Genomic DNA, 63,647 nt, shown 5'->3' on the forward strand with positions numbered 1-63,647 from the left:
AAACTTGGTCTGACACCATTCAGCCTCAGTCAACTTGGCTTCCATAAGTACACGAAATGAAGGAATCTCAACCTCTACGGGAAGCACTGCTTCCATACCATATACAAGAGAGAAAGGGTTCGCCCCTGTTGAAGTGCGGATGGATGTACGATACCCATGCAAAGCAAAAGGGAGCATCTCATGCCAATCCTTATATGTGACAACCATCTTCTGGATAATCTTCTTGATGTTCTTATTCACAGCTTTAACAACCCCATTCATCTTGGGTCTGTAGGGATAAGAATTATGATGTGCAATCTTAAAGTCTTTGCAAAGAGCTTCCACCATATTGTTATTCAAGTTCGATCCATTATCAGTAATGATCTTACTTGGCACACCATAACGACATATGATCTGATTCTTGATAAACCTTACAACAACTTGCTTGGTTACATTTGCATACGATGTCGCTTCAACCCATTTTGTGAAGTAGTCAATTGCCACCAAAAATGAAAAAATGTCCATTCGAAGCTTTGGGCTCAATCATCCCAATCATATCAATTCCCCACATGGAGAAAGGCCATGGGGAAGAGATAACATTCAATAGTGTTGGAGGAACATGAATCTTATCAACATAAATTTGACACTTGTGGCATTTCTTCACAAATTTACAGCAGTCAGATTCCATTGTCAGCCAATAGTAACCTGCTCGCAACATCTTCTTTTGCATTGCATGTCCATTGGAATGAGTACCAAGGAACCTTCGTGCACTTTGGTCATCAACAAGTCTGCTTCGTATCTATCCATGCATCTGAGCAAAACTATGTCGAAGTTTCTATTGTATAGTATATCACCATTCAAGTAGAAATTATCGACTAATCTTCTCAAAGTCTTCTTATCTTTCAAAGATGCCCCAGGCGGGTAAATCTGACTTTGGAGGAAACATTTGATGTCCTAATACCACGGCTTCTCATCTTTAATCTCTTCAACAACAAACACATGAGTTGGCCTATCAATACGCATCACAAATAAATTGGGAACTTCATTCCAATACTTCACTACAATCATCGACGCCAATGTTGCAAGAGCATCTGCCATCCGGTTCTCATCTCGAGGGATATGATGAAACTCAACCTTTATAAAAAAAGTTGAAATCCTCCTCGCATAATCTCTATATGGTATCAAACTGGGTTGATTTGTCTCCCATTCTCCTTTGATCTGATTCACAACCAAAGCCGAATCTCAAAAGACATCCAAATACTTGATTCTGAGATTCATGGCCTCTTCAAGCCCCATAATACAAGCTTCATATTCTGCCATGTTGTTTGTACACTTGAAAGTTAATCTAGATGTAAATGGTAGATGCGTGCCTTGAGGAGTAATAATCACTTCCCCAATGCCATTCCCATATTGATTAACAACTCCATCAAATACCATGCACCAACAGGAACCAGGTTCTGGCCTTTCTTCAAGCAATGGTTCATCACAATCTTTCATTTTCAAGTACAAAATCTCTTCATCAGGAAAATCATACTGCACTGACTGGTAATCTTCAATTGGTTGGTGAGCCAAATGGTCAACCAAGATACTACCTTTGATTGCTTTCTGAGATCGGTATTCGATATCATACTCTGATAACAACATCTGCCAATGGGCAATTCTCCCAGTTAAAGCAGGCTTTTCGAATATATACTTGATTGGATCCACTTTGGATATCAACCAGGTGGTATGATTCAACATGTACTAACGCAAACGCTTAGCAGCCCAAGCCAATGCACAACAAGTCTTCTCAAGCATAGAATACCGAGTCTCACAGTCGGTGAACTTCTTATTGAGGTAGTAAATTGCAAATTCTTTCTTTCCAGTCTCATCTTGCTGACCAAGAACACAACCCATACTATCTTCGAGCATAATCAAATACATGATAAACGGTCTTCCTTCAACAGGTGGAGACAAAATCGAAGGTTCAAGCAAATATTCTTTGATACTGTCAAAAGCTTTCTGACAGTCTTCGGTCCAATCACAAGACTGATCTTTCCGAAGAAGCTTGAATATAGGCGCACATGTGGCAGTCATGTGGGAAATGAATCTAGATATATAATTCAAGCAGCCGAGAAAACCTCTGACTTGCTTCTCAGTTTTGGGAGCAGGCATCTCTTGTATTGCTTTGACCTTGGCAGGATCAACCTCAATACCCTTCTCGCTGACAATAAAGCCCAACAATTTACCAGACCGAACACCAAAAGTACACTTATTGGGATTCAAGCGGAGTTTATACTTCCTCAAACGCTGGAATAGCTTCAACAAATGCTCAACATGTTCCTCTTCATCAATTGATTTAGCAATCATGTCATCGACATAAACTTCAATCTGTTTATGCATCATATCATGAAAAAGAGTAGTCATTGCTCTCTAGTAAGTTGCACCAGCATTCTTTAGACCGAAAGGCATCACTCTATAACAGAATGTTCCCCAGGGTGTAATGAATGTAGTCTTCTCCATATCTTCAGGTGCCATTTTGATATGATTATAACTGGAAAATCCATCCATAAATGAAAACACTTTGAATTTAGCAGTATTGTCTACCAACATATCAATGTGTGGCAGAGGGAAATCATCTTTCAGACTGGCTTTATTCAAATCTCTATAATCAACACACATGTGGACTTTTCCATCTTTCTTTGACACAGGTACAACATTGGCCACCCATTAGGGATACTCAGTTGTTACAAGGAAACCGACATCAGTCTGCTTCTGCACTTCCTCTTTGATCTTCACAGCCATATCAGGATGCGTTCTCCTCAATTTCTGCTTGATTGGCGGGCATTCTGGCTTCAATGGCAATCTATGCTCCACAATCTCAGAATCCAACCCAGGCATGTCTTGATAGGACCAAGCAAACACATCTGAATACTCTCGAAGAAGATCAATCAACCCCTTCTTAGCATCTGGACACAGTCGAGACCCAATCTTGACTTCCTTCACATCATCTTCGGAACCCAAGTTGACTAACTCAATCTGCTCTTCAAACGGATGAATAATCTTTTCATCTTGCTCAAGAAGACGAGACAATTCCTCACTCACTTCCACATCACTTTCCTCCTCAGCCTCAAACACATGGGATTCAAAATTTGGAGAAAGAGAAGGATCATTGTATTCAATGGGGTTAGGAACCAACCTGCATAATGATTTGATATTTTGATTTTAGAGAAGTGAATTTGTGACCAAATATTATGCAGATGGACAATTATATTATTTATTTATGTTTTTTTGTGATTACCATTTTCAGAATAAAGCAAAAAGAAAAAATAAACATCAAAGATGTGGATGAATAGAATTAATTTTATTGATGATCAATTTAAAATGCCCAAACAATGTTCACTTCTCCCTTAGGCATAGGAGAAGGATTTTAAAATATAAAAGAAATTACTTAGATCGATGCAAAATAACAGGAATATCAACAGCAATCTAATTGTTGCATGTCTTTCCATGCGTTACAAAGTTGGTGTAGTCTTCCTCTTCGCTATCCTTTAGCATAACAGCTAAGTGTTGTTCATTGCCATGAATGAACCCTCCGCTACGAAAGCTGAGTTTCATACCTTCAGATCTAACAGTTGATGAGCCTTTATGGAACCCCAAATCGGTTTTGCCTTTGTTGTCGGAGACCTCTACCATACGCCCCCACTGATCAACAATACCTTCTTCAACAATCTTCTGAGCATCTTTCAACGAGGACATAAGTGCCCCAACTCTCTTCTCAGCAGCAATAGACAAGGCTTGGAACGGAGTTCCAACCTCATCCTCAGCTTCTACATACGAGAACGATGATAGATGGCTAACCAATTGCGCTTTCTCTCCTCCAATAATCACAAGCTTGCCATTTTTGACAAATTTGAGCTTTTGGTGCAGAGTGGAGGTAATAACCCCTGTCTCATGAATCCATGGCCTTCCCAATAAATAGCTGTAGGCCAGGTGAATATCTATTACTTGAAAAGTAATCTGAAAATCACTCGGACCTATCTTGACTGGAAGGTCCACTTCACCAATTATTGTCTTGCGCGAACCATCAAAAGCTTTGACGATTACACCACTGTACCTCATAGGCGCTCCTTGGTAAGATAGCTTCGGCAAAGTTGACTTCGGAAGCATATTTAGTGACGAACCGGTATCAATAAGCACATTTTATAAAGCATCTTCCTTACAGTTCATTGAAATATGCAAAGCCAGGTTATGATTTCTTCCCTCCTCAGAGAGTTCTTCATCACAGAAGCTCAAATTATTGCATGAAGTGATGTTAGCCACAATGTAATCAAACTGATCCACAGTAACATCATGCTCTACGTATGCCTGTTCAAGAACTCTCTATAGTGCTTCTTAGTGCGCTTCGAAGTTCATCAGCAGAGACAACACTGAGATTTTTGAGGGAGTCTGGAGTAGCTGCTCAACCATATTAAATTCACTCCTTTTGATCAACCGGAGTACCTCATCATCATCATTGGCTTTCAAGTTGCTGGATTCACCAGACTTATCTTTTGAGCAACCAACTGGATCTACATTAGGTACCTCCACCTTCTTACCAACAATTGTTTCCTCTTTACTTTCTAGAAACACTGGCCCAAACACTCGACCACTGCGGGCCACCTTCGTTACTTCGGCAATGCTCACTACTGAACTAGTCGTAGGTAACGGGACCTCCTGACCATTCTTTATCATTGTAGCATTGTACTGGTATGGTACAGCCTTATCAGATGAATATGGGACTGGGCCTGCTAACCGTATTACCAACGACGATACTGATCTTTGACTGACATTATTATTGTTGCTGCTATCATATTGAATTACCAACCGCTCTTGTTGTTTGAAAACGGGCACTATGATATTGACGTCGTCATCTAAATGACGGGTTTGAACAATTTGAATCATGCCTTTATCCATCAGACGTTAGATGTCCCTTTTCACTACATCACACCCTCTTGGGTTCACACTATAAACAACACAACCATCATGGTCATGCTCACATTCACTTACCATACAAATGTCCTTGTGTATCTGCACCAAGGCTCCACGGATAAAACGCACATCAAAAACTTTGTACTCGCCGGGACAACCGTCCACCATATTTACTGAAGAGTTCCCATGAGCGGGCAAAGGGTTTGCTTTCACATTTGGCGCACGGTCCTCAAAGGACACCATACCACTCTTCATAAGCTTTTGAACCTCATACTTCAATGGATAGCAGTTTTCAATATCGTGTCCGGGTGCTCCTTGATGAAAAGCACAACGAAGCTCAGGTTTATACCACCAGGGAAGTGGTTCTGGAATCTGCGGTGGGTTCCTCGGTTGGATCAAGTTCTTGAGAACTAGCGAGGGATACAACTCTGTATACGATATAGGAATCGGGTCAAAAGACCTTCTTCCTCTCAAAGTTCTGCTGATGATGATTATTGTTGGTATTGTTGTTGTTGTAGGTGTTCGTTCTTTGTTGCGATTGTTATTGTTGTGTGGATGTTGTTGTTGTTGAATTGGTGTTGCTTGTTGATTAGAAAATACCATAATTACTGATGACACTTGATGATGATGATGTTGACGGGGTGGTGGATTTCTTCTGATATAAGGTCTCCTCTGCCTCCCACTGATTACTGCATTGGTCTCATTATCCTTCTTCTTACCAAAGTTGCTACCATATCTCTTGCTTATTGACGCCTCATCTCTTGACAACCGTCCCTCACGGACTCCTTCCTCAAGCCTCATCCCCATATTTACCATTTTGCTAAAATCACTGGGGGCACTAGCGATCATGCGTTCATAATAAAATGAACTCAGAGTTCTCAAGAAGATTTTTGTCATTTCTTTCTCCTCAGTGATCTGGGCAGCCATCTCCCTCCATCTTTGCGCGTACTCTTTAAATGTCTCTTTGTCTTTCTGAGACATAAACCTCAACTGGTCTCTATCCGGCGCCATGTCCACATTATACTTGTATTACTTCACAAAAGCCTCTCCCAAGTCGTTGAAAGTATGAATGATTGCACTATCTAACCCCATGTACCAACGAAGTGCAGCACCAGTCATGCTATCTTGGAAGTAGTGAATGAGCAATTGATCATTGTTTGTCTGAGTTGACATCTTGCGGGCATACATCACAAGATGGCTGAGCGGACAAGAGATCTTGACATGGCACTTTGAATTTCACCAGGATTTTGACATTGGGCACTAAACACAACTCGGCAGCACTCTTCCCAAACAGATCTTTACCTCTCAGCGTCTTCAATTCCTTGTGCAACTCAAGAAACTGATCTTTCATTTTGTCCATCTTCTCATAAACATCCGGACCCTCAGACGGCTTGGAATGATATATGGTATCCTCTACATGAGGCAAAGTATGCACAACGGGAGGTGGCACAGACATGACCGGGCTAGATGCCGGCATGGGAGCAAAGGTTAGCGTAAAGCCTTCAGGCACAAAGTTGGCAGCATTCCCCACGGGAATTAGGCAGGCATATTCAGTGTGAAATGGGGAGTAGCAGCAGGCATGGTAGAGGTAGTCACCTCTGAAGTAACAATCCTCGCGGGAGGAGTTGCAGGTGTTGGAGAAGCTTGACTCTGAGCAGCAAGAACTGATTCCATCATGGCAGTCAGGCGGGCGATCTCGTCTTTCAGCTCTCTGTTCTCTTGCTCCAAATGTTCCATGATTTTCTGATGATTGCCTCGGGTATTGTACTAGTGAGTTAGCTTGGCTAAAGCACAGAAGAAACACCAATCAGACACCTGGCAAAAACCTGCTTATGCAAATGATGCATGAAATGCAATGCTTGATTATTTTTATTTTTGTTTTCAAGGAACTTACTATATCATTTGCAAATATATAATATTTAAATGGCAATTGCAACAATTTGATATGACCAAAAATCTCTTTTTATTTATATAAATTGGAAGGATTACACCGAGTACAATTTCAGAAACAAAAAAAAAATACAAGAGAAAAGGAGACTAGTCATCCTAAGGATCCCTAACAACAATGTCAGAAGATCTGGCTGAAGGCACATACTTCCTTCGAATACGATGAATCTCAGTCTCAAAAGAAGCCTTCATCTGAGTCTTCTCAAGGACAAGTTGATTAACAATCTTCTTTCAAGCAACAGAAGGCTGAGGCATGCTAGAAGATGAAACCTTTGGCTCTCTCTGTCTCTTCGTCACTCGGTCTTCAAGTAGCTCAATAAGTGCATCATTGTCCTTAGACTCCAACTGTAACTCTTCATGCTTCTTGCTCAGAGCACGAAAACGCTCTTCCCACATATGCTTCTCTTGCTTCATCTTGACGAGCGCGTCTTCCAACTCCTCTACATCTTGGTTAGGGAGAGTTAATAGCTCAACCACAACCATATACATAGGTCTTTCACAAGGATAAGGCATCTTCAACTCCAAAGCTCTCTTCTTCACCCAAAGAGTGTAAGCTTCCAAAGCTACACAATTGCACGGACCAAGCTCAGATCTTCCTTTCCTATGCACATTATGCCAAGCATGCACAATCTTCTGCTTCCAATGATGGGAATCTTTACCCTCTTGATAGAAAAGACCTTCTAACAACATATTATTAGGTTTTTCTCTCAAGGGGAACCCAAGTTGACCACGAGCCAAAACAGGGTTGTAGTTAATTCCTTCTTGTGTACCAATGAGAGGCACATTAGAGAATTCACCACAACTATCAATAATCTCCAAAGTGCTCAAAGATGGATCATACCAAACTATATCATCATTAGTGAGAGACATAAGTATCTAAGACCACCGTAGACATTGTTTGTTCTCCACAAAAGTAGATGTCTGAGGCAAGTGCGAAATAAACCACTTGTACAGAAGAGGAATGCAACAGACAATCGTTCCACCACCTTTAGAATTCCTTAGATGCAAAGAGAAATACATATCACCCAACAAAGTAGGCATAGGATTCCCAATCAAGAAAAGTCTAATGGCGTTAACATCAACAAAATCGTCAATGTTAGGGAACAAAGCTAATCCATAAATGAGCAACACAAAGATAGCTTCAAAAGTATCCACACTACCGGCTTGAGCAAAATCAGTAGCTTCCTTGATGAGGAAAACATATGGTAACCCAAATAACCTTCCTTTCTTCACCCAATGAGCCTCTATCTCAGACTTCTTCAAGTGAAGAGCTTCAACAATAATACTAGATCGAGGAATCTCCTCCAATCCACTAAAAGGCACTATACTAGAAACAGGTATCCCCAAAAGATGAGAATACTTCTCCAAGGTAGGCACAAGCTGAAAATCTAGGAGAGTGAAACAACGGTAGAGAGGATCATAGAACTGCACTAGCACACTCAAAAGTCCTTCAACCACATCAGCAGACAAGATGGACAGAAGCTTCCCATGACGTTGTTTGAAGTCCAAGGGATCTAATACAAAAGATGCTAGCTTCCTTAACTCTTTCAAGTCGGGACATCTGAAACTGTACTTTTTAGTATTCCTTCGTCCACAATCCATGGTCTGAAAATATTTGCAAATGATACCTTAGTTCCTTGAAATTTTCATGTGATGAATGTTATGATGCGCATGAATGCATGAATGCAACAATCACAAATAAGAGATCACACACAAGGAAAACAAAGGTCAAGGGATGAATCAAGTCTTTGTCAAGATCAATCATCCATTTTGGTGGATTATGGTTTATACCTTATCAACACCCAAGTTCCATTGATATTGACAAGACTTGATTGGATCAACCAAGAATCAAGGGTTTGTTGCAAGTCACGAGCATGGATTCTGGGTAAGAACCATCCCAAAGGAGTGAACTAAGGATAAAAACCTGTAGATCATGTTCTAAAAAGTTCCCAGAGTCTTAATTCCTTCTATCGGATATTACAGGTTAAGATGACTGACTCATAGACCCATAATATTCTCAAGAGAAACTCGTCTGAGTGTAGTATTGCGTAACAAGTATTATCAAGTCTACACTTGAACAGTTTCCACACTACGTCCTAAATAGGCCAAGATGGGTTAGATGTTCTAAGGTCCTCAGCTTCTCAGACCCAATTAGAGATAGTAATGCCTAACCACAAATACTTGTGTGAAATTTCCAAATCCAAAGGAGACTCCACTGAGTAGATGAATCTCAAGCCAACTTGTTAAGGACTACTCCACATAAGTCGAACATGACTATACCATCCTCCTATCTTAATTGCACTCAAGTTCGGGTTAGAACTTATCTCACCACTCAGAGATCACCAAGCACAACAAGCAAATTATATCACACATACATATATACAAACATCACATATATACAAATATATTCACACAAAAAGTAGGCTAAACCCACTGGAGACTACTCCCCAGCAGAGTCGCCAGTTAATTTCTGTAGCGGTAAATTCATGATCATCAAGCTATGGATAAGCAATACATCAAATAACAAGAGTCGCCACCACACTTTTATTGTTTCCAAGGGAAAAGGGAAAAAGTACGAACAAAACCCAAAAAGTAAGTAGTTTTCAAATAAAAACTAATAAAAGTGAGAGATCACAGGTAAGGGGGTTGGTTACACAGAGGGAAGGTGTTAGCACCCAAAGTGTCCTAGGTACTCCTAGGGAGCCCTTTTTGTGTGCATATGTATTTTGTACAAAGTGATGTTTACAAACAAATAGAATGGGGGGATGAGAAAAGAATTTATTAATTATATTTTTGTGTTTGACAAAACCTTCGATCTTGTGCCTACGTACCAACATAAAAATGAGGGATCAAAACCTCGTAGTTCGTGATACAAATTTCAAAAGGGATGCATTATTTTTAATAAAAATAAAGTTTGAAAGGCACAAAGGCCTAAAAATGGTTTGAATGAGTTAGTTCTTTTTGGCTTTTTGAAATTTTAAGTAAAGTATAGTTAAGTCTACTTACAAGTTTGATTTAAGAAAAGAAGTTTGAAAATGCAATGGCATAAGGCCAAAGTTTCTATCTTTTTGCAAAAGTGGTCAAAGTTTAGAACAAAAGTAGTTTACACAAAGAAGATTTTGAAAAATGGAGGCAGAGATTTTGAAATTAAAGAAATGGGGAAAAGATGAAGAGACTACCCTATGCACAAAATTAAAAGTTTAGAGTTGAAAAGATCTGACCAAGTGGGTGGCAATCCAATAGACAAGAATGTCAATAGAAACCCAGAATTCACTTGGAATTTTAGAATCAAGCAAAACACAAATGCACAATTATGTTATCTTGAAGAGCAAGGCATCAAATAAAGATGGCCTCATCCAAGCTTATCTATTCCATGATCTTCTTCAAAATAGCCCATGTAACAGATGAGTTCCACAAGTCACAGGTTCAGAATAACAACTTCACAATGATCATGTTGCAGATGAACTTAGAGATGTCTTCAAAGATGTATCAGATGAAGTTCAAATTGCAAGCACTTGGTTCTTCAACAAGTTGGCATTGGCCAAGTCCTTTAGCTTAGGGATGTTTCCTAGATTCTAAGTCTATTTGTCTAAGATCAAGCGAACAGTCCACACAAAAGTTTTTTATGGTTTTTGTCATTATTATGTACATTAATGGTCAAAGACCACACAAACAAGCAAAGTATACACAAACAAAATATATCACACAAAATGGTCCAAATGAACAAAGTGAAAATTACATTAACATAAACAACTAGAATGATATGAATAATGGCAAATTAAATAGAGTGTTAATAGTAAATTGCATTAAAGTAAAAGCTTGAAATTAAAAGTTAGTAGTTAGTAGGTTAAGAGTTAGTATTATTTTGCTTTTGCTTTTCATTTCAAGACATTCTTTGGAGAACACTCAACCCACTTATCACAAGCATGGATCCTTGAATCAAAACATCTTCCAAAGGAAGGAAAGAAGGCCAAGTTTCCACACAATACCATGAAAGAGGGGAGACTTACAATCTCACTAACTAGAATGCTTATGCCTTTTATGTCACAAATTTAGCGCTATGTTAAGCAATCGTAATTGGACTTATGTAGAAGTCACAACTATTTGAGGCTCGACAATAGAATTTTGGTGTTAATGCATGTTGGAGACATAGTATAATGGACTATGCTCATGAAACACACCACACACACAATAATATGCAAAAGGTGTGGCCTAATCTCATCCATACTCATGTCAATTTTTCAATCAACTAGCATTAGGACTTTGAGATGTCATAGGCCAAATGGAATGAATGAATGAAGAAAGGGAATAAGATGAAGTGGGAGGGGAAAGAATAAAATCACAAATTGGTCAAAGGAGGACTTTTACCAAATTAATATCATGCATTCATTTTGGGAGATGGAATGTACATTCCATCAATCCCCTAAATCCAATGATATAAATTTGACAAAGTCAAATTAACCTTAACCAAGGCCCAACAACAAGAGTCAAACTTAAACAAAGTCATCACAATTGGTCAACAAATTTATTTGTCATTTATTCAAATTAAAAATATTAAAATAGTGCATTTAAATTGAATATGGTTTATCCAATTTCTAAAATCTCATCAAAACACCAAAGAAATGGCCATGAGATTTATCATAGGTCAAACAAGGTCAAAGGACCTTGGAGAAAAAAATTCATAATTTTTAGACATTTAAAAATATTTTTAAATAATTAAAAACAAATGCAAAATCAATTAATTCATGAAAAATATTAATAATGATCCAAAAAATAATTTTAATTCAGAATATGAAAGAGAATTTTTTTTTTAATTTTTTTGGTGAAAGTCCCATATTTTTTGGATCAATATTGAATTTAGTATGAATTATTGAAAATAATGCAATTAAAATGAAAATAAAATTAATCAGAAAAACGTGGACCACTTGATCTCCCTCATTAATTGAGGCGGCAGATCAAGTGGCCAGGAGCGCGCTATCCACCATAGTCCTTAGTCAGCGCGTGGAAACTTTGGTAATCAAAACCAACGCCCAGGATTAGAACAAAATGAATGGATCATGTGGTTCAGAGACTTGCCAACGCATCGCCGGAGCCAGAGCTCTGGTCATCTTCTCCGGTGGACCTCACCAGACTGGTCCACCATCAACCATCACCAAAATGAAAAACAGGGACATGATTTTAAAGTAAAAATGGCATTGAGCTCGAATCTGGCCTCAATTCACTCTAACTCCAAGTATATTGAGAGATACATGGAGTTGAAATTTGAGGTACATGAACTGAGTTGCTTCGATTTGACCTCAAGGCAACTCAATCTTCTTGCCTACATTGGTAGGACTTCAGACAACCAAAGAATCAATAGAATTGAGCAAAAATTTGAGAGAATCGAAGAGTTCAAAATTTCTGGAAAATACCTTCAATAGAGGTATGGATTCAACTGATCTTGATCTTGCTTGTGCTTGATCTCACTCCACTTGCTTGAGAAGAATGATTAGATGCTTGAAAGGTTATGGATTCTTGGAGATTTGAATTTCAAAACAGTGGAAATTCAACCTCAAATTCAAGAGAATTTCTCAGGCTTATCCTTTGCAAAGTGAGGGTTTGAGATGGGGGATCAAGGCTGGCGCGAATCTCTGTTTATTTCTGAGCAATTGAAGCTCTATTTATAGCCAAAACAGTTGATAATTGCACACTTCAATTCACTTTCAAATTTTGGCAAATGGTGATGCAAGGGTGCATGGGCGCGCACAGGCCCGTGAAATCATTGCTTGAGGTCCACAAATGAATGTTGGATAGTCTGAATTAGGCTTGGATTTCAAGGCAAGTGTGCATTGATGTTTGAAGTTTGATCCTTCCCAAGTGATATCACCATGTTCATGCCATGTGCAGCCTATGCATTCCTTGTCCAAAATGAATGAATTTGAGCTCTTTGGAAAGGTGAGATCAAGAGTAACAAATTTCATGTTCAACACTTTTTCATTTGGAGCTTGGAACTTGGGGATATTTTAGGTGGAAATTTGGAAATTTTTGACATATCAAAATATTTCTAAGTGTTAAGCCATATGTCTCAATATTCCACCTTACTTAACTTTTTATATGAGCTTTAAATGAGAAAAGTGTCTTTATAAAAGTTGTAGCTCTCTCAAATACCTTCAAAATGGTCACATCTTTCATGTAATTTGGATTTGAAATGATAGAGTTATGCATTTTTGAAGTTTGGAAAAATCATTTGATCAATGGTATAGGTCAAAAGTGACCTATAATGTAACCTCATATCACATGCCCAAAAAAGTTGAATGAGCTTCCACTCCAAACATAAAAGTTTAATTAGACACATTGAATTTGATTTTGAAACTTGGAAATATTTCATCTCATAAAAATTGAGCAAGTTATGGCCTTGGGAAGTTGACTTTCAAATTAGGGTTTAAACAAAATGACCTATAATGTTTCAACATAGAAAATGATTTTCCAAGAAAAACTAGCTCTAGGTCTCAACATGAAAGTTGTTTGGAATGTCATTTAGAGTAACTTTTATCTTTGAATCATTTTCATATGGTGAAAATTGTAGGAGATAGGGTCTAGGGAGACCCAGTTTTGATCAGATGAATTCATCTGGTCAACCACCATCAACCACCTTGCTAATTTTCAATTATCTGGACTTTCTTGGCTCATGGTAGATCATATATGCATAAGATGATGAATTTTGAAATGTCCCTTGAGAAATTTGATCAATTAATGAGATAGCTTGTTGGAGAAGTTACTCAAGATACCCAGTCAAACTAGGGTTTCCAAGGCAAATCACCCTCAAACTCTTGAAGAAAACTTGATCAATATAATATGTAGATGTCGCACCTCGGAAAAAATGAGATCCCTCACGATGGACGCGGAAAAATGTTTTTCGAACAGAGTCGCCACTGAACTTTATTCACACCAATGAAGGAATAGGAAAATTCGATAAAACCTTTAAAAAATAGAATGATGGCCGTCACAACCATATTCGGGTTCGGGAGTGGATTACGCAAGGGGAAGGTATTAGCACCCCTTACGTACGTTGTACTCAACGGGAACCTTTTAGTTCAATTTTGCAATTTGAGTGTTAACTTTTGTTGTTTGTTTTCTTCGAGTAATTAGAGTTGATAATAAATATGGATGAAGAACCTCAGAAGGAGGAAAAGGGAGGTTTTTTATTAGTGTGCTCGCGAAGATACATCAATATCCTGCCTACGTATCCTTATGGTGCAATAAGGAAATCAGAGCATTCGTAGTTCAGGCAACTACGATTAATTGGTGTGTTTTGTGTGATGAACGACTGTGTAGGTCGGCGTTCTAAAGGCTAAACGTTGGGTTATCTACTCTCTGTGGAGGCTCTAGCACTAGTTTATTGTGCGTATTAGAAAGGATTAACAATTTTCTTTTTGAAAGAAGGGTTTTGGTCACACGGGGTGACAAGTTGGATTAATGTGTTGAACATTTTGTTTGACTGGTTTCGATCACACGAGGGCGAGAAAAGGATAGATTTGATGTGTTGAGATGTTTTTTGGTTGGATGACAATTACTCTGATAGTCTGTAAGACCCTAATTTTGACCCTAAGATCCCTCATGGCATCATATCATTGCACATTGCATTTGCCTCAAAGATCATAAGCATCTTGGCTCCTTACCTTTGGGGTGGGATCTCTTGAGATTTGGTTGGAGATCACCAAGCATGCTTGAATTTTATATTATTGCCTTTCTCATTTTATTTACTAACCAAAAGCACAAAAATATGTCACTAGCATCTTTTGTTTGTAGCTTGAGTAGTCACAAGGTCTAAAGCTTCTAGGAGATCCTATGTGCATTGATATGGCCAAGAGGAGATGAAAGCAAGCATGTTAATGGTTCCCAAAGATCTCATCCATCAAATATGCCTCCCAAGTATCTCAATTCATCATTTTTTATCAAAGAAAATCAAGGGGTTTGAGGCTTGTTTCCCAAGGAAACCCTAATTCATCTGTCCATCAATTGTGCCTTGCCCATGAAGCAACCTCAACCCATGGTCACAAAAAATCAAGGGAAGTTCTTTAATTCATCATTTCATGCATATTTGAATGTATTTGAGTATCCTCAATCATCAATTCATCAAGATATGAGGTTTGGACTTGAGAAGTTGATCAGTCAATTCATCTAACTATTTTGAAATGCACTGAGACCTAACGTTTTATGTGTTTGTCAAATGGAGATAACCCCAAGAGAAAAACTGTTCTTAAGAACCATATGAACAACTTTCATGTTCATCAAAAATTTATTTGAAGCTTGGAAGATCATCATACATTCCAAGACATTATAGGTCATTTTGACTGAAACCCTAATTTTGGGTCAACTTCCCAAGGACATAACTCATTCATTTGTCATGATTTTGAGGTTAGAAAAAATGCATTGGAAAGCTTAAGATGTCTACTTCAAATGTAATGTTGAGAAAAATTTCAAAATCTCAAAATAAATACATTGATAATGCAAAACATTATAGGTCACTTTGGACCAAATGCATTGAAATGTGAAAAAGTCCAACTTCAAGTGCCCATAACTTCTTCATCAAAAATCCAAATGATGCGAACTTTAAGTCCAAATTGATTGAACTGAAAATATATACAACTTTCATGTTGAAGATTTTGTCATTTGGAGCTTGCATCATTGAGACATAAGGGCTTGAACTTTGGCCAATCTTGAAAATCTCACATATGCATGTTTTGCACCCTACACTTTAAGTTCAATTTTCATTAATTTCCAAGGCCCAAATGGAGTTTTGATCAACATAACATTTGTTCCTTATGCAATAAGGTTTCCAACCATTACTCATAAGGTTGCATTTCAAGTTTGGACATGGCATTTTTGAAGACATGAATGTAATAGTGCATTTTTTGAAAATCATTTCAATTGCATTGCATGAGCTCAGCACACTCATTATGCACAACCATTCTCATTCCCTTTGGCATAAGCTTGCAATTCCAAGTGGAATTGGGCCCTCCATGCGCCTGTACAGGCCCATGCATGGAGGCCCTTTCCATCCATGCACATGATTTGATCATGCAACTCAGCCTTGCTCAGCTATAAATACAATGTCTTGGCCTCTCATTTTAGCAACCTTAAGGCGCCCCAATTGCTGCTGAACTGAAATCCTAGACATCACTAAAGGAACTATTTCATTTCTCTTCAAATTTTTCAGATCTGAATTTTGATTTCATTGATCAATCTTCAGATCTCAAAGTTCCTAAACCTTCTCTTCTTGATCCATAGTGCCTACTGTAAGCAAAAGCATCCAAAGATCTTGACTCAAAGCCTTGCAATTCAAAGGTTTACTTCAAGTGTTATTTGCTTCGAACCAGCTTGTATAGTGCTCTATTTGCTTTGTTATTGTATGATCTAAAGTCCTCTACATAGAGGCAACATTGTTATGCTTTCAATTTTTGAAAATCATGAAGTTCATATGAACACCACAAAATTTCCACTTCTGATTTCTCTCAATCTAGAGATCTAGAATGGAATTGAGTGGTACAGGGGTGATGTACATCACCCCAGCTTTCGAATGATGCCTGGATCGTGCAGTTTGGTTGCCATTTTAAGTTCTGCAATTTTTGATGTGGCCGGAAGTTGGCCGGAGAAGACGGTGGCACTGGCCACCGTCTGGTCTCCAGATTAGATCTAGGCCTTCCATTTGTTTTTCAAGATCTAATCCTAAGCCTCCAATCTTATGACTTTATTAAAGGCCGCGTGTATCTCATTGACCTTGGTGTTTGGTGGAGGCGCGCATGTGGACTCTCTGATTTTCCAGCTCAATTAATGAGCTCAGATCCAATGGCTCACGCTTTTTCCTATTTTCTAATTTCTGATTTTAATTTCTTTTATTTCTTTTAATTCCATTTCATTTTAAAAATTCATATCTCTCTCATTATTGGTCCAAAAATTATGGAACCAATTTCATTCTTCTCCTTTTAATTTCTACTTTCTAAAAATGATTTTTAATATTTTTTATTTTATCATTTGATATTTTTTAGTAATTTTCTCTTTTCTGGCCATTTTTAATTCATTTAAAATAGTTTTTGATATTCAAAAAATACAAAAATATTTTTCTAACCTCTTTGAATGATGATAGATCTATGAAAAATATTCTCATCAATTTATTAATTGATTTGAGATTTATTTGAGATTTTAGTTCAATTAGGTTATTTTTATGCATTTTTAATTGATTTAAAATAGTTTCTGACTTCTAAAAATGCTGAAATTTTTTGTCAAACTTTGTTTGACCTTGTTGAACTTGGAATAATTCACTTGGACTTTTCAAAGTTGATTTGAAGTGAGTTTGAAGTTTGACCTTTTTTTATTATTTTAATTCAAGTTTTATTTTAATATTAAAAATTCCAAAAATATTTTATTTGTTTCTTGACTTCTAATTCTCATTTTGTTTATGTTTTCTATTGTTTGACCTTGATCTTCTCTATCTTTGGACAATGCTTGTTGATTATCTCATACCATTTCCATTAATGCACTTTAATTCTTCATTTTTTTTTGATCAATGAGTTAAAGATTGATGGTTAGCATTGATACATGGAGGTTTAATCTTCCTTGATTCAAATCTAATTCATCTTGATCATGGATCAAGTGAATGGCTTTGCATTAAGGATAGATTGCTTCCTAAATCATGCAAAGAACCTAAATCAATACAAGATCATTTCTCATCTTCTTCTTGGCATGGCAAGTTGTTGGAGTTTGATTCACTAATCAAGACCTTTAACTTGTGTTGTTGCCTACATTATTATTGACCGACCTCAGATAGTTGTGACTTCTACATAAGTCCAATTACGATTGCTTAACATAGCGCTAAATTTGCCTTATGGCAAACTAACTATTAACCATTAACATTTACTTCTTGCTCTTTACATTTATGCAATTTACTATTCTTGTACATATTATTCATTTGCTTTTGCCCTTTGCTCATTTGAGCACATGTTTATGTTAATGCAATTTGCCTTTTGCTCACTTGAGCACATAGTTGTGTATATATTATTGTGCTTGTTGTAAGATCCTAATTTTGTCCTAAGATCCCTCATGGCATCATAACATTGCATTTGCATTGCCTCAAGGATCATTAGCATCTTGGTTCCCTTTGCCTTTGGGTGGGACTTCTTGAGAGTGGTTTGAGATCACCAAGCATGCTTGAATTGTATATCATTGCTTTTCTTATTTTGTTTACTAACCAAAAGCACAAAAATATGTAACTAACATCTTGTGTTTGTAGCTTGAGCAATCACAAAGTCAAGAGCTTTAAAGAGATCCTTGGTGCAGAGATATGGCCAAGTGAAGATGATAACAAGCATGGTAATGGTTCCCAAAGCTCTCATCCATAAAATATGCCTCCCTAGCATCTAAATTCATCATTTTGATCAAAACAAGTCAAAGGATGTGAGGTTTGTGCCCCAAGGAAACCCTAGTTCATCTGTGCACCACAATGCCTTGCTCTTGAAGCAACCTCAACCCATGATCAAATACAATCAAGGGAAGTTCTTTAATTCTTCATTTCATGCATAGTTGAACTTATTTGAGTGTCCTCAATCATCAATTCATCAAGTTATGAGTCATGGACTTGAGAAATTGATCAGTCAATTCATCTGACTATTCTGAAATGCATTGAGACCTAACATTTTATGTGTTGGTCAAATGAAGATGGTTCCAAAAGCAAAAATGTTCTTAAGGACAATATGAACAACTTTCATGTTCATCAAAAATTGATTTGAGCTTGGAAGGCCATCTCCCATTCCAATACATTATAGGTCATTTTGACTGAAACCCTAATTTTGGGTCAACTTCCCAAGGGCATAACTCATTCATTTTTTATGATTTTGAGATGGGATCAAATGCATTGGAAAGATTAAGATGTCTAATTCAAATGTTATGTTGAATAAAAGTTCAAAATATTAAAGTAAATACATGTGATAATGCAAGACATTATAGGTCCTTTTGGGCCAAATGCATTAAAAGGCAAAAAAGTCCAACTTCAAGTGCCCATAACTTATTCATAAAAAATCCAAATGATGCAAAATTTAAGTCCATTTTTATTGTCTTGAAAAGATCTGTAACGTTGATGTTGGAGGTGTTTTCATTTGAGGCTTGCATCATCAAAACAGAAGGGCTTGAACATTGGCCAAATTTAGAAACTTTGCCTTTACATGTTTTGCCCCTTGCACTTTAAACTCCAATTTCACCCATTTCCTCACTTCAAATGGATTTTTTCCCAACATAACAATTGTTCCTTACATCATAACCTTTCCAACCATTACTCACATGATCATATTTGGATTTGCCAATTGGTATTTTCGAAGAGGGGAAGTTTTTGGTTCAATTATGCATAACATGGTGAAACTTCATATGCAAGCAATTGGAGTGAAAACCACACGTCCAAACCTTCTCCAAATCATTTCAACATCCATTTTCATTGGCTTTTGGGCCCTCCATGCGCCTGTACAGGCCCATGCATGAAGGCCTTCAACTTTCATGCGCACGAAATTCACCTTGCTTGCATCAGGTTTTGCTATAAATAGAGGTGCATACCTTCACCATAAACCAACCTAAAGGCGCCTGAAACCCTGCTAAAGTGATTCCCCAACCTCACCAAAGAAGCTATTTCAATTTTTCTTCAAATTTTTCAGATCCAAAATTCAAGGTTGTTATGCAACTGGTTTTTCCTTCGAAACTCATTATGTATTGATCTATTTGATTGGATATTGTGTTGGCTGAAGTCCTCTCCATAGAGGCATCATTGTTGTGCATTCAATTTTCAAAATCTAACAAGTTCATGATGAACATCATCAAGCTTCAACCTCTGGTTTTTCTCACTATGGGAATCTAGAGTAGAAGTGGATGGTACAGGGGTGATGTACATCACCCCAGCTTTAATTTGATATATGGATCGTGCGTTTTAATTAAGGTTTGAAAACCTGCAAATGTCACCGGATTCTGGCTTCTCACCGGAGAAGAAGGTGGCTCCAGTGGCCGTCTCTTTTCCAGATTGATTGTGAGCCACACGATGCGTTTTCCAGATTTGATCCTAGCGCTCCAATGTTATGACTTTTATTTAATATCTGTGTGGCTCATTTGACTGGAGTGTTTGGTGCGCGCGCATACCACAACCGTTTGATGATCCAGCTCAATTAATGAGCTTATATCCAACGCGTGTGGATTTTTCGTATTTTCCAATTTCTGATTTTATTTTCTTTATTTCCTTTTATTTCAAAAATTCATATCTCTTTTATTATTGGTCCAAAAATTATGGGACCAATTGCATTCTTCTCCAAATAATTTCTAGTTTCTACTTCTAATTTTTAATATTTTTTATTTCATCATTTGATATTTTTTGTGAATTTTCTCTTTTCTGGTTATTTTTAATTCATTTAAAATAGTTTTTGATATTCAAAAAATACAAAAAATATTTTCCTAACCTATTTGAATGATGATGGATCTATGAAAAATATTCTCATCAATCTTTTAATTGATTTGAAATTCATTTGAGATTTTAGTTCAATTAGGTTACTTTTATTCATTTTTAATTGATTAAAAATAGTTTCTGACTTTTAAAAATGCTGAATTTTTTTGTCAAACTTAGTTTGACCTTGTTGAACTTGGGATAAATTACTTGGACCTTTCAAGGTTGATTTGAAGTGATTTTGAAGTTTGACCTTTCTTTTATTTTTAATTCAAGTTTATTTTAATATTGAAAATGCCAAAAATATTATGCTATTTGTTTGATCTCCAATCTTCATCCCATTTCTGATTTCTTATTGTTTGACTTTGACTTTCAATGTCATTTGGTCAATACATATGGATTGGTACATCTTATTCCACTTTATGCATTTTTGATCTTTCCATTTCTTTATCCATTCTTCATCTCCTTCTTCTTTCTTCTTCTTTCTTCTTCTTTCTTTTTGATCAATGAGTTGAAGGTTGATAAGTTAGCATTGATTAGAGAGACTTAATCTTCCTTGATCCAAATCTAATTTATCTTGATCAATTGATCAAGTGAATGGCTTTGCATTAAGGATAGGTTGTTTTCTAAATCATGCAAAAGGCTTAAACCAATACAAGATCAATTCTCTTTTCCTTTTTTTGGCATGGCAAGTTGTTGGAACTTGGTTCACTAATCAAGACTTCAAACTTGTGTTGTTGCCTACATTATTATTGACTGGCCTCAGATAGTTGTGACTTCTATATAAGTCCAATTACGATTGCTTAACATAGCACTAAATTTTCCTTATGGCACACTAATTACTAACACTAACCATTAACAATTAACATTTACTTTTTGCTCTTTACTTTTATGCAATTTACTATTCTTGCACATATTATCCATTTGTTTTTCTCTTTGCTCACTTGAGCACATGTTTATGTTAATGCCATTTGCCTTTTGCTCACTTGAGCACATAATTGTGTATATACTATTGTGCTTGTGTTTTTGTTTTTGATTGTTGTGGACCAAATGCAAAGAAGTGGACTTAGACCTTAGGAATTTTCCCTATGCAAAGAATGGAGAAATGGACTTAGTTTCTAGGACATTCCCTATGCAAAATTGGAGTAAAAGGACCTTAATGATGAATATGGACCAAACCTCTAAACTCACTCTTGTCCATTCTTGATTTGTTTCATAAAACTCTTTGATGTGTGTGTTCTTGTGCTAGGGGTTTCCACTTGAGCTTAATTGAAGGACCATTGCCATGTTCATCCAAAGTGAAAGACACAAGATACTTTGAGGATCTCTTAAGAGACTTGTTTGATTGCTTGAGCTTACTATTATTGTGATTGCTTATTCCAAAGGATGGGAGCTACTTGGATCATCAATATAATCTCAAGAGAGGAACTCCATTGTGGTTTTGTTTCTTTATCCCTCACCTTTTTTGCTTTACTTAGGACTTAGCCATTCTTCTTCTTCCCTCCACTCTAACCCAAGCCAAAACTTTTTGTGCAAACATTTAACCATTGTTTTCAACATTAGAAACCTAAGCCTTATGCTTTTGATTTTTAAACTTTCTTTTCATAACACTTATTTTGAATTGAACCTTTAAGTCAACCTTGACCATATTTTGTAAATACTTTTCATTGGTAAATATAACCCATTCAAATGTCTTTTTGTGGTTTCAATGGCCACTTTCTTAATCAATTTTTTCATAACCTTTAGCTATTAGGTTTGAGTTATCCTTGTGGTAGATGTAATACTCACCTATATCCTTAGTGATGGACAATGAGTCTTCCATGCTTATTATAGGGTTAACCCCTCACTAGCATGTTAAAGCTATCCTCACATGGTGGATTTGTGGTTCTAGGTTGAGTTTTCTCCCTTTGATAACAAAAGACCTTAAGGCTTTTGGACCAATCAATTCACCAACTCATTTTTGAGATTTTTACCCCGAACTACGAGGTTTTGATCCTAATCTTTTTAAGATGGTACGTAGGCAATGGGTTTATCCATCCAAACACAAAATGTAAATAAACTTGTACATTCTCCTCTCATCTCTTCAATCATGTTTGCACAAAAATTTTTTCACAAAAAACAAAAACCTTACAACAAGTGTGAAAAGGGCTCCCTAGGAGTACCTAGGGTGTTTTGGGTGCCTAACACCTTCCCATTGCATAACCAACCTCCTTACCGAAATCTCTGACTCTCTTTTACTAGTTTTTGATTCGATAAAACTATTAGGTTTTTGTTCGCTTTCTAACCATTCCTTTGGATAAATAGAAGTGCGGTGACAACTCGACTTGTATGATTTACCTTGGATTTAGTCAATATCTCTAATGGTAACGAATACCCCGCTACAGAAAAGTGGCGACTCTGCTGGGGATATTTTTTTAGTGGGTTTTGCCTACTTTTCATATTTGTTGTATTGTTGTGTATATTATCTTGTGTATTTTTGTGCAATTTGGGATTACTGTATTGTATGTAATGATTGATTTGCTTGATATTAATTCCTTGTATGCTTGGTGATCTTTGTGAGATGAGTTCTATACCCGGACTCGAGTGCACTTAGGATAGGAGAATGGCGTAGTCTTGTTGACTTGTGTGGAGTTATTCCTTAACAAGTTGACTTGCAAGTATTCACTTGGTGGAGGTCATGTTGGGATCAATAATGTCACACAAGTAAGTTGTGGTTAGACATTACTTTTTCCAATATAGACCTTAGAAGCCAAGGACCTTAGTTTACCAAGCCCATCTTGGCCTATTCTTAGGATGTAGTGCGAAAGTCATTCAAATGTAAGATTTGATACGATTATTACACGATACTACACTTATAGGAGTCTCTCTTGAGAATATTTTTTGGAATACGAGTAGTTGTTTCTCCGATAATATCCGAAAGATGGGATGATGACTATGGGAACCTCTTGTAGAACATGTTTGGCAGGTTTAAACCCTAGTACATTCCCTTTGGGTGGTTCTTAACCGAGACTCCATGCTCGTGACTTGCAACAAACCCTTGATTCGTGGTTGATCCGTTCATGTATCCTTAATATCAATGGAACTTGGGTGTTGATAAGGTGTAAACCATAATCCACCAAAATGGATGATTGATATTAAGGATGATATGATCTATCCCATGACCTTTGTTTGGTGTGCTTTGCTTGATCCTTGAGTGTGATTGTTGCATTCATGCACTCATTTGCATCCATATCATCAATAATGAAGAAACTTTTCAAGGAACTTAAGGGGTTTATTTGCAAATTTTCAGACATGGAAAGACAAAGAGGAAATACAAAGAAGTACAGTTTCAGACAACCAGATTTGAAAGAGTTAAGGAATCTGACATCCTATGTACTAGATCCCTTGGGTTTCAAGGCTCGTTTTGGGAAGCTTCTTCCTCTTCTGACTACTCAGGTGGACGAAGGGTTGATGAGTGTATTGGTGCAGTTTTATGATCCCTTGTACCGTTGCTTCACATTTCCGGATTTTCAGCTTTTGCCCACTGATCGGCCACCATTTCCATTGAATTCCCGCCGTTAATCCGATATATTTTCATCACTCTGGTAAGATTTATGTTGATTTTTAGTTGCTTTGGAGTCAATTATCATGTTTTGTTGATTAGGTATCGCATTGCATTTGATTACAAGTTTATGTCAAAAAGATCTCGTTTATGCTTCGTTTGGTAGTGTCATTGTTACAGGCCATTGCACAGGTTTAAAAGCAAGAATGGTGAAGTTATGGACACTCTAAAAGGCAAAAATATGAAGAAACAACAGGTCAACACGGGCACCCGTGTGCCACAACACTGCCCGTGTTGTTGGTCAGGCAGGGCAAGAGAGGAGAAGAAAAACAGAGATCGACATGGGCACCCGTGTTCCACCACACGGCCGTGTTGATTAAAACAATGCATCAACACGGGCACCCGTGTGTAGGAACACGGCCCGTGTTGTTGCCTCTGTAGCTGATGCTGAAAATAATTAATTATGGTGATCAACACGGCCACCCGTGTGGTGACACACGGCCGTGTTGATTGGACGCATCATGGAAAACCTAAATTTTGCTTTGTGAACCGATTCTGCTCATTAAGGGTAGTTTGGACCTTTTGCTTGGATGAAAGTGATCTGAAACTATAAGAAGGCCTGGAAGAGAAAGAAGAGAGCACCTTTTGATAGACGAACGAAAGCATTGCATTGGAAAAGATAGCGAATACGACGGATTTGAAGACGGCGAGATTCAAGGGTATCAACCATTGAAGATCAAACTCTCCTAATTCTTTGTAATGTCTAATCTTTACTTTATGAGTTCTTTAAGTACTATGAGAGGCTAAACCCCCTGATGCTAGGGGGTGGTCCTGATGTTATCGCATGTTATGAATTTGAACAAATGATTTCTTAATTACTATGTTACGTATTTCAATTCAATTGTGTGATGTTATTATGCGTTTGTATCGGACAAATACAAATTGATCTATGACTTTCAATAACAGGATTGTGATTGTTAGGGTTTTCACACAATTGGGTTTATGAATGCATCATCTAGGACTAGTAACTTTCGTAAATCACCGTAAACCTTGATATTTTGCATGATTAAAACCAATGATTAATTGAATGGACATTTGAGTAAGAATTGGTAGTTTAATAGTTTCTTCCGTAAGGACTTGAGTAAGAACATTCTGAGGTTAGGTGATTGAATGTTTCATATGTATTAAGGAAATCTTGACTGAATTCATAACCGGGTAACTCAACCACTCACCCTAGCATCTTTTATCTTAATCAATTATTTGTACTATTTTCGTGTTTACTATTTCAAAACAACCAAACCATTATCTTTTTGTTCCGATAGAATCAAATTAAAATAAGTATTTCCTACGCAATCCTTGAGATCGATACTTGGAAATAAAACTCCTTATTACTACATCGGTAAAAATAGTACACTTGCTATTTTTCCGATCAAGTTTTTGGCGCCGTTGCCGGGGATTGCCAAACTACATATTTTAATTTCTATTCTATCGAAATTTTGTTACTTGCCAACCAAAATTTTATCTGTGACAATTTTGTTATTCAATTCTAATCTTTGTCTAACTTGTTTATGCGAGGTAAGGCCTCAGCGGATTTTCCTTTTGACGCAGATCCAGAAAGAACTCTTCGTGCTAGACTCAGACAAGCTAAGAGAAAGAAACTGGAATTAGCAGAGAAAGCGGAGGAAGAAGTTATTTCAGTGCACTCCGAGAATTCAGATTCAGACACGGAAACAGTTCCTGAAATCATGGCTGCTAATCCACCACCACCAGAGAGACTCCTCGGTGACTATGGTGGAACAAACACCCCGGGTGGTCGTATGACAATTGTCAACCAACCAGTTACTGTGGAACAATTCCAGCTGCATCCCAGCACCATTAATCAACTCGAAAGAAGGTCCTTCTCTGGAAGAGTGAATGAAGATGCCAACAAGCATCTACAAAGATTTTTAATCATGAGCACAACACTGAAAATGCCAGGACATAGCGAAGAAGCAGTCCGACTTCGTATGTTCCCGTTCACTTTAGCAGATGAGGCTGAAGAGTGGTTCTATTCCTTACCTGCTGGTAGTGTCACTACATGGGAGCACATGGAAACAACATTCTTGCAGGAGTATTTTCCCGCATCTGTGTCGTTGCGGAAAAGATATGAGATCCTAAACTTCAAACAGAAGGAGGGTGAGTCACTAGGAGATGCCTACAAACGATTCAAGAGAATCCTAGTGGCTTGTCCTACTCACAACATGGATGAAACTGAACAAATGCAAATGTTTGTCAATGCTCTTCGAATTTAAACAAGACAAATCCTTGATTCAGCAGCTGGTGGCTCAGCCAACTTTGCAACAGCCACCGGTATGAAGAAGATAATTGAAGCTATTGCATCGAACGAGCATTTAGAGTTATATGACAGGGTATCAAGCAAATCGGCAGTTATTGACTTGAAGCTTGAAACAAATAAACAGGTGAAAATTGAAGAAGTTGTTGCTGCAGAGGTAGAGAAAAGGTTGAGAGCACTAAACATAGGTGCTCAGAAAGTGGCTCAAGTGCAGCAGGCACCAAGTGAAGTGTGTGACATTTGCAATGGACCACACAATACTGTTCATTGTTTTGCAACACCGCAACAGATCGAAGATATAAAATTTTTAAAGCAGAACAATCCCTACTCCAACACATACAATCCGGGGTGGAAAAATCATCCTAACTTTGCATGGAAAGATCAAAGAGGGAACGTGCAACAGCAGGCACAGGGTCAATATCAAAATCAATATCAGCAGCAGCAACAACAGGTACCTAAGAAGGCAGACTGGGAGATCACAATCGAAAAAATGGCAGCTCACAACATCCAATTCCAAGAGGAGACTCGAAATAATCAGAAAAACACTACCGCATCCATAAAAAATCTTGAAATGCAGATGGGTCAAATTGCCCAACAGTTAGCTTCAAACTTCCATGCACCTGGCACACTTCCTAGTGGGACAATCGTTAATCCCCGTGATCAAAGTCACATTAAAGCTGTGGTCACCAGAAAAGGAAAGGCTAAGGAACCACAAGTTGACGAACAGGTTGAAGAAGAGGGATTGTTGGAAGTTGACTTGGAGATTAGAGAAGAGCCAAAACAAACTGAAGAAGTGGTAGTCAAGCCGACAAGCCAACAAGAGAAACAAAAACCAAAGATCATTCTTCCTTTTCCGGCAAGAACAAAGAAGAAAGATCTCCATGATTTTTTTTTGGAGAAATTCTTAGAATTATTCAAGAAGCTCGAGATCAACATACCTTTTGCTGAAGCTCTGGAACAAATGCCAATCTACGCCAAATTCATGAAAGACATCATATCAAAGAAAAGGTCGATCGACAGCGAGCCAGTCATGCTAACTGAAACTTGTAGTGCTATTTTGCAGGGCCTAAAAATTCCGATGAAGAAAAAAGATAGAGGTGCAGTCACTATTCCTTGTAGCATTGGAGATAGATCCTTCAAAAAGGCACTGATCGATTTGGGAGCAAGTGTGAGTCTAATGCCCCTATCCATTTACAAAAAACTTGAGTTAGGGGAGGTGCAGGATACTCGTATGACACCGCAGTTTGCGGATCATTCTATGAAGAGACCCTATGGTATAGCAACAGATGTTCTGGTGAAGATTGATAAATTTGTATTCTCGGTGGATTTTGTGATACTCGAGATGCCGGAAGATGAGGAGATTCCTCTCATATTGGGAAGACCTTTCCTGGAAACGGGAAGATGCATGATAGATATTGAGGAAGGAACGTTGACCCTCAAAGTTTATGATGAAAAGCTCAAAATTGATGTGAGGGATACTATGAAATTCAAGGATGACGAAGGGGCGAGTAAAAGTATTGAAGTGTTAGATACAGTTTTTGCTCAATCTATGCAGATTACAACACCCAGGCTTCCTTTGGAGAGATTTTTGAGTTTATCTATTGTTGAGAATACTGAAGGAATTGATGAGAAAGAATCCGAAGTGGTAGTAATGTTAAAGGAACAACCGCCTTGGGTTCGTTCCCGACCGCAACGGTGGGAGGAGCTTCGACCTGAAACATCTTCAGAATCAAAACAGGATATAAAAAAAGGGATAGAGTTGAAACAATTACCAGAACATCTCAAATATGTTTTTCTTGACAATGAGGAAAAATGTCCAGCAATCATCAATTCAGGGTTGAGAGAGACCCAAGAAGGAGAGTTAATCAAAGTCCTAAAGAAATACAAAGGTGCTATTGGGTGGGCGATGGACGATTTGAAAGGAATTAGCCCGACAATGTGTATGCACAAGATTTTGATGGAGGATGATCAGAAACCGGTCGTCCAACCTCAAAGAAGACTGAATCCAGCTATGAAAGAAGTTGTTCGCAAGGAGGTTGTGAAACTTTTAGATGCGGGGTTAATTTACCCAATATCTGACAGTTCGTGGGTGAGCCCAGTTCATGTGGTACCAAAGAAGGGAGGGACAACTGTGATAAAAAATGAGAAAAATGAGTTGATCCCCACCCGTACTGTTACAGGATGGAGAGTTTGCATAGACTATAGAAGATTGAACACTGCTACAAGGAAGGACCATTTTCCTTTACCTTTTATCGATCAGATGTTGGAAAGATTGGCAGGTCATGATTTCTACTGTTTTCTGGATGGGTACTCAGGGTACAACCAAATTGCGGTGGCACCTGAGGATCAAGAAAAAACAGCATTCACATGCCCATACGGAATCTTTGCTTATAGAAGAATGCCATTTGGTTTATGCAACGCACCTGCAACATTTCAGAGATGCATGACATCCATATTTTCCGATATGGTTGAAAAGCACATGGAAGTGTTTATGGATGATTTTTCGGTTTTTGGATCTTCTTTCGAAAATTGTTTGTATAATTTGTCCCTTGTGCTGGAAAGGTGTCAACAAACCAATCTAATTCTGAATTGGGAAAAGTGTCACTTCATGGTGAGAGAAGGGATAGTACTAGGTCATAAAATTTCCCATCAAGGGATAGAAGTTGACAAGGCAAAAGTGGAAGTGATCGCCAATCTCCCTCACCCTGTGAATGAGAAAGGTATACGGAGTTTCTTGGGACATGCAGGATTCTATCGTAGGTTCATCAAAGATTTCTCCAAGATCGCAAAACCTTTGACTAGCCTGCTTGTGAAGGATACTCCGTTTCTGTTTGACAAAAAGTGCAACGAAGCCTTCGAGACTCTGAAAAATAAATTGGTGTTTTCTCCTATAGTGATCTCGCTAGACTGGTCTCTACCCTTTGAGATAATGTGCGATACGAGTGATATAGCAGTATGGGCAGTCTTGGGGCAAAGAAAAGACAAACGCCTCCACGTCATCTACTATGCTAGCCATGTGTTGAATCCAGCCCAGATGAATTATGCAACCACAGAGAAGGAGTTACTGGCTGTGGTTTATGCCTTTGACAAATTTCGGCAATACTTGTTGGGAACAAAGGTAATTGTTTATACTGACCATGCTACGTTGAAATATCTTTTTTCTAAACAGGACTCGAAGCCAAGGCTGCTCAGATGGATCTTGTTGTTGCAAGAATTTGACCTTGAAATTCGAGACAAAAAGGGGTGTGAAAACACCGTTGCTGACCATCTGTCCCGAATGTCTCCGATTAAAGAGACAGAAGAGGAACACCCCATAAAAGACGAGTTTATAGATGAAAGAATCCTCGCGGTGGTGGGTGTTCCTTGGTTTGCGGACTATGCAAACTACCTGGTAGGTTGTATAATTCCTGACGACTTTGATTATAACAAAAAGAAAAAGTTTCTTCATGATTGCAGGTTTTATTTGTGGGACGAACCATTCTTGTATAAGAAAGGGGTAGACGGACTCATTCGTCAATGTGTCCCTGAGGAAGAACAAAATGAAGTCTTAAAGGCTTGTCATGACTTAGATTATGGGGGACACTTTAGTGGAGACAGGACAGTCGCAAAAGTCCTCCAATCCGGGTTGTACTGGCCCACGTTGTTTAAGGATGCCCAAGTCGTTGTGAAGGAATGTGACAGATGCCAACGAACAGGAAATATTTCTAGAAAGAATCAGATGCCTCAAAAGGGCATGCTTGAAGTGGAATTATTTGATGTTTGGGGAATAGACTTTATGGGGCCATTTCCACCCTCATTTGGGAAAAATTATATTCTGGTGGCTGTAGACTACGTCTCCAAATGGGTGGAAGCCGTAGCTCTCCCCTCTAATGACGCTAGAGCAGTGGTAAGCTTCCTTAAACAAAATATCTTCTCAAGGTTTGGTGTGCCTCGAGCACTTATCAGTGATGAAGGAACACATTTCTTGAATAAGCTCATGGAGAACTTATTGAAGAAATATAATGTGAAGCACAAGATTGCCACACCATATAATCCCCAAACGAGTGGGCAAGTTGAAGTGTCTAATCGGCAAATTAAAAAGATTTTGGAAAAGACAGTGAGTGCTTCACGAAAAGATTGGGCAATCAAATTGGATGACGCGTTATGGGCGTACCGAACCGCTTTCAAAACACCAATTGGCATGTCTCCGTATCAGATGATTTATGGTAAGGCTTGTCATCTCCCTCTGGAATTGGAGCATAAATCCTTTTGGGCATCCAAGTTCTTAAATTGTGATCTTGAAAAAGCCGGTGAATCCCGAATTCTTCAACTTCACGAGTTAGAAGAATTTCGTAATCAGGCATATGAGAATGCAAAGATGTACAAGGAGCAAACACGGAAGTGGCATGATCAGAGAATCATCAGGAAATATTTGTGGGAAGGACAACTGGTATTGTTGTTCAATTCGCGGCTCAAGTTGTTTCCTGGAAAATTAAAGTCCAGATGGTTCGGGCCATTTGTCGTGCATAAGGTTTTTCCCCACGGAGCAATAGAGATTAAGTACCAAGACAATGGAGATGTATTCAAGGTGAATGACCAGAGGCTGAAGCCATATTACAGAGGCCAACAACCGGGTTTGATTGACCATATGCGCCTCGCCTAATGAGGTGGGCAACCGTCGAGCCATGCGACGTTAAACGAAGCGCTTCTTGGGAGGCAACCCACGTGTTCGATTGCTAACTTATTTTGCTTTTTCTTTTCTTTTCTGTATGGGTGTGAAATGTTGTTGCAGGTAAGGAGAAAGGATGCCATAATCATAATCACGTCGCAGCGACAGGATGCCAGACCAAAGAAGCATTTCCGAATTCAGAAAATGAGAAAAATAGGGCATCCACACGGCCACCCGTGTGCTGACACACGACCGTGTTAATCTAAACAGTGGGTTAACACGGGCGCCCGTGTGCAGGAACACGGCCGTGTTAATCTAAACAGTGGGTTAACACGGGCGCCCGTGTGCTGACACACGGCCGTGTTAATTAAAACAGTGTATTAACACGGGCACCCGTGTGCTGGAACACGGCCGTGTTGTTTGTAACGGGTAAAATTTTCAAATTTTGTGATTTTGGGTATTTTCAATATTGGGCCCCACTTGCTATTTTATCTCTTCTCCACCATTCATTCTCACTTTTTCTGATTTTGGAAACCTCTCTCTCCCTTTTCCTCCATTGTTAACCTAGCCTCCATCAAACTAAGCTTCACTTTTCTCATAGCTTCACTCACTTTAACCTCATCTCACCTTCACAAAAATTGTCCCTCTCGCCATCCTCTACACAGTGACGGTTGCAGTTTTCACTAACCTATTTTTTGGATTTTGAGAAATTTTTGTCAGGTACCATTATGCCTCCAAAGCGTGCAAGCAAGGAGAAGGAGGTAGCCACATCTTCTCGACCAAAGCAACGGGTTAGACGCTCTACAAACACTCATGGCATTTTGTTTGACCAACCGGAGCATCAAGAGAGGTATGTGATTCTAGCAAAACGTAAGCTTATTCCGACCCGATATATGTGTGATGCCACCCTGGATGAGTTAGGTTTGAAAGAGGAGGTGCACCGCATGTTTCACACCATCGGTATGTTGGAATACATGCAATTCGAAGCACTGACCTTCGCTCGGATCACCCTTGAATTCTTGAGTTTGGTTGAGTTCAAGATTAGGAGAAGGTGGACAGGGTCGGAGTTGGAGTTTTATGGGCAAATTACTTTCCGCTTGTTTGATGAAGATCATGAGTTATCGGTTGAGGAACTGGGGAGTATTCTGAAACTCCCGGTATCTGGACCCGGATCCCCTCCGGACACTTTTTCTGCTGTTGATTTCTGGCAAGCTATTACAGGTAAAACTGGTTATAACCCTAGCTCGGGAAAAGCTTCTGGAATTCATAACCCGTGCTTCAGATATGCACAAAAAGGGTTAGCATACACCATGTTCGGACGGGGTGATAGAACTGGGGTTGCGGCTAAGAGAGAATTATATTTTCTGTATTGCATGGCCCATAATGAGCGAATCAATGCAGCGGCTTTCGCCGCCAATCATCTGAAACAGGTTGGCCATGCCACTACTGGGGATATTTCTGTAGGTGGTATGATCATGCAGATTGCGGGCCACTTCGGGTATGATCAACTTCTGATGGAGGAGACTGCAGTAATGGGCACGACTAAGATTGACATGCATACACTAGTCAATCAACAGATGATTGCCATCCGGCCGACTCATTACGCTCTGATGATTCACAATGTGGAAGTGCTCGCACTACCTGCACCTGGGTCCATTAGCATTGCCAATGCTGCCAACTGGTTGTACACAGGTTCAACCCAAGCGGTAGGGGGTGATGAGCAGTTTGACCATGACCTTTCAGGTGAGGACATGGAAGAAGATGAGAGACAAGCTACCCACGGTATGCCACCCCCACATGATTCGAGCCTACATGGTGAAGGCTCCTCTTTTATGTCCCAGGACCAGTGGGGTTGGATCCAGACGGAGATGGGAACTCTCCGCACCGAGCAGACCAGACAAGGTGCGGAATTAGATAGACAGAGTGTGGAACTGTTCCAGCAAGGGACAGTCATGGATGACATGCAGGCCATGATGCAACATCTGATGTTGCATTTCCCGCACGATCCTCCGCCTCCTCCTTAACAATGATCACTGTAAGTCCCCTTCGTGTTTGAATTTAAACATTGAGGTCAATGTTTAGTTCAAGTGTGGGGGGGTTTTTCTCCTTTCATGCTTTCATGTTTCATTTTCTTTCAATTTGTTTTGTTTTTGTTATGTTATCATTATATTAGTATGTTTGTTTGTTTTGCTTGTTTTCTGTTCTTTTGGACCTACTATGTGTACAGAGTGATGAGAAACGGTTGGACGAGCCCGGGATCAATGGTAGTGGATGAATGACACCCCTCAAACTTAGGCTGATAAGGCACCCCGGAAGTTGATGCAACCTTGAGAAAAGAAGTCGAACACAATTTGGGGACACCGGACCAAGAAAGCGGTATGGAAAGACCAAGTCAGAAAAGAACCACATAACACGAGGAGACTTCAGAGCTTGTAAGCTAACCAACATGGTGAGATCACAAAAAGCCAAACACGAAATATCAACATGAGAGTTCAGCCATGTATGACTTTATCACTCTGATTTTGCGTATGTCCTGTTGACACGTCACAGCATGACAACACACACTGAGGCAAGTTGTTTGTTTAGCCATGGCCTTTCTAGCCATCCCTTTATGTATGTTTCCCTTCGTAAACCCCGTTGAGCCTTAGCCATTTTATTCATCGTAAACCCCATGTTAACGTTTAAGCATTATTCATCATAAACCCCCTGTTAACTTTTAATCATTCAGTTCCTTTTGTGTCATAACTCGGTATGATTGTGTGAATTGCAAGATGTGCAATAAAACTAAGTTTGGGGTGGAAATCTTGAAAGAGAAGGCAAGTGCATAAGATGAGATCATACAAAAGTATTTTCTTTAAAAAAAAAGAAGTAAAAAGAAAAATAAAAAAAAATCTTGAAAGAGAAAAATGCACTTGCCGAGACCTAAGACTCTAACAGATATAAAATGCTCGGAAAATTTGAGTAGAAAAAGAGTCAAAAGAGTGAAATTAACCCCCAGAGTATACGTGATGTACGAAAAAAAAAGAGAAAGAAAAATCACACAACATGACTACCGAGTTCAAAACCCTTTGTTATCCAATTTTTTTTGTTTATCCCATCGTACCCAAGCCCCGTTACAACCTAAAAAGACCTAAAAAAGTGTGTGGAATCTGCTGTGGTAGTGACATTAGAATGTATTCAAAGTTAATAGTTTGGTATTGCATACTGTGCTGTGAGTGTACACACCTAACCCTGAGAGATAGTGTGAGTGTGTGAAAAGCTTGCAGGTGAAGAGGTTTCTGATGTGGAAATGTGGTAAACTGCCTGAATCGGAGAGACCTGAAACTCGATTGGAAAGGAAGAACACAAATGGTGAAAGACTAGGTTGCATTGTGGAAAATGAAGTCGGGAGTGACCTTTGTTTGGACTCAATACATCACTTGAGGACAAGCAATGAGACAAGTTTGGGTTGTGATCGGCCACCATTTCCATTGAATTCCCGCCGTTAATCCGACATATTTTCATCACTCTGGTAAGATTTATGTTGATTTTTAGTTGCTTTGGAGTCAATTATCATGTTTTGTTGATTTGGTATCGCATTGCATTTGATTACAAGTTTATGTCAAAAAGATCTCATTTATGCTTCGTTTGGTAGTGTCATTGTTACAGGCCATTGCACAGGTTTAAAAGCAAGAATGGTGAAGTTATGGACACTCTAAAAGGCAAAAATATGAAGAAACAACAGGTCAACACGGGCACCCGTGTGCCACAACACTGCCCGTGTTGTTGGTCAGGCAGGGCAAGAGAGGAGAAGAAAAACAGAGATCGACACGGGCACCCGTGTTCCACCACACGGCCGTGTTGATTAAAACAGTGCATCAACACGGGCACCCGTGTGTAGGAACACGACCCGTGTTGTTGCCTCTGTAGCTGATGCTGAAAATAATTAATTATGGTGATCAACACGGCCACCCGTGTGGTGACACACGACCGTGTTGATTGGACGCAACATGGAAAACCTAAATTTTGCTTTGTGAACCGATTCTGCTCATTAAGGGTAGTTTGGACCCTTTGCTTGGATGAAAGTGATCTGAAACTATAAGAAGGCCTGGAAGAGAAAGAAGAGAGCACCTTTTGACAGACAAACGAAAGCATTGCATTGGAGAAGATAGCGAATACGATGGATTTGAAGACAGCGAGATTCAAGGGTATCAACCATTGAAGATCAAACTCTCCTAATTCTTTGTAATGTCTAATCTTTACTTTATGAGTTCTTTAAGTACTATGAGAGGCTAAACCCCCTGATGCTAGGGGGGTGGTCCTGATGTTATCGCATGTTATGAATTTGAACAAATGATTTCTTGATTACTATGTTACGTATTTCAATTCAATTATGTGATGTTATTATGCGTTTGTATCGGACAAATACAAATTGATCTATGACTTTCAATAACAGGATTGTGATTGTTAGGGTTTTCACACAATTGGGTTTATGAATGCATCATCTAGGACTAGTAACTTTCGTAAATCACCGTAAACCTTGATATTTTGCATGATTAAAACCAATGATTAATTGAATGGACATTTGAGTAAGAATTGGTAGTTTAATAGTTTCTTCCTTAAGGACTTAAGTAAGAACATTCTGAGGTTAGGTGATTGAATGTTACATATGTATTAAGGAAATCTTGACTGAATTCATAACCGGGTAACTCAACCACTCACCCTAGCATCTTTTATCTTAATCAATTATTTGTACTATTTTCGTGTTTACTATTTCAAAACAACCAAACCATTATCTTTTTGTTCCGATAGAATCAAATTAAAATAAGTATTTCCTACGCAATCCTTGAGATCGATACTTGGAAATAAAACTCCTTATTACTACATCGGTAAAAATAGTACACTTGCTATTTTTCCGATCAAGTTTTTGGCGCCGTTGCCGGGGATTGCCAAACTACATATTTTAATTTCTATTCTATCGAAACTTTGTTGCTTGCCAACCAAAATTTTATCTGTGACAATTTTGTTATTCAATTCTAATCTTTGTCTAACTTGTTTATGCGAGGTAAGGCCTCAGCGGATTTTCCTTTTGACGCAGATCCAGAAAGAACTCTTCGTGCTAGACTCAGACAAGCTAAGAGAAAGAAACTGGAATTAGCAGAGAAAGCGGAGGAAGAAGTTGTTTCAGTGCACTCAGAGAATTCAGATTCAGACACGGAAACAGTTCCTGAAATCATGGCTGCTAATCCACCACCACCAGAGAGACTCCTCGGTGACTATGGTGGAACAAACACCCCGGGTGGTCGTATGACAATTGTCAACCAACCAGTTACTGTGGAACAATTCCAGCTGCATCCCAGCACCATTAATCAACTCGAAAGAAGGTCCTTCTCTGGAAGAGTGAATGAAGATGCCAACAAGCATCTGCAAAGGGTTGATGACTGTATTGGTGTAGTTTTATGATCCCTTGTACCGTTGCTTCACATTTCTGGATTTTCAGCTTCTGCCCACGCTTGAGGAGTATGCCTATCTTGTGGGTATACCTATTCTAGACCAGTTGCCGTTCAGTGGCTTGGAGAGTATTCCTACTTCTCAAGAGATAGCTGACATGTTGCACATAGATGAATCTCTGGTTAGTGCTCATATGACTACCAAAGGTGGAATTCAAGGTCTCCCTTCTGAGTTCCTCATTGCTCAAGCTACTATGTATGGGAAGGCCATGAGTTAGGATGCCTTTGAGGCCATATTTGTACTTCTCATCTATGGGTTAGTCTTATTCCCCAACATCGACAAGTTTGTGGATGTGAATGCTATTAGGATTTTCTCTACTCTTAATCCCGTTCCGACTCTGTTGGGTGATACCTTTTTCTCTTTGCATATGAGGAATGCAAAGGGTGGTGGTGCCATTGTGTGCTGTTTGCCTCTGTTGTATAAGTGGTTTATTTCTCACTTACCGCAGACGGTCGCCTTCAAGGAGAACAAGGGATGTCTACGGTGGTCCACGAGACTTATGTCTCTCACTAATGATGATATCTCTTGGTACAACCGTGTGTATGATGGTGTGCAGATAATCGACTCTTATGGTGAATTCTCCAATGTACCTCTTCTTGGTACATGTGGTGGGATTAACTACAACTCTGTTTTGGCACGTCGTCAGCTTGGGTTCCCCCTAAAGGATAAACCTAATAACATTCTGTTAGAGGGAGTGTTCTTTCAGGAGGGTAAAGATCCCCAAGGCTTGAAGGGCAGAATGGTTCGCGCTTGGCGCAAGATTCATAGGAAAGGAAGGAAAGAGTTGGGTCCTAAGAATTGTGTCGCTTTGGAGCCGTACACTGCTTGGGTTAGGAAGAGAGCGTCTGAGTATCTCATGCCTTACGAGTATCCAAGACTTACACCTTTGGTTATGGCTGGGCCTTCAACCCTCCCTGACCAAGGAGTAGAGGAGTTGAGAGACGAAGACCGCTCACGTGCCTGGATCCGTGAAAGAGAGGAGTTGCTTCAGCAGATCAAGGAGAAAGATGCTTTGATAGAGTTCCTCGAACATCAGGTTATTGATGATCCTGATGATGCATGGACTTCTCTACTTCCTCAGTCTTCCAACTTTTGGAAGAGGAAGTACGACCGACTCGCCAAGAAGAAAGCAGATATGGAGGCAGCCTACGAGAGGGAGGTGAAGAGGCTTCATGCATCCTATCTTCCGGTGTCCCGAGCTTTAGATGATTGTTTCTAGGGATCCATAGGATGATTATTTTCCTTTTCTCCTATATATGGTTAACAATGTTGTACTTCTTTTCCCCGATATTATTTGATGAGAAATTTCCATATGTGATAAATGTTTAATATTTCCAAAAATTTGCAAATAAAACCCTAGAATTCCTTTGAAATAAAAAACAAATCATGTGCACAAACATCGCATGCATCATGTGCATAAGCAGGTTTTGTTCCCGGTTTCTTGTCCTATGGTCTAACTCTGTGTTCTTCATTTATTTTGAAGACAAGCTGACTCACCGGTACTACACCAGAGCCAACATTTCAAGACTGATGGATCACCTGGAACAAGAGAACCGCGAGCTGAAAGAGGAAGTGGCTAGATTAACTACCTTGATGGAGTCATTCATGGCTGCTCAGAGCCAGTCTTCTCCGACACCTTCAACTCCTCCCCAGAGGACAGTCATCTCTGAGATTGTCTCCTCAACTGTGCCTACTGCCAGTGCACACTTTGCTCCAATGGCCATGCCAGCCGGATTCCCGTGGGGGATGCCTCCCAACTTCATGCCCGAGGGTCCTGCTCCCACCTTTGCTTCTATGCCGACATCTAGCCCGGTCCTTGTTGTTCCTCCTCCTGTCGTGCATACTATGTCCAGAGTAGACGACACCATCTATCATTCTGAGCCGTCTGAGGGTCCAGATGTCTATGGGAAGATGGACGCTATGAACGATCAATTTCTTGAGCTTCGCAAGAAATTGAAAACTCTCAGAGGAAAGGATCTTTTCGGCAAGTCTGCTGCCGAACTCTGCTTGGTTCCTAATGTGAAGATCCCTGTGAAATTCAAGGTCCCTGACTTTGAAAAGTACAAGGGGAATACTTGCCCTCTCAGCCACCTGGTCATGTATGCCAGGAAAATGTCAACTCAGACCGACAATGACCAATTGCTCATCCACTATTTTCAGGACAGTTTGTCCGGTGCCGCTCTGCGTTGGTACATGAGTTTAGGCAGTGCAAAGATCCGATCCTTCAACAATCTTGGCGAGGCCTTCGTCAAGCAATACAAGTACAATGTGGATATGGCTCCTGATAAGGATCAATTGAGAGCCATGTCCCAGAAGGACAAGGAAACATTCAAAGAGTACGCCCAAAGGTGGCGAGAGTTAGCAGCGCAGATCGTGCCTCCGCTAGAAGAGAAAGAGATGACTAAGATCTTTCTGAAGACCTTAAGTTCTTTTTATTATGAGCGGATGATTGCTAGCGCTCCTTCTGACTTCACCGAGATGGTGAATATGGGGATGCGTCTAGAAGAAGGGGTTAGAGAAGGACGTCTGACCAGAGAAGAAGGTTCTTCTGCCAAACGTTATGGGGAGTTTGCAAAGAAGAAAGATGGAGAGGCACATGATGTGACCTCCTGTCGCAACCTGAAAAAATACAGTGCGAAAAAAGACAACCGGCGAAGAAAAAAGACAGGAGAGTCGCCACCGTGCGTTATTTATCCCAAAGGAGGGAAAGGAAACGCTCGAAGTAAACCTGAAAATAGGAAAGAAAAAGACAAGGTCTCGCAACCAAATCTTGGGTTCGGGAGTCGGTTATGCAAAGGGAAGGTATTAGCACCCCTACGCATCCGTAGTACTCTACGGGATCCACTTATGCGGTTTCTGTTTAAAGGGTATGGTTTTGCCTAATGTGCTATTTACTAAAAAGGTTAAGAGAAATGACTCGCGCGGATGTCGCATCCACTGCATACGTATCTCATCTGAATATGAGAATCAGAGTCTTCGTAGCTCGGCTGACCTATGGGTTGGGGGTAATTGTGCTCGCTAAGACGTCGCGTCTTATGCCTACGTATCTCATCTGGAATGAGAATCAGAGCAAGCCGTAGTTCGACTAACTACGGGGTTATGGATTATGTTACGGGGTGAACGACGTTACTACGCAATCTACCGGATGCTCGACCTTTGGAGACTTACTCGCCTGTAGTAGAAGGAGTAAACGTGTTGCTTTGGGTTTTAGGTTTTGTTTGCGTTGTAGGAACGCGCATGCAAAGAGGAAGTCCTAGGCGGAGGAACAGTGCTACCTAAATTGGCATGCAAACGGGAGGCTATGCGAAGCCTCGCATCCTATGGGGAAACAATCACATCACACAAAACATATATCTTGAAATAGAAAAAATGCCACCAAGGGGCTCAAACATTGCCTCCTATCGAGGTCTTCCAGCTAAGAAACCGTAGAAATAAAAGGGAAGAAGTAAAATACCACACGGATCAAGATCCGAAGTTACAGCAATTAAAGGATAAGCAACCCTGAGATTCTCCCAAGCTGATGCCATCAAAGAAAACCAATCAGTACGGGAAATCGGAATAAACCTCCGGAGGGTATCCCTGCGAGAATATGTGAGCCCTCACAAAAACTCAACAAAAGGGGTTAGGCAAACAGGATTGAAATCAAAAGATAACAAGGCCATGGCAACACAAAGAACAGGTTAGAACAAAACGGAATAAAGCAGATACTGTCACATTCGCGACTGCTTCGCCTAGCGAAAGCCTAACGAAGCTTCGCTGCGTGCTCGCCTAGCGAAACGGCTAGCGAGCACCTGCGGGATTTGGATTTTCCATTGGTACCTGCACGATGTTAAAGATTCCAGATCCTATGGCATTCACCTCATAAACGAAATTGTTAAACAGTCAAGGCATAAATCACATATTCATACACAAATATAACCCTGTGGGCCAAGCCTGAGGTTACCTCATATATTCAGTATTCAACCCGAGGCATAGAGTAATAGGAACAGAGGCATACCTGATAAAAGACCTGTTAAAATTGGAAGGCAAGGCCGGATTGGCGAAGTAACGTTTAGGGTTTGCGCGAGGCGGAATGAACTTCTCAGGGCTGCCCGAAGGTTGCTGCAGAGTAGTTCCTAGATTTGAAACTCCACGTGAACTCCAAGTCTATTTCTCAGGGAATTTCCAAGTGTCTGAAACCCTACTGAAACTCTTATATTTATAGCTGATTTTCGTGGACTTGTGGGCTTGGAATGAGGGAGACCCAAAATTTGTTATATTTTAATTATTTATTTATTTTTTCTTTTTTTCTTTTTCTTTTTTGGAAAAACTGAAGGGTAAATTTTGGGGTATTACAGCTGCCCCTATTCAATCAACTGGAGACCCGGAAGGAAGATGACAGCTGCTTTCGTGCTTTCGAGGTATCAAGGGATTGAATACAATAAAAGCCCAAAAAATTTGCACTGAAGTGAAATGAAGTAACAATGTCTGTCAGAATCGGCAAAGAGGTGGTCTTGAAAGAAGAATCCGTCTGGTACGGTGAGAGTCAGTCTGAATAAAGAATGTTAACTTGCATACCAAAACACCATGGCCGGAATGTCGCTCATCAGTCTGAATACTGGAAAGGACTTCGATCTGAATATCGGAAAACTGACCTGAATGCCACTTCGGTCTGGATACCGGAAAACTGGCCTGAACGCCACTTCGGTCTGGATACCGGAAAACTGGCCTGAATGCCACTTCGGTCTGGATACCGGAAAACTGGCCTGAACGCCACTTCGGTCTGGACACCGGAAAACTGGCCTGAACGCCACTTCGGTCTGGATACCGGAAAACTGGCCTGAATGCCACTTCGGTCTGGATACCGGAAAACTGGCCTGAACGCCACTTCGGTCTGGACACCGGAAAACTGGCCTGAACGCCACTTCGGTCTGGATACCGGAAAACTGGCCTGAACGCCACTTCGGTCTGGATACCGGAAAACTGGCCTGAACGCCACTTCGGTCTGGACACCGGAAAACTGGCCTGAACGCCACTTCGGTCTGGATACCGGAAAACTTCATGCCTGTCAGCATCGGCAGAAATAGGGAATGATAATAGAGGCGGCGCCTGGGCCAATGACACAAAGTTAAGTCATGAACAATCTTCAGTCTGAGTACTGGAAACAACTTCTAGCTTATCACTTGGGATACCGAGAATGTTTTATGTTTACATGCATATGTTTGAATTTTTCAATGGCGTAATGCTCCATGAAAATGGAAATGCTACGCGATTTGGAAGGATGCAATGCAATATGATTCTACATGCAGGGATGCGAAATGCTGGGTAGAATGCCAAGCCGAGGCAAGGGGATCTGCTGGGGAAACGATCACCATCTTCTGGGCTCTGGCAAGGCTGTTGGAGATGCACAGCGCAAAGAACTCTGTGGGGAGATGACTAGCCATGCGGTGTTCTGGCCATACCGAGACTCTGATCGGGGAAAGAATGGCATTGGAAGCCTGCTGCTGAGGAAAGCTACAATGGTTTTGGCAACCACGATTTGCGAGAGATGACTCAGCAGGGGGAGCAAACACTGATACGGTACCGAGGTTCTGCTTCAAGAAAAGAACCCATGGATCTGGCATTGGGACTATCGATCTGGCACCGAACTCTAAGGAGCAACCACTTCTGCTGGAAAGATACAGTCTGGCGCTGTCAACTCCGCTGGGGATATATAGTCTGGCACTGTCAACTCTACTGGGGAGTGTATGTCCTGAAACAACCGCTTGGGGAAGTACGGTGGTGAGAAACTGCTGGGGATTGAAGAATCCAACGCTCTGATCAGCTCTGCAGGGATAAGACACCGAATTTGTCTGTTGGCGACTTCACTGGGGAAGATATTCACGATCGTCTGCAAGGGGATTTTAAGGAAATGCCCCGAGGGTATCTGTTCTGAATAGACGATCCAAAGCACTCAAAATTTACAGCAATTTTAAATGTTTACTGAGCATGTACCTGTAAAGCCCTTATGTGTCATGATGCAATGTTTATCAAAAATTCGGACGTCATTTTTGCAAACAAAACAGTAAAATGAAAATGAAAACAGAGATATACTGAATAACATGATTTTATTGATTGAATGGCCTCTGAATAGGCATTTACATTAAGAGGCAATCCCTGGAAAGAGGTAATCGCACAATAGATAAAACAAAAATTAATCTAATGGCAATGTGAAGTGGATTTCTATTGGGTTCCAATTCTGCTATGACTTGCCCGTCTTCAAGATCCTCCAGATGATCAGCTTTCTGAAAGAGTGATTGGATTGTTTCCTATCCTTCAAAAATTTCCAGTCATTGGCACGAGATGAGATTCAGAGCTACTCAGAACGCAGTCATTCGCTTAATCCCTAACTTTTGCCTGGATCGCCCTTTTCGGGTTTTCGATCCACCGGGATACCCATTTTTGCCTAAGTTGCCTTTTCAGGTTTTCAACTTACCGGGTGTACAATCTTTTTTTTATTTTTGTCCCTAATTTTTGCCCGAACCTTTCCATTTTCTTGGTTCGCCGGGATGCCCATTTTTGCCTGGACTATTCTTTTTACTGTCCAGCGGGTCTATTTTATGCGAAGTATTTTTTAACTGCGTCTGAGTTCACAGGGGAAGCGAAGTCTTCGCCCTCCATAGTTGCAAGCATTAGGGCCCCACCATCAAAAACCTTGGTGACAATATACGGTCCATCATAGTTAGGAGTCCACTTGCCCCTGTGATCTGTCTGAGGAGGAAGGATCCTTTTCAACACTAAATCTCCGACTTGGAAACAACGAGGACGCACCTTCTGATCAAAAGCTCTCTTCATCCGACTCTGATACAACTGCCCATGACAAATGGCTGCCATTCGCTTCTCTTCGATAAGACTCAACTCATTGAACCTTGTCCGAATCCATTCAGCTTCATCTAACTTGACATCCAACAGGACTCTTAGAGAAGGAATCTCCACTTCAACAGGTAGGACCGCTTCCATACCATACACAAGGGAGTAAGGGGTTGCCCCTGTCGATGTACGTACTGAAGTGCGGTACCCATGCAAGGCGAAGGGTAGCATCTCATGCCAATCTCTGTACGTAACGACCATCTTCTGCACAATCTTCTTTATGTTCTTATTTGCCGCCTCAACAGCGCCGTTCATCTTAGGGCGGTAAGGGGAAGAATTGTGATGCTGAATGTTGAAGTTCTGACACAACTCCTTCATCATTTTGTTGTTGAGATTAGAACCATTATCAGTAATGATTCTTTCGGGAATCCCATAGCGACAAATAATTTCTTTCTTGATGAAACGGGCAACCACATGTCTGGTGACATTCGCAAATGACGCTGCTTCGACCCATTTGGTGAAATAGTCGATGGCAACAAGGATGAAGCGATGCCCATTGGAAGCAGTCGGCTCAATCTTTCCAATCATGTCAATACCCCACATGGCAAACGGCCACGGCGAAGACATCACATTCAGAGGATTCGGCGGTACATGCACCTTATCAGCATAAATCTGGCATTTATGACACTTCCGAGCATACTTGAAACAATCTGATTCCATGGTCATCCAATAATAACCCGCTCTCAACAATTTCTTAGCCATTGCATGTCCACCGGCATGAGTACCGAAGGAACCTTCATGAACTTCCTGCATTAACATGTCCGCCTCGTGTCTGTCCACACATCTGAGCAAAACCATGTCGAAGTTCCTCTTATACAACACATCGTCTTTGTTCAAGAAGAAACTGCCTGCCAATCTTCTCAAAGTCTTTCTGTCATTGTTGGATGCCCCTGCAGGGTACTCTTGATTCTTCAGAAAGCACTTGATATCGTGATACCAGGGCTTGTCATCGACTACCAGTTCAGCAGCAAACACATACGCGGCCCTGTCAAGGCGCATCACATCGATCCTGGGAGCATGGTTCCAACGAATTACCTTGATCATGGAGGATAGAGTAGCAAGTGCGTCTGCCATCTGGTTCTCATCACGAGGTATATGATACAATTTTACCGTTGTGAAGAAAGTCAACAGTCTTCTCGTGTAATCTCTGTAGGGGACCAGAGTGGGCTGGAGAGTATTCCAATCACCATTCACTTGATTAATCACCAGAGCTGAATCTCCGAAGATGTCCAGAGTCTTGATTCTCAGATCAATGGCTTGCTCAATGCCCAAGATACAGGCCTCGTACTCAGCTTCATTATTTGTGCACTCAAAAGTCAAACGAGCGGTGAAAGGTATGTGGGCACCTTTCGGAGTTGTAATGACAGCACCAATTCCACTTCCTCTAGTATTGACAGCCCCATCAAACAACAAAGTCCACTTTTCGTTTGGATCAGGTCCCTCCTCAACAACTGGCTCTTCACAGTCTTTCATCTTGAGGAACATGATGTCTTCATCAGGGAATTCAAACTTCATTGGCTCATAATCATCAATCGGTTGCTCGGCAAGGTAGTCTGACAGAATACTCCCTTTGATGGCCTTCTGTGACGTGTACTGAATATCATACTCTGTTAAAATCATTTGCCAACGAGCGACCCTTCCGGTGAGAGCTGGCTTCTCGAATATGTATTTCACTGGATCCATCTTAGAAATCAACAAGGTAGTATGGTTCAACATATACTGCCTCAGTCGGCGAGCAGCCCAGGCCAAAGCACAGCAAGTTTTCTCAAGCTGCGAATATTTGATTTCACAGTCGGTAAACTTTTTGCTAAGGTAGTATATGGCATGCTCTTTTCGACCAGACTCGTCATGCTGTCCCAATACACACCCCATCGAGTTCTCAGTCACTGATAGGTACATTATCAGAGGTCTCCCAGGAACTGGAGGTATAAGGATCGGAGGTTTCTGTAGATACTCTTTTATCTTCTCGAAAGCCCTTTGACAATCTTCATTCCACCTGATAGCCTGATCTTTCCTCAGCAATTTGAAAATTGGCTCACACGTGGTTGTTAGGTGAGAGATGAACCTTGCAATGTAGTTCAACCTCCCTAAGAAACTACGGACTTGCTTCTCTGTTCTTGGCTCAGGCATTTCCTGTATTGCTTTTACTTTGTCGGGATCCACCTCAATCCCTTTTCCGCTAACAATAAAACCCAGCAATTTTCCCGATCTCACCCCGAAAGTGCACTTGTTCGGATTAAGCCTCAGCTTGAATTTCCTCAAACGCTCAAATAATTTCTGCAAATTCACCAAATGTTCTTCTTCTGTCTGAGATTTGGCAATCATATCATCCACATAAACCTCGATTTCATGATGAATCATATCATGGAACAGAGTTACCATAGCTCGTTGATATGTTGCTCCGGCATTTTTCAGACCAAACGGCATCACCTTGTAGCAGAAGGTGCCCCACGGGGTTATGAAAGTTGTCTTTTCCATGTCTTCTGGTGCCATCTTGATTTGGTTATAGCCAGAAAAGCCGTCCATGAAGGAGAATACCGAGAACTGAGCTGTATTATCCACCAAAACGTCGATGTGAGGTAATGGGAAATCATCTTTAGGGCTAGCTCTGTTCAGATCCCGATAGTCGACACACATCCGTACCTTTCCATCCTTCTTAGGTACTGGGACGATGTTTGCAACCCATGGCGGATAATTGGTGACTGCTAGAAACCCTGCATCCAACTGCTTTTGCACTTCTTCCTTTATCTTGACAGCCATCTCTGGTCTTGTTCTTCTGAGCTTCTGCTTGACCGGAGGACAACCTTCTTTGAGAGGCAAGCGGTGTACCACGATGTCTGTGTCCAGCCCAGGCATGTCCTGATAAGACCAGGCGAAGATGTCAATGTATTCTTGCAGCAATTTAATCAGCCCTTTCTTCACATTATCTTCCAAAGCAGCCCCTATTTTGATTTCTCTCTTGGCGTCTTCGGTGCCGAGATTAATCACTTCAACAAACTCTTGATGCGGTTGAATAACCCTTTCCTCTTGTTTCAACAACCTGGCAAGTTCTTCAGGGAGTTCACAATCTTCATCATCCTTTTCTTCAGCTTGAAAGATTGGATTTTCAAAGTCGAAGCGAGCCATAGCAGAACCGTTATCAATAGGATCCGGTGATGTGCATCTGCATGAGTGATGGTATGTGCTTATGAGTGTGAAAAAAAATATGGAAACTAAACAAAACATTGCCATTTTTTTTTATTATTTTTTTTTATTATATATTTTTCTTTGAAAAACTGCAAAAATAGAAAGACAAGGAACGAAATATTTGAATGCGAAAAGACGTCTTTATTTATGATAAAAAAATGCAAGTGTCACATAGACGGGCCCTACAATGAGTCGTTACGCCCTGGGTGGAACGTAAGACTTGGATATGCATGAATAAACAAAGAAAATTACTCTTCAAGAAGAGTGACTTGAACAATCTCTTCAGAAGACCAATTGTTGATGACTTCACCCGGGATCCTCGGACGCACCCAGTTGTTGATGTCGCAGTCACTATCCCCATCTTCTTCGTTGACTGCAGAGACTTGACCATACTGAATGATGCCAGCACTAGAGAAAGTGATCGGCCCCTGAAGAGTCTGAAGTGCTGAAGTTGTAGAAGTCAGAGTTGGCTGGTACCCAATCCCGAACTTATCCTCTTTCACTGGTAATTCCAACAGACGCCCCCAACCAGAAGCAACACCTGAATCCACCACGGCCCGTGCCTGCTTAAAGGATGAGATAGAGGCACCCGCTTTAACTTCTTCCACCGGAGCTGCATCCTTGACTTGAACTGACTCAAAAGCTTGACACAGAGTCTCATGAATTTCACCTTCTACTTCTACATACTTGAATGTAGACAGGTTACTGACCAGGATGTCCTCTTCACCACAGACGGTGATAATTCGTCCGTTGACCGGAAACTTAATCTTCTGATGTAGAGTTGAAGAGACTGCCCCAGCATTATGGATCCAAGGCCGACCCAGCAGGCAACTGTAGGAAGGACTGATATCCATCACGTAGAAGACAGTGTTGAAGGTTTGTGATCCAATCAGAATTGGCAATTCCACCTCTCCAAACACCGATCTCTTAGAACCATCGAAGGCTCTCACCATAAGATCTGAAGGTTTCAAGACCAAACCCTCTACTTCTAACCTCGACAGGGCCCTCTTGGGTAGCACATTGAGAGAGGAACCTGTATCCACCAGAACATGAGATAACATGGTGTCTCTGCATTCCAATGAGATGTGCAGAGCCTTGTTATGATTGCGTCCAGCTGGTGTTAAGTCAGAATCAGTAAAACCCAACCCGTTGCTTGTATGGACATTGGCAACGATCCCTTCTAGTTGGTTCACTGAGATCTCCTGAGGTACATATGCAGCATTAAGAACCTTCAGAAGTGCCTCCCTGTGTGCCTCCGAACACAATAGGAGTGAGAGAATGGATATCTTGGACGGAGTCTGAATCAACTGATCGACTACCTTGTAATCGCTTTTCTTTATGATTCTTAGAAACTCGTCCACGTCCTTTGCAAAAGTGGGCTCAGAACCATCTTGGGGTGCAGAGGTACCCTCATTCACGACTTGCTTGCCTTTGGTTTTCGCCACAGCATCAGCATTATCAGCTTGGGTAACCGGTGGTGAGAGCAATCTACCACTCCTGGTGAATCGCCAAATTCCACCAACATTATCCACTGCGGGACCTTCAAGTTCAGGCTTCTGACCCTCTTCTACTTTCAGTGGCCGTTCCACCTTATGATCGTGCGTATACACGCTCCCCCCATAATGCCACGGAATGGCCCTTTCACTGGTGAAGGGTAAAGGACCAGGGGTTGTGATGGTCATAGTAGGTCGTCGCACTGGTGGCGCGGGTTGCGCTTCTGGCACACTGATCTGATTAGTTGGATAGAAAATAGTTATAGTTGCAATGTCACAGTCGTACTCAGAAACCTCATTTGTTGGAGCATGAACATCCGAAACATCGGAATCAAGTTCAAATACAAAAGAGTCAACCGTATTGGAAAGAGTAAATACATCATCATGGACTGCAGAATCAGCAGGAACAACATCTAGGAACTCTTCAGTAGCACCTTCAAACCCTTCTTCCTCGACCCCTCGGACAGACAAATCTTCAACCTGGAGGATACCCTTGTCGAGCAAGGCCTGAATACCTTGCTGTAGTTTCAAACAACCCTTCTCCTGTGCAGCACAATCCAAACAAACTTTCCCACAACCGGGGAAAACATCGGCCTTCAGCAAGCATCCTTTGATATCCGACACCGGAGTCTTCAACTTCAACACATCCTTAATGAACTTGGCTTCTCCCTCTACCATGTTAACATTCGCACCACCATGCTGCGGCATGGGATTGTTAACGACATTCGGAGCCGGTGCAAGGTCGATGGCCTTTGAATCTATGAGGTCTTGAACTACGTGCTTAAAAGCTTTGCAGTTCTCAATATCATGGCCAGGTGCCCCAGAGTGGAAGCTACACCTAGCGTTGGTGTCGTAACCCACCGGAAGTCTACCAACAGGAGGAGCCAGAGTGCGTAATTGCACAAGCTGTAGTTGTTGAAGACTAGAAAGCAACTGGGCGTACGACATTGGAATGGTGTCGAAACGCCGGTCCATCATCCTTTGCCTCTGTTGATAAGCGGGTCTGTTACCCGGTTGTTGCTGCTGTTGATACTGAGCTAATTGACGCTGCGGTGGTTGTTGTTGTAGTGGCGCTGCAGCTGGAATGGTCACCGCCGCAACATACGGTTGTTGATGATAATTCTGAAAATTATTCCTTCTAACACCTCTGTTCTGATAGGAAGCCAAAGAATTCACTCCCCCCTCTCTTTGCTTATGCCCTCCAACGAACGACTTTTTTACCCCTGACGAAGATCCTCCTCCACTTTGGATCTTGCAGGTCTTCAGGTAATTCTCCACCCTCTCTCCGGTAGAGACCACATCAGCAAAGTTGGAAGCATTGCACCCCACCAGACGCTCCAGATAAGGTCCAGGCAACGTATTCATGAACATGTTGGCCATTTCTTTCTCCAACATAGGGGGCTGAACACGGGAAGCTGTCTCCCTCCAGCGTTGAGCGTATTCCCTGAAGCACTCATTGCTTTTAAGAGACAGATTCTGAAGTTGAGTTCTGTCCGGAGCCATGTCTGCATTATACTGATACTGCTTCACGAAGGCCTCCGCCAAATCCCTCCAGCAACGGATGTGGGCTCTGTCCAGTCTCATATACCATTCCAAGGATGCCCCAGCTAGGCTGTCCTGGAAGAAGTACATAAGTAGCTTCTCGTCATCAGAGTATGCAACCATTTTACGGAAATAGGCTTGCACGTGAGTCTTGGGGCAAGAGTTGCCCTTGTACTTGTCAAAGATCGGGACTTTGAATTTCGGTGGCACTCTCACACCTGGGACCAGCCCTAAGTCAGCAACGTCTACTCCCAAAGGATTCTGTCCTTCCACTGCCTTCAACCTCTCTTCCAATCTCCTGAACATGGGGTCTACGCCATGACCCATGCCAAAGTCTTCCTGAAGTGGGGGAAACTGATCGTCCTGATCATCATGAACGGGTTGTTGACCGGGGTTGGCGTGCGGGATCGGGATAGGCCCTGGTCCACTGGGTCCGTTAACCTCTCCAGCTGGAGGATCAGTCACTGTCTCTGGTTGAGCAGGGGGATTCCCTTGTATTATCTGCCTGAGCTCTTGTTGTCCCTGAGCCACCCCTTGAACCACATCCATGAATTGGGTCATGCGGGCCCTCATCTCAGCGAGCTCTGCTTGTACACCTTCCATTGCTCTCTGTTGATTCCTCCGGGTACCGTATCGGTGAATGCCTGAGTCAGCTATCCTGCTAGTGGAACACCAAACAATATGAGAACACCGCAGCGGTACCTGTTATGCAAGATATGACAATGAATATGTAAATGTAATGACATGTTTATCCATTCCAAAAGGTATTCTGCCCCCTTGATTCCAGTCTCACATCAAGTGGGTAGTGCAAGAAGGCCGAGTCATGGATAAACTTCTGAGATTAAGATGTAATAAAGGGAAACCATCATACAAATGAGTTCAAGGAAAGGGCCTTAGCCAAAAATACATCAAAGGAGGATCTCCACAACAAGCCTGTGGATCATCACTACATAACACCAAAGCAGTAAGTAAAGAGAGGAACAAGCAAATCAGAAATCAGCCTCCTGTATGCAACCCATAAGGACCGTTCCTCACTTCATCCAGTAGCGCCACCGTGTCAGGATGATCTGGAGATTCTGTCAAACGCCGGATGAGCAGATTCCTCTTGTGAATGATCCCATCCAGTTCGTTGATGTGTTCTTCGTAGTAATTCCCATCATCTTCTCCAAATACCTCTTCAAGTCTGGATTTCTTCAAACTTGCCAGCGTCTTGAGTTCTTCGATATATCCTTGAGCCTCATTGAGTTGATCTGTGATATAACCATTAGTTGATCGGGTACACAGCAGCTCATGGTTCTTCCCCTTCAGCAAAGTCTTCAATTTCTCTATCTGACCAGTCAGTTCAGCCACCGTCTCTTCCTCCTTTGTCTTCCGAGAAGTTGAAAATGCATCCCATCGCTCTTGCCACCCAGCTAATTTACCACGAGCATCCATTAACTGCTGCTTGACTCGCCTCAACTCAGAACTGGATGATCTCAAGGCTTCGTCTGTCTTCCTGAAGAAATTCACCTCCACAGCAAATTTCCTTTTGGCTTCCTCTTGCAATTTGACGGCTTCCTCCTTCTGATATTCTGACTCATGGAATCGATGCATACAGTCTTGCAATTTCTCCCTTAACTCCGAGTTCTCGATTTGAAGTCCTTCCGTGGTGTTCTTCAACTTGTCATACTCCTCTCGGCTCACCGTTGCTGACTGCTCGAGAGTAGGTGAATACAAGGGTTCTTCAATAGGAAACGGTAGACCAAACTCTTCGATTCTTCCTTGAAGCCATTCTCCATACTGAGGGTAAGCTCTACAATCTCCTTTCCCAAGAACAATTCTTCCTTTCTTGATCACCTTGAGCCAGGCCTCAGCTGCCTTACGGGATACCGTCAAATCAGGCGAAGAATGGAAAAACAGAGACTCTTCCACATCCTTTTCCACCGGCGGAGCTCTTAAGGCATATCCAAACTGTCTAACTGCAAGAGAAGGATTATAGTTGATTCCTCCTTTTCTTCCTACCAACGGAACATTCGGGAAGTTCCCACAACTGTGAATAATATCTGCCCGAAGCAAACTCCGGTCAGACCACCAAGAAATATCTTCAGCTCTCAACCCCATCAATCTCTTTGACCAACTCAACGAGTCCTTGACATCAATGAATGCTCCTGACTTGGGTAGGTGAGAACTGAACCACTTATAGAACAAAGGCGCACAACAATTCAACAATCCTCCTTTTCTATTCTTATTCTTGTGGTGCACTGAATGAAAGAAATCTCCCAGCAAGGTCGGCACTGGATTTCCCAACACGAAGAGGCGTATGGCATCTACGTCTATAAATTTGGCGACATTAGGGAACAAGACAATCCCATACACACAAAGAGCCAACACAGCATTGAAACCCCTCTGGTCACCATCTTCAAGCTTCTTCTTTGCTTCTCCCAATAAGAAACTCAGATGAAAACCGTTAACTTCTCCCTTCTGACACATATTAGCCTTCAAAACTGATTCCCTCAAATATGTGGTTGAAGCAACCATGCTGAGATCGGGCAGACACTCCGAGCTGTAGAATAGCAACTGTGACTTGATGGGAATTCTGAGAAAACTGGCAATCTCCTCCAAAGTAGGGACCAAAACATAATCCGGGAATGTGAAGCACCTCAATGGAGGGTCATAGAACTGCAGTAGTGTGAAGAGAGCATCATGTTGATCTTTGGAAAGAACCGCGACGAAACTTAGAATTAAACCGTAATCCTCTCGGAATCCTTCTAGAGAATCAGGATCCATTAACTTCATCAGTTGTTGGATGGGCTCCAAACAGACCACCGGAAACTTGTAGGCGACGAGTCTCTTTCTGCCAATATCCATCTTAAGAGAACCAGGAAAAACCCCGACCGGAATCAAGAAGAAGATGTAAACCCCCTAGAAATGGATAAACATGTGTTAAATGATATGAATGCAAATGATGTGAATGCAATGCAGCGGCGTGTCAATCAGGATTGCTGTATCTGCTTGAGCATTTGTCAGGTTGCACTGTCTGAAGAGAAAACCACTGAGGAATATAATACGAGATCAAAGCACTGCTCCAGAAAACCGGGTTGGTTGGCGGTTAAGGTTTCCTGAATTTAGCCCGCCCCTCACTGGTAGGTTCTAAGAACAGAAGTTCGTCAACTTCAGCCCTTCAGTCGCGAATAATACGTTTACCATTGAAGGTTTGGCATTATTACGGAATAAAAGACCTCCACTGACTCCCCTCAACAGGACATCCTAAAGCAAGTTCCCAGTCTCGGGGTCCTCGGATTGATCAGCGAGAATGTGCCCACCAGAGCTAACATAATCACGTCTCGGAGGAGAGGCCTCGACTGAGTTCTCGGGAAATGGTCACCAGAGTCGACAATTTCTAGGGGAATATTATGTCGTTACGGAACATCCGTAGGACATAGTATATCCAAGAGAAACCTCGTCTGGGTGTGGTTCTTCACGAACGACTTAACGCAGCAACATACCACGCAAGCCTCATGAACATCCACTCTAAAACCTGTGTGTACACTCAAGCCTGGGTAATGGGCTTATCTCTCGTAGAACATCCCATCCCAACAAACAAACAAACAGCAGCAGATACAGCAAACATATGTACATGAATGCAATTAGGCAAATAAGTAACTGCACAAAAGAATGAACACTCAATAAACAAGAAAACACACAAGCTAGGAAGGACTCGCTTAGGGAAGATGGACCAGCAAGAGGTCAACTTCTACACTCCCCAGCAGAGTCGCCAGCTGTCGCAACCTGAAAAAATACAGTGCGAAAAAAGACAACCGGCGAAGAAAAAAGACAGGAGAGTCGCCACCGTGCGTTATTTATCCCAAAGGAGGGAAAGGAAACGCTCGAAGTAAACCTGAAAATAGGAAAGAAAAAGACAAGGTCTCGCAACCAAATCTTGGGTTCGGGAGTCGGTTATGCGAAGGGAAGGTATTAGCACCCCTACGCATCCGTAGTACTCTACGGGATCCACTTATGCGGTTTCTGTTTAAAGGGTATGGTTTTGCCTAATGTGCTATTTACTAAAAAGGTTAAGAGAAATGACTCGCGCGGATGTCGCATCCACTGCATACGTATCTCATCTGAATATGAGAATCAGAGTCTTCGTAGCTCGGCTGACCTATGGGTTGGGGGTAATTGTGCTCGCTAAGACGTCGCGTCTTATGCCTACGTATCTCATCTGGAATGAGAATCAGAGCAAGCCGTAGTTCGACTAACTACGGGGTTATGGATTATGTTACGGGGTGAACGACGTTACTACGCAATCTACCGGATGCTCGACCTTTGGAGACTTACTCGCCTGTAGTAGAAGGAGTAAACGTGTTGCTTTGGGTTTTAGGTTTTGTTTGCGTTGTAGGAACGCGCATGCAAAGAGGAAGTCCTAGGCGGAGGAACAGTGCTACCTAAATTGGCATGCAAACGGGAGGCTATGCGAAGCCTCGCATCCTATGGGGAAACAATCACATCACACAAAACATATATCTTGAAATAGAAAAAATGCCACCAAGGGGCTCAAACATTGCCTCCTATCGAGGTCTTCCAGCTAAGAAACCGTAGAAATAAAAGGGAAGAAGTAAAATACCACACGGATCAAGATCCGAAGTTACAGCAATTAAAGGATAAGCAACCCTGAGATTCTCCCAAGCTGATGCCATCAAAGAAAACCAATCAGTACGGGAAATCGGAATAAACCTCCGGAGGGTATCCCTGCGAGAATATGTGAGCCCTCACAAAAACTCAACAAAAGGGGTTAGGCAAACAGGATTGAAATCAAAAGATAACAAGGCCATGGCAACACAAAGAACAGGTTAGAACAAAACGGAATAAAGCAGATACTGTCACATTCGCGACTGCTTCGCCTAGCGAAAGCCTAACGAAGCTTCGCTGCGTGCTCGCCTAGCGAAACGGCTAGCGAGCACCTGCGGGATTTGGATTTTCCATTGGTACCTGCACGATGTTAAAGATTCCAGATCCTATGGCATTCACCTCATAAACGAAATTGTTAAACAGTCAAGGCATAAATCACATATTCATACACAAATATAACCCTGTGGGCCAAGCCTGAGGTTACCTCATATATTCAGTATTCAACCCGAGGCATAGAGTAATAGGAACAGAGGCATACCTGATAAAAGACCTGTTAAAATTGGAAGGCAAGGCCGGATTGGCGAAGTAACGTTTAGGGTTTGCGCGAGGCGGAATGAACTTCTCAGGGCTGCCCGAAGGTTGCTGCAGAGTAGTTCCTAGATTTGAAACTCCACGTGAACTCCAAGTCTATTTCTCAGGGAATTTCCAAGTGTCTGAAACCCTACTGAAACTCTTATATTTATAGCTGATTTTCGTGGACTTGTGGGCTTGGAATGAGGGAGACCCAAAATTTGTTATATTTTAATTATTTATTTATTTTTTCTTTTTTTCTTTTTCTTTTTTGGAAAAACTGAAGGGTAAATTTTGGGGTATTACACCTCCCATGTGAAACCAAGAAGACCCTCTGTGAGGAGGAAGACCGTGCGTCCCGCCGGTAACCAGCACCAGGTGGCTCACATAGCACCTGTCTTCAGAGATAATCAACAGTACCAGCAACATAACACCAATCAGCAACCGCATCCGCAATATCAACATCAACAGCACCGTCTGCAACAGCAGGCCTACGAGCCTCGAAACAGTAATCAAACCAGCACAAGTTACGAGAGGAAAAGGGTCACCTTCGATCCTATTCCGATGACATATGCAGAGTTATATCCCTCTTTGATAGAGAGGAAGTTGATTACTCCGCGAGACCCACCGGCTATACCTGCTAACCCCAAGTGGTGGTATAAGCTTGAATTACACTGTGTTTATCATTCTGGTGCTCCCGGCCACGACGTGGAGAATTGTTACCCTTTGAAGACCAAGGTTCAAGACCTTGTGAGGTGTGGCATTCTGTGTTTCGAGGACGTAGGTCCTAACGTGAAGAAGAACCCATTGCCCGAGCATGGGAAATCTGTCAACATGGTCCAGGGCTGCCCTGGCAAGTACAAAGTCAAATATGTCAGTCATATTCGACAGTCTCTGGTCGAGATGCACCGTTTGCTATGTGATTATTGTCATTATGAGCATGACCACGATAGATGCCGAGTCTGTTCTGTCAACCAAAGGGGTTGTCGCCAGGTGCGCAAAGATGTTCAGGAAATGCTGGATGAAGGAGTTATTGAGATCCTTCAAAACAGAAATGTTGACGAAGATGTTGACGAGGTCAACGTAATTTCTCCAGTATTCCGGATCCCCGAACCTGTTATCATCAAGTATGATGGTAGCAAGCAAAAGGTTTCTCCTGCATTAACCATCAAGCCAGCTGGACCAATACCGTACTCTTCTGAAAAAGCGGTTCCCTATCGCTACATCGCTGTTGTGGTGGAAAATGGGAAGGAGGTGTCCTTGCCATCTTCATCTGTTTTCAACATTGCGGATGTTAGCGGTCTGACACGTAGCGGTCGTGTATTTTCAGCACCTTCAAAGCCCCAAACTAATGCTGATTCTGTTGAGCGCCCGATTGGGAATGCTGTGAGCACTCTGAATCCGGCACTTGTTGTTAAGCCCTCCTCTACATTGAGAACTCCCGCTTCTGTTGGCCCAAGCGGCAATATGAAAGAAGACTGTGATGAGATGCTGAAGCTCATCAAGAGAAGCGAGTACAATGTTGTAGACCAGCTTCTACAAACGCCATCCAAAATATCGGTGCTATCATTGCTGTTGAATTCAGAACCACACCGAGAGGCTCTGCAGAAGGTTTTTGATGTGGCATATGTAGATCACGATGTCACAATAGAATAATTCGATAGCATTGTTGCAAACATCACTGCTTGTAACAACTTGAGTTTCTGTGACTCTGATCTCCCCGAGGAGGGAAGAGACCACAACTTGGCATTACATATATCTATGGGTTGCAAAGATGACGCCATGTCCAATGTGCTGGTGGACACTGGGTCATCATTGAACATATTGCCAAAATCCACTCTCTCAAAACTGTCATATCAAGGGCCTCCCATGAGGCAGAGTGGAGTAGTTGTGAAGGCTTTCGATGGGTCTCGCAAAACTGTGATTGGCGAGGTTGACCTCCCAATCAAAATCGGACCAAGTGATTTCCAGATTACCTTCTAGGTTATGGACATTCACCCATCGTATAGCTGTCTCTTAGGCAGACCATGGATTCACGAGGCAGGCGCCGTGACATCTACCCTACACCAGAAACTAAAATTTGTGAAAAACAAGAAGTTGGTGGTGGTAGGGGGAGAAAAGGCTCTCCTGGTTAGTCATTTGTCTTCCTTCTCATATATAGATGCTGAGGATGAAGTTGGAACTCCTTTCCAAGCTTTATCTATTGCTAAGCCTATTGAGAAGAGAACTCCTTCATTTGCTTCCTACAAAGATGCAAAGTTGGCCATTGAGCGTGGTGCAACTGCTGGTTTAGGAAAGATGATTGAGCTAGAAGACAACAAGTCCCGGGCTGGCATAGGTTATTCATCTAGGGTTTTCAACACGCAAGGGTTGTTCAAGAGTGGAGGGTTCATCCACACCAGTCAAGGCGAGGAGGCTGCCGCTATCTTGGAAGAAGACGAAGAGGATTCTGGAAACTTCGTCATCCCTGGGAGAATCTGCAATAATTGGGTCGCTGTGGATATCCCAACAGTTATCCATAAGTCGAAGTAATGTTCATTGTGTTTAAAAAACCCTCCTCCCATGCCAAAAGGAGGAGTGATGACATTGTTGGCGCACGAATACAATGATATTTTCATTCAACAGATTCATGTTAAATGTTTGTTTTTCCAATTATTTTCCCTTTTTGCTTTCGCATGAGATTGGTGATCACATAAAACCCTAAAAATAAAATAAAATCAATCTTTTCATCTGCATAATGATTTGCCTTGTTTGAATTCTAAAGCTTTTCATATCCAAAATCATTATGCAGGTTAATCAAACCCATTGAACATAATGACCCAACACCATCTCCCAACTTTGAATTCCCTGTATTTGAGGCGGAAGAAGATGATGTTGAAGAGATTCCTGACGAGATTACCCGTCTACTTGAGCATGAAGAGAAGATCATTCAGCCGCATCTTGAGAATCTGGAAACGATGATTTCCCTCTACCACATATTGATATGTTGGTAGACAATACAACTAAATTCAATGTCTTCTCAATTATGGATGGATTTTCCGGGTATAATCAGATCAAGATGGCACCCGAAGATATGGAGAAGACAACATTCATCACACCTTGGGGAACATTCTGTTATCGAGTGATGCCCTTCGGTTTGAAGAACGCCGGAGCCACGTATCAACGAGCTATGACCACCTTGTTGCATGATATGATGCATACGGAGATCGAAGTTTATGTTGACGATATGATCGCTAAGTCAAGAACGGAAGTTGAACATGTAGACCACTTGTTGAAGCTTTTTCAGCGTTTGAGGAAGTACAAGCTTCGTCTGAATCCCAACAAGTGTACATTTGGAGTCCGTTCCGGCAAGTTATTGGGCTTTATCGTTAGTGAAAGAGGTATTGAGGTTGATCCTGCAAAGGTCAAAGCAATACAAGAAATGCCAGCGCCCAAAACTGAGAAGCAAGTCCGAGGTTTTCTTGGCCGCTTGAATTATATCTTCAGATTCATATCCCACATGACTGCCACATGTGCGCCGATATTCAAGCTCCTCCGGAAAGATCAGTCCCATGATTGGGCCGAGGATTGCCAGAAAGCTTTTGACAGTATTAAAGAGTATTTGTCCGAACCTCCGATCCTATCTCCGCCTGTGGAAGGAAGATCTTTGATTATGTATCTGACTGTTCTTGAAGACTCAATGGGTTGTGTCCTCGGTCAGCAAGACGAATCAGGGAAGAAAGAGTATGCTATTTACTACTTAAGTAAGAAGTTCACTGATTGTGAGTCTCGATACTCGATGCTTGAGAAGACATGTTGTGCTTTGGCTTGGGCTGCTAAGCGCTTACGCCAGTATATGATAAATCATATGACTTGGTTGATATCCAGAATGGATCCAATCAAGTACATCTTCGAGAAGCCTGCTTTAACAGGGAGGATTGCCCGTTGGCAGATGTTGTTATCTGAGTACGATATTGAGTATCGAGCCCGGAAGGCTATTAAAGGTAGTATTTTGGCTGACCACTTGGCACATCAGCCGATTGAAGATTATCAGTCAGTTCAGTATGACTTCCCAGATGAGGAGATTCTATATTTGAAAATGAAAGATTGCGATGACCCTACACTCGATGAAGGGCCAGAGCCTGGTTCCAGATGGAGTATGGTGTTTGGTGGTGCTGTAAATCAGTACGGAAATGGTATTGGGGCAGTGATTATTACTCCTCAGGGCACACATATCCCTTTTATAGCAAGGCTAACTTTCAAATGCACGAATAATATGGCTGAGTATGAGGCCTGTATTATGGGTTTGGAGGAATGCATTGATCTAAGGATCAAGCATCTCGATATTTATGGTGATTCAGCCCTCGTTGTCAATCAGATTAAGGGTGAATGTGAAACGAATCAGCCTGGTCTCATTCCATATAGGGATTATGCAAGGAGGATTTCAAAGTTCTTTACTGAGGTTGACTTCCATCATATTCCTCGAGATGAGAATCGGATGGCAGACGCTCTTGCTACGCTTGCTTCGATGATTGTGGTTAAACTTTGGAATGAAGTTCCCAATATCACTGTGATGCGCTTGGATAGACCAGCTGATGTATTTGCAGTAGAAGAGGTGAAAGATGATAAGCCATGGTATTATGATATCAAGTGCTTTCTTCAAGAGCCAGATTTACCCGCCTGGGGCATCTGTGAAGGAAGAAAGACTTTGAGAAGATTATCAGGCAGTTTCTACCTCAATGACGATGTGCTTTATAAGAGAAATTTTGACATGGTTCTGCTCAGATGCGTGGATAGACACGAAGCAGACCTGTTGATGGCTGAGGTCCACGAAGGTTCATTTGGTACTCATTCCAATGGACATGCCATGGCTAGAAAGATGTTGAGAGCAGGCTACTATTGGATGACAATGGAGTCTGACTGCTGCAAATATGTAAAGAAATGCCATAAGTGTCAGATTTATGCAAATAAGATTCATATTCCCCCGACACTTCTAAATGTGATCTCCTCACCATGGCCTTTCTCTATGTGGGGAATTGACATGATTGGCATGATAGAGCCGAAAGCGTCTAATGGACACAGATTTATTCTCGTAGTAATTGATTACTTCACCAAGTGGGTTGAAGCGGCATCGTATGCAAATGTGACCAGGCAGATGGTCGTGAAGTTTATCAAGAATCAACTCATTATTGATAATGGATCTAACTTGAACAACAAAATGATGAAAGAGCTGTGTAGTGAGTTCAAGATCGCGCACCATAATTCTTCTCCTTACAGACCTAAGATGAATGGGGCTGTTGAAGCTGCTAATAAGAATATCAAGAAAATTATCCAGAAGATGGTCGTCACGTATAAGGATTGGCATGAGATGTTGCCATTTGCTTTACATGGATATCGCACATCTGTCCGCACTTCAACAGGGGCAACCCCTTTCTCTCTTGTTTATGGCATGGAGGTTGTACTCCCAGTAGAAGTGAAGATCCCATCAATGAGAGTCTTGATGGAAGCCAAGTTGACTGATGCTGAATGGGTTCAGAGTCGTTATGACCAGCTGAATTTGATAGAAGAGAAGAGATTGACTGCCATGTGCCATGGTCAGTTATATCAACAAAGAATGAAGAAAGCTTTTGATAAGAAGGTCAAGCCTCGTGTGTTCCGAGAAGGTGACCTTGTGCTCAAGAAAGTCTTGTCTTTCGCGCCCGATTCCAGGGGCAAGTGGACTCCAAACTATGAAGGCCCATATGTTGTTAAAAGAGCTTTTTCAGGCGATGCTCTGATACTTACAACTATGGATGGAGAGGATTTCACTCGTCTTGTGAATTCAGATGCAGTCAAGAAATGCTTCGCCTAAATAAATAAAAACAGAATAGCTCGCTAAGTTGAAAACCCGAAAGGGCAGCTTAGGCAAAAATGAGCGTCTCGGTGGATTCAAAACCCGAAAGGGCGATCCAGGCAAAAGTTAGAGACATAAAAAATGAATATATGTATCCCGCTAGATTGAGTACCTCGTCTTGGGACAATCTAGGCAAAAATTAGGGATTTGGCAAGTAACTGCATCCTGACAAGATTTTGTTCTAAAACTGTCACTCGTCAGAGATTCTTGCTCATTGGTCATCAATTGGAGCTTCAAATACATCAGATTCAAAATTGGTGGAGAAATGTTCATTATGTTCAATGTAGCCCTTTTCCAATATATATCACCAATTTCAAATTTGTAAAGATCTATGGAGTCTTTCCATTTGCAGACTACCATTCCATCAAATAAATTTGAGCCTTTTATCCAATTATTTGCACTCTTATTTATTTCTATTCGACAAATGTTTTGCATGTTTTAATTGAGAAAATATCATTGTTTTGAAGAAACGAATTTTTCATAACTTGTTTTTTAAACAAAGTGAACATTCACAATGACGAAAGGATACTTAGGAGATCCTCAGTGCTCTCCAAGGATGGTATGATCTCCAACAGGGTAAGACATTTGTTCATATTCCTGGCATGACTGTATCTTCTTCCTCTGGAGCCTTTTGTGGCTTTCCTACTGGGTGGAATATTCACCACTCTCCCCTTCAACAGAGTAGCGACCTTTCCTCCTCAGCAGATGTGATCTCCTTGGTGGGTACGGTACTTGGTGTTTGATCCCCAGAATCCCTTTACCTCCTCGGATAGATTCCCAGTAGAGTTGTTTATGTGGCAGTTTTTTATCTGTGCAATAATTCCTGTCTCCCAGCTGGAATGATTGACGTTCATCCCCTACAAATATCTTGTTGCTTCTTGGTTTCTCTGCCCCTCATCATATCGGACTCTCTCCGGTGAACCTGGCTTTCTCTCTTGAGATGTAGTATCGGATGTTTGTGCTTATTCTTTGGAGTTGTTTGTGTTAGAAATGTCTGTTTGTCAGCATTCATAATACATAAACCACGCATGTGTGCATATAATTTTCAAACATTTGGATATTCATATTGCACTCTTTGCCATATATCTTTGTTTGTTAATCCCTGCTAGTTGGTAATACATTTCCCAAGCAGATGTCGGTGTCTGATCCCTCAATATAGAGTCAGCCCATTAAGCAGAAAGTGTTTATCTTTCCTTCCGCATTCCCCACTGAGTTATATCCTCGTGGACGACGGTTGTTTTTACTTCCTCCCAACACATATATTGGGATAGGTTTCCCTATTGAGTTATATCCTCACTAGGACGAGTCTTGATTCAGTTTGCCTCTTTGGTTTTATTCTAAATTGGCCTCTTGTGACTGTTTCCTGTGTTTCCCCGTGGTATAAATGAATAATTGCTCAGTAATCGGTAATCATACATCTTATCCTCGGCGGAGTCCATGGTTTTCTACCCTTATACCGGTAGTTGTAAACCCTATTTTCTCCCCTTTGCAGAGTTAACCTTCTTGTTCATCCTAATCGATGACGGTTACTCTTCCATGGTTTTCTACCCAGTATCCAGTAGATGTAATCCCCTCCTTGACGGTTATCATTTTCCAATATTCGGTGTTGGTATTCCCTCATTCTCTTGGATAATTGCTCTGATTAGGCAGTTTATCCCCAGCAAGTCATCTTTCATATACCGGTTGTCGGTAATGTTTGTTGCTCCCCTTGAATGGTCATCATTATATACCTAGTTTCGGTATTCCGATGCCTTTCTTTGTCGGTCGATTTATCCTTTATTAACCCAGTAACCGGTTGTGGATAATCTTCCATGCGAGTATATTATCTATGTTCTGACGGTAATAGATAATATATCTCATGCACTCTTTGATCGAAGCCTTTTGTTCTTCCCCAGTTGAGTAAGATTCGTATCCCTGTTTTGGAATCGAATGTCCATCCCATAATCGAGTTTGCTTCTTGCCCTCTTTTCGGATGATGAGTGTCTTGGGAATATTCCCCAATTCACGCTTTGGTCGATCACCTATTATATGCCCAGTAACCGGCATCCCAGGTGTTCCTCCCTTCTGCTCCCTATTATGACTTTTTGTCCCCTGTGGATTCAGATTTTCCTGAGTTGAGATATACCTTTCTAGGTCTTCCTCAGATGATTTGGTTGATTGATATCTCTCACCCTTATACCGGTCTTAGATATTCATTCTTCTGGAGCATGTTGTTCTCTCACCCTTATACCGGTGTTCAAATCACACGTCTCTTTGAGCTTATTACCCAGTAACCGGTAATACCTCATCCCGTTGCTTCCCCAGGAGAGTTCTGTTGGGATCTTCCTCAGTTGAGTCCTTAATGGTCATCCCCACCTGAGTCCGGATTTTATCTGGAGTATCCGCTGCGGATAATTTTGGCTGTATTGGCATATTCCCCAATACATGCATCTTCGAGTCAGCTTGAGTCCTTCCATTGATTCATTTCATGGATTCTCTCCGTGTCTCTCAGCAAGTTTTAAGTCGTGACCTGCTCACGCATTTCTATCCTTTTACTCCCCGGTAGAGTCTCTGCCCCATGGAGTGGTTTACTCACAGAGATTGTCAGATTCCTCCTGATCTTTTCCTTTGTGGATACATATCCCCACAGAGTATTACCATTTGCGTACATGCATTCGCATCATGAGGTCTCTTAGGGACCAAAATTCGTCTCTTTATTATTATTTAAGCCCATTCTACCCCGTCGAGACGAAGATTTTAACCTTCACTTCTCCGGCTAGAATGACCTTAAATAGGGGCATCTGTAAGACCCTAATTTTGTCCCTAAGATCCCTCATGGCATCATAACATTGCATTTGCATTGCCTTAAGGATCATTAGCATCTTGGTTCCCTTTGCCTTTGGGTGGGACTTCTTGAGAGTGGTTTGAGATCACCAAGCATGCTTGAATTGTATATCATTGCTTTTCTTATTTTGTTTACTAACCAAAAGCACAAAAATATGTCACTAACATCTTGTGTTTGTAGCTTGAGCAATCACAAAGTCAAGAGCTTCAAAGAGATCCTTGGTGTAGAGATATGGCCAAGTGAAGATGATAACAAGCATGGTAATGGTTCCCAAAGCTCTCATCCATAAAATATGCCTCCCTAGCATCTCAATTCATCATTTTGATC

At 41.3% G+C, this 63,647-nt stretch overlaps 1 protein-coding gene across 1 annotated transcript; it reads right to left on the minus strand.

The window, feature by feature from the left end:
• Positions 1 to 42,825: 42,825 nt before the first annotated feature.
• Positions 42,826 to 54,334, minus strand: LOC127096572 (uncharacterized). Its single transcript, XM_051035121.1, has 2 exons — positions 54,050 to 54,334; positions 42,826 to 46,388 (listed from the first exon to the last, which is right to left on the minus strand). The coding sequence occupies exon 2, from the start codon at positions 46,349 to 46,351 to the stop codon at positions 42,914 to 42,916; it is 3,438 nt and encodes a 1,145-aa protein (XP_050891078.1). The 5' UTR covers positions 46,352 to 46,388; positions 54,050 to 54,334; the 3' UTR covers positions 42,826 to 42,913.
• Positions 54,335 to 63,647: the final 9,313 nt, after the last annotated feature.

Source organism: Lathyrus oleraceus, chromosome 6, assembly GCF_024323335.1.
Source record: "Lathyrus oleraceus cultivar Zhongwan6 chromosome 6, CAAS_Psat_ZW6_1.0, whole genome shotgun sequence".
NCBI lineage: Eukaryota > Viridiplantae > Streptophyta > Magnoliopsida > Fabales > Fabaceae > Lathyrus > Lathyrus oleraceus.

Coding starts and splice junctions, on each gene's coding strand:
- LOC127096572 (XM_051035121.1), bottom strand. CDS start 46,351: ATGGCTCGCTTCGACTTTGAAAATCCAATCTTTCAAGCTGAAGAAAAG.